This window comes from Phascolarctos cinereus, unplaced genomic scaffold, assembly GCF_003287225.1.
Source record: "Phascolarctos cinereus isolate Bilbo 61053 unplaced genomic scaffold, phaCin_HiC Scaffold_9;HRSCAF=440, whole genome shotgun sequence".
Lineage (NCBI taxonomy): Eukaryota > Metazoa > Chordata > Mammalia > Diprotodontia > Phascolarctidae > Phascolarctos > Phascolarctos cinereus.
In genome coordinates, this window is record NW_027556402.1 from 259,081,644 (window position 1) to 259,150,303 (window position 68,660).

The 68,660-nt window shown below is 51.8% G+C and overlaps 3 protein-coding genes across 6 annotated transcripts; 1 reads left to right on the forward strand and 2 right to left on the reverse strand.

Annotated features, from left to right (window-relative positions):
* Positions 1–6,792: 6,792 nt before the first annotated feature.
* Positions 6,793–19,686, reverse strand: MRPL21 (mitochondrial ribosomal protein L21). Of its 2 annotated transcripts, XM_020970899.2 has the most exons (7): positions 19,512–19,685; positions 17,048–17,105; positions 14,996–15,081; positions 12,858–13,021; positions 8,638–8,690; positions 8,090–8,193; positions 6,793–6,916 (listed from the first exon to the last, which is right to left on the reverse strand). In XM_020970899.2, exons 1-7 carry the CDS (start codon positions 19,645–19,647, stop codon positions 6,852–6,854), a joined length of 666 nt encoding a protein of 221 aa, XP_020826558.1. In that variant the 5' UTR covers positions 19,648–19,685; the 3' UTR covers positions 6,793–6,851. The 2 variants fall into 2 exon arrangements, with proteins under 2 accessions (XP_020826558.1, XP_020826559.1); XM_020970900.2 differs by lacking the exon at positions 8,090–8,193 and having other exon boundaries at positions 19,512–19,686.
* Positions 19,687–19,748: 62 nt separating this feature from the next.
* On the forward strand, positions 19,749–39,729 carry IGHMBP2 (immunoglobulin mu DNA binding protein 2). 3 transcript variants are annotated; one of them, XR_013483869.1, is made up of 17 exons: positions 19,749–19,877; positions 21,078–21,247; positions 22,152–22,347; positions 23,954–24,051; positions 25,284–25,447; positions 26,904–27,098; positions 27,685–27,832; positions 28,343–28,517; positions 29,156–29,338; positions 29,929–30,047; positions 31,576–31,670; positions 31,955–32,078; positions 33,193–34,110; positions 36,397–36,569; positions 37,817–37,886; positions 38,727–38,838; positions 39,275–39,357. XR_013483869.1 is itself a non-coding variant. In XM_020970897.2 (15 exons), exons 1-15 carry the CDS (start codon positions 19,798–19,800, stop codon positions 39,470–39,472), a joined length of 3,036 nt encoding a protein of 1,011 aa, XP_020826556.1. In that variant the 5' UTR covers positions 19,751–19,797; the 3' UTR covers positions 39,473–39,729. The 3 variants fall into 3 exon arrangements, 1 of the variants encoding a protein (XP_020826556.1); XR_002321422.2 differs by lacking the exon at positions 37,817–37,886 and having other exon boundaries at positions 19,750–19,877; positions 38,727–38,811; positions 39,275–39,364; XM_020970897.2 differs by lacking the exons at positions 37,817–37,886; positions 38,727–38,838 and having other exon boundaries at positions 19,751–19,877; positions 39,275–39,729.
* A 14,409-nt stretch (positions 39,730–54,138) lies between these two features.
* On the reverse strand, positions 54,139–56,046 carry MRGPRD (MAS related GPR family member D). Its single transcript, XM_020970895.2, has one exon. The coding sequence runs from the start codon at positions 55,821–55,823 to the stop codon at positions 54,771–54,773; it is 1,053 nt and encodes a 350-aa protein (XP_020826554.1). The 5' UTR covers positions 55,824–56,046; the 3' UTR covers positions 54,139–54,770.
* Between the last annotated feature and the right edge of the window lie 12,614 nt (positions 56,047–68,660).

Sequence of the window (68,660 nt, forward strand, 5' to 3'; positions counted from 1 at the left end):
AGAAGGATGCTTGGGGTAGCTAGGTGGCGCAGTGGATGGAGCACCGGCCCTGAAGTCAGGAGCACCTGAGTTCAAATCCGGCCTCAGACCCAACACTGGACACTTACTAGCTGTGTGACCCTGGGCAAGTCACTTAACCCCAATTGCCTAAAAAAAAAAGAAAAAAAAAAGAAAGATGCTTCAGTCCGCATTCAGAGCCCATCAGTTCTTTCTCTGGAGGGGATAGCATGCTTCATCATGAGTCCTTTGGGATTGTCTTGGATCACTGTACTGCTGAGAAGAGCTACATCATTCACAGTTCTTCACTGTACAATATTGCTGTACAATGTTCTCCTGGGTCTGCCCACTTCGCTCTATCAGTTCATGTAAGTCTTTCTAGGTTTTTCTTTTTTTTTTTTTCTAGATTTTTCTGAGAGCGTCCTACCCATCATTTCTTAAAGCACAATAGTATCCCATCACAATCATATACAACTTGTTCAGCCATTCCCTAATTGATGGGCCTCCCCTCAATTTCCAATTCTCTGTCACCACAAAAAGAGCTGCTATAAATCATGTTGTAGAAAGAGGTCCTTATTCTTTTTTTAAATCTTTTTGGGATATAGGCCCAGGAGTGGTGTTGCAGGGTCCAAGGTTATGCACAGTTTTCTAGCTCTCCGGTCATTGATACAAATTGCTCTCCAGAATGGTTGGATCACTTCATAACTCCACCAAGAGTGCATTTTCCCACAGTCCCTGTTTTCCTAAATCCCCACCACCATTTATCATTCTCCTTTTCTGTTGTATTAGCCAATCTGATGGGTATGAACTAGTACCTTAGAGTTGTTTTTATGTGCATTTCTCTAATTAATAGTGATTTAGGGCATTTTTTTCCCATAAGGCTGTAGACAGCTTTGATTTCATCTGAAAACTCCCTGTTCATATCCTGTGACCATTTATCATGGGAGGAAAGGCTCTTATTTCTATAAACTGGACTCAGTTCTCCATGCATTTGAGACACGAGGCCTTTATCAGAGAAACTTGCTGTAAATCCCTCTTCTCCCCTCTCCCTCTATTTCTGCTTTGCTTCTAATCTTGGCTCTATCTGTTTTGTTTGTGCAACAATTTTAAACTTAATGTAATCAAAGTTCTCCATTTTATGTTCCATAATGCTATCTCTTTTGGTCATAATCTTTCCCCTTATCCAGAGACCCGACAAGCAAAGTATTCCATGCTCCACTCATTTCCTTATGATATCACTCTTCATGTCTAGCTCATGTACCCATTTTGACGTTATCTTGGTAAACAGTTTGAGACGTTAGTCTATACCTAACTTAAGCCAAACTGCTTTCCAGTTTTCCCAGAAATTTTTGTCAATGAGTGAGTTCTTGTCCCAAAAGCTTGTGTCTTTGGATTTAATGAAACACTAGACACTATGGTCATTTACTACTGTGTATTGTGTATCTAATCTATTCCACTGATCCGTCACTCTATTTCTTAGCTGGTACTAGATCATTTTTATGATTACTGCTTTATAACATAGTTAGAGATCTGGTATGGCTAAACCACCTTCCTTCACATTTTTTTTCATTGATTTCTTTGATAATCTTGACCTTTTATTACTCTAGATGAATTGTTATTCCGTACAAAATAATTTTTTGGTTGTTTAGTATGAGTAAGTGGATTAATAAACAATAAATAAATAGATTGGTGAATAGATTAATTTAGGTAGAATTGTCATTTTCATTATATTGGCTTAGCCCACCTATGAGCAATTAACATTTTTCCAAATGTTTAGATCTGACTATATGAGAAAAGCATTTTTGTAATTGTGTACATACAGTTCCTGGATTTGTCTTGGCAGCGTTTTATATTGCTATCTTAATAGGAATTTCTTCTCTCTCTTTCTGCGGGGCTTTGTCGGTAATATACAGAAATGCTGGTGATTACTGTGGGCTTATTTTATAACCTGCAACTTTGCTGAAGTTAATTATCCAACTAACCTTTCAGCTGGTTCCCTAGGACTCTCTAAGTATGCCATGCTGTCTACAAAGAGGAATAGTTTTGTTGCACTAAACATTTTTTTTCTGGTGAGGCAATTGGGGTTAAGCGACTTGCTTAGAGTTGTAGAGCTGGTGAGTGTTATGTGTCTGAGGCTGGATTTGAACTCAGGTCCTCCTGACTCCAGGGCTGGTGCTCGAGCCACTGCGCCACCTATCTGCCCCACTAAACATTTTTTGACAGTAAATTGACAAAGGCATCAATCTCTTTGTCCACCACAGCAGCAGTCCCGGAGACTGTCCAAAAGATAGCCCTCAGGCAGTGAAGCTTATGTACCCATTAGATCTCAAGGACTTGGTTTGAGACACTGGGTCCAAGAGGTCAAGGTTGAATGTCTTGGCGTCAGGGTGAGGTTTCTAGATGCCATGTAGAGAACAAGTTATGGAACAATTTGGACTCTGGCAGGGTGAGACAAGGTTTATCTTCTTTTGCGGGAGAACTATTTTTTTAAAAAATCTGTTCATTTAGATAGTGGTCTGTGAGCATCCTTGCAACCACTTAACCTGTTGTCAGTCCAATGAGCTGGGCTCCAATCTGGCTCTGTCACTTCCTAGTTGCCTGACTTTGGGCAAATCATTTTCTCTCCTTCCTTCCTGTCACTTAGACTTCTTCCTCCACTATCTCCTCCTTTGCTCTGGTCTCCGCTGGATGAGTGGCCCTTCTCTTCACCACGGTGGTTTCTCTACATGCCCCTATGATCCTATTTTCTCCAGCAGACTGCCCTGTTTATCAACTTTCTCATTGCCAGTCACTCCCTATGAATACGTCCCAGTCTTTTAAGAACTTCTCTCCGATCCCACCATCCCACTGGCTCTCACACTCTCTCACTTGTTCAGCAAAACTCCTTCAAAAATTACCTCTATTTGGTGCCTCCATTTCATCTCCTCTCTCTTCTAAATCCTCTGCAACCTGACTTCTTTATTCAACTGAAACAGCTCCTTCAGTTACTATCTCCATGCAGCTGCTTCTGAGATCCAGTTACGCCTCACTTTTGGACATCTTGAACTGGGTGTTCTATAGGTACCCGAGACTTCCCCCCAATCCTGATTGTTAAGGGTCCCTCACCCAGCCTCCCAACTTTGAAGGTATCTTCAGCTCTTCCCTCAAACCCACCCCGTACATCCAGTCTCTTGCCTTACTTCATTTCTGCCTTCCAAATACTTATTCATACTGCTACCACCCTGGTGCAGTATGACCAACCCTGCTCCAGCCCAGCTGCCAAAGTAATTCTTCAAAAAGGGAGGTCTATTTTATCCTCCTCTTCAATTAACTCCAGGTCCCTTCCCCGCCCCACCCCCCCATCTCCAGGATCAAATGTAAAGTCCTCCCTTTGGCATTTAATGATCTTTACTTCCTGGCCCTTTCTGGTCTTCTATTCTATATAGTCAACAAACATTTCTGAAGTGTTTACTGTGTACCTGGCCCTGTGCTAAGCACTAGGGACAGAGAGAGGGCAAAAACAGTCCCAACTGTCCCTGGCCCCAAGGAGATCACGTTCAAATGCAAGAGACGTGTAAATAACTGAAAGGCATAGACAATCTAAATGGAAGGTGGTGGCACTAACACTAGGTGGGAAGGTGAGAGGGCTGGGGCCCAGGCAAAGGCCTCTAGCAGAAGGAGGTCTTAGCTGAGTCTCTAAGAAAGGAGACCAGAGCTGGACTTGACAGACCGGAGGCTTTGGTCATTGTTCTGACCAGTGAAAAGGCCAGCAACCAGCTGTGCGCAGCTGCACTTCTGGGAAATGAGGCTCCTGCCTGAGAACTGGTACAGAGTTTCTTTTATGGTTATAGATCGGGCAGGTGTGGACATAAGGCAAAGGTACAAACAGACCGTGGCTAGCAGCCAGCAGCATTCAGGACAAAGAGCAGGAGGAGGCCGGGCAGGGAGCACAGCTGCGCCTCTGGCTGCAGCCCACGACTCGGCTCCAGGTGATCCACGAAAATACTACCTGGAGTTGGGAAAGACTTGAAAGGAAAAACTTGTGGTCCCTGAATTTTTATATTCACTAGTGAGCAGTGACCGGCTTTGTATCATCTGCACACACACCCCCTTCCCTTGTGACAGCAGAAAGACATTCGATACCACCGTCAGCCTGTCCACAGGCAGGTGCTCAGGGGCTCTCTGTCCAGTCTGCGTGCTCACTTTCTGCCACAGTGCCCGGCACAGGGCTACTCAATGGCTGAGCCTTTAATAAACCAGACTGGGAGACAGAGGTTGACCCGTACGCTCAGGGAAGGGGCAGAGCCAGCACTCAGACTCTGGACTCAGACACTCAGGCAGCACAGGCACTTAGCGAGCACCTACCACGTGCCAAGCAACATGCTAAGGGCTTTGTGATGGATCTCATTCAGTCCCCATAACTCTGTGAGGAAGCTGCTGTTATTATCCCCACTTTACAGCTGAAGCAGACGATGGTTAAGTGACTTGTCCAGGGTCACGCAGCTAGTATCTGAGGCTGGATTTGAACTCAGGTTTTCCTGACTCCAGGCTCAGCACTCTCTCCACTGTACCACTGGCTACCTGTCAGCCCCTAGGGAACATGACTCCAAGCCCGAAGGAGGCATCTTTCTACTCTTTCCTGAACTGTTACGACTCTAGTTCAGGGAATCTTTGATAAATAGGTTTTTATTGATATCTTCTGTTTTTTACATAGCATCCCCTGTGCTTCTTCCCTTTCCTTTTCCAGGGAGCCATCCCATCTGACAAAGAGCATTTTTTACCTACCCCTCACTGCCAGTCTTTGATTCGCTCTTGGCCTATCACTCTCCTCTAGTGGCCCCTCTGCACCTCCTCCCACCCCCATTTCATGCACTCTTGTGGTGTAATGTAGCTCCACAAAAACAACGGCAAAGTGCTGCCAGGTCCTGTCTGCGATGCCCTGTCTGCCTCCTCATTGCTAGCTCTCTCAGACGATAGCCTTTGCCCGTCTTCTCCATGTCTCTGCTGCCCTTCCGTTGCTCTGGCCGTCCTGGGCTGCTGCCTTTCTGCACTTCTGTTGTGTGGGTGTGTTTGAGAAGCAAATCATCTCCAGCTGGCCTTCTTTCTAAAAGCATTTCAAATGCCTCATTATTATTGAATGACCTTCTTTCTCAGATTTGCTCTGTAGGTTACAGCATCCTGAGCTCCAGTGCTCTTGAGAATATGTGATGCCATTCCCTCTTACACTGTCTGGTAGAATGCAGAATTTCTTGTATCACTTGAATCTCCTTTTCTTTGTATGCAATAGTCTTTTTTTTGGGGGGGGGGAGGCAATTGAAGTTAAGTGACCTGCCCAGGGTCACACAGGTAGTAAATGTGAAGTGTCTGAAGCTGAATTTGAACTCTGGTCCCCCTGACTCCAGAGCTGGTGCGCCACCTAGTGGCCCCTTGAAACTTTCTCTTGATCTTTTGCAGGACTTGTTTCTGAATTGCACTGGTCAATTCAAGCACAATGGCCTTGGAGTTTGCAGGACCAGGTTGTTTTTCTGGAGGTGGCCTATGAATTCGTTCATGTTTCATTTTCTATGTTCAGAAGCTTTAGGCAGCCTTATTACTTCCTCCTGCACTGTGGCACTCAGGCTTTCTGTGCTGTCCTGTCCTTTCAGGGGTCTTACGGTACTCAGGTTGTCTCTACACTTTCTGCCCTCGAGGTCAGACTGTTTCTCTCTCACAGTAAGCATTTTCTTTTACTTCTCTTCTTCTTGACCAATCCTCCACATCTGGGGATTTGCATCCTGAGACACTGATCTCTTTCGTTTCCCTGGTGAGACGGAACGTGGCAGATCTGTTTTTCCATTCCACCCGTTATTTCTGGATGTAGGCCCAAAGTTCTCTCACTGATCTTTCTCTTTTGAACTGCTCCAGAATGGTGCGCTGCTCCCTGTTCTCACATTCCACTAGTCCTCTCATCTAGGGTTGGAGGATTTCCCCTTTTCTTGCACTATTTGTCCACAGATACCCGCACTTGTTTACTAGAACTCATGGTCATGTTTTCTTTGGAGCTTTAGCTGCCTGTGTTTAAGGTCTTAAGTTTTCTTCTTCCTGAGATCTTTGGCAACCTGTCACCTCCACTCCCACTTCACTTCCCTTCTGATGGTGGTTTCCTTCCAGGCTGGACCTCAAAGCACTTCAGCTACCTCCCTTGATGAGCAATTCATGGTTCCCCAGCCTCGGGCTCTGCCCCAAGCGGCAGCTGTGCTCTTTCCCTCAGCTTAGGGGAGTGTCACACCCCGCCCTGCCCCTCTCGTTTCTTAGCTCTCTGGCCCATCTCTGACAGTTCAGCGTCGGTGCTCTGGGGTCGTGGTCTCTATGGCACTGGAAAGAGGGAGGGTGGATCTGGTGTCAGGACGGGTACTGAAAGCCTGTGCTGGATCCTGGGGTCTGCTAGTGAAGCCTCTCTGCTGGTAGCGTGGGAGGTTGGGGAGGGGTGCCGAGTGAAGAGTCAGTGAACATCAGTTCATTTTTTTAAAACTTCTTTTAGATTCTGGGTCGTCTGAGACCACGGACACAGCTGAAGCTGTTTTATTTGTGGTGCATAATTTCTTTTTTGGAGAAGTCTGAGACGTGGACATCAGAGAAAAATGTCTTGTTGCTCATATGACCCTGAAGTCCCTGTACAAGTCAGGGATCTCTATTTCTAATTGGGCTGGACCATTTCTTGGTTATGTCAAATTACTTTCATATGAAAAGGTTTTATTATACAGAATCAATCCAGAGAACAATTATAACGTCATGCACAAATAACTTAATATTAGGAAGACATCAAACTAGTCCTCATTAAAAAAAAAAACAACCCACAGTTTATTTTCATATTTAGGTAAATTTCAGCCAAACAATCATGACAAACTTGGAGCAATCTCTACAGTGTTTATGCGAAGGATGGTCTGTGGTCTTATAAAAACTGAAAAAGACAGAAAACAGGATTTCAGGGTTTAATCCTCAATTATCCTTATTACTAAAATCAGCTATTCTAGGACAACAGGAGAGTTCTGTTGGACAGCCCCAGAAACAATGATTCCAGACCTTTTTCATTAAAAATGGATGGTTCAGTACTTTTCATGGGGGCTGGAGGTGGCCCTAACATGGCACAATGAGCATGACACCTCGGGGCCTGATCGCTGTGGGCTGCTGTCAATGACACGCACCACTCTGCATAACTTTAAGCAAAGCTGGCCTGAAATAAGCTCAATTACTGGACAAATCCCAGCACAATAGAACAAATGGTCCCTCCAAGGGTGTGGCACAAGGCTGGGCAGCGTGTGACAGGCTGCCCGGCTACTGCCCTGCCGTAGGTCACGTGCTCAAGGACAGCCCAGAACAAAGAGGCCTGTGCTTCAGTACAGCCATGCGTCCTTTTTTCATGAAGGGCCATAATTTCACACATACCATTTGAGGGGTCCTAAACCAAGCCTCCTCTGTATTTGTCTCCAATGAATGGATCCTTGCCTCAGATTCTCTGGTGACGGTGCCTCCAATGGGGCCCAGGCCATGCACCCACTGGGCAGGTCAACCTCCGACACCACTCGACCATAATCACTTCTCATTACTTTGGGTAGGGGTGAATTTAAGCACTGAGGACTCAGAAGGCACGTGAGGCCGAAGGTCCAACCACTGAGAAACAGAGTACTGCAGGGGCCCAACCCACCTCTGCCTGAGGGATGTTGCCCCACCTTGACTAGGACTTGGCAGAGTAAATGACCTTGATGGGTCAGGTTACCCAGGGTGCACCAGCTCAGGAATGTGCCAGGGACCTCCCTCCTGATCTTGGGGGATGGGAGAGGTGAAGGCTAGAATTGCAGCCTTTCCTGAAGGCTCAAGGTTATGGCTGGGGGGCTCTCTCCTCTCTGTATCCCTTATGGATGTTACAGCCTCTTCTCTCAGGGGGGCAGCTGTGGTGTACTAGAAAGAGTACTGGACTTGGAACCAGGACACCTGCGTTTAAAACCAGACTCCAACCCTTTCTGGCTCAAGAAAAGGCTCAGTTCCCTCATCTGTAAAGTGGGAACAATCCTTGTGCAGAACCCACCAGCAGGCGTGAAAAATTCATTGGCAAGTTTCATTTTTTCCAACTTACTTTTCTTTTTTCTGAAATTTTTCCTTTTCTTAAACTTCATATAGACTCTTGGCCACGACTCAGTCTTTTCAATAACTGTGGCTTCTACGCGGACAAGATCCAGTCTACGACACAAGCAAACTGCATTTATCTTTCAGGACTCTTCTAAATTCAGTAATAACCGCCACACCAATGATGATGAAAGCTAGCATCAGCCCATGTCTGCAAGGTTCTCGACAAAGACGACCTCACTGGATCCTCCTCATAACCCCATGAGGCCCACACCCACCTGACAGGGAGCCTCATCGGGGCTGTATGCAGCCCGCCCAAACTTGGGGCCTGGGCAGTCTGTCTACACAGGTGTACACAGAGTCAGCATGGCAAGGAGTGCAAATCCTGGCTCTATCTGACCTTGGGCAGGTCCCTCTGGTTCTCTGGGCCTCGGTTTTCCCACATCTAAAATGACGGGCCTGAGGGCTCTTCCAGGGGTACTGAAGAACCACTGTGTGCATGTGCGGACGAGGACAAACGTGCAACCTTCCCCTCTGGCTCCACAAAGAGCAGCTTACCCAAGGAGCGGCTTTCCAATCAACGTGAAGTCATCAGCCCCGACCAGCAGGACCTGGAAAAGGTTGATGGAAAACTCTCAGTCATCCACTCCCCAGCGACGGGGAGCGGCGACATCGCAAACCTGGCGGCGGCACTCCGTCTCATGCAGATCCTCGAGTACCTGCTCTTCAGCTCGCTGCTCGATCTGTCCGCCAGCAGTAAAAACGCCCTTTCTAGTTGACGCTTTGCTGGCGCAGAAGCCAGAGGCGGCGGTCTCTTTGGCTAGCGGCAGAGAAGCAGGGACGTCCCGGGGACCCCGTGGGGGAGGGGCTCAATGCACGTCTCAGTCAAGGCACTTAGGAGTGAGGTCCCACTTTTTAAAAGGAACTTCTTTTCCTTTTAATAATCGAATCAAGCCAAAATCCATTCTGGCAATTTGTGCCTTCAATGCAAAGGTGGGGAAAGTGAGGATGGGGAGAAAGAGGACAAAAGGTGGTTCAACAAGAAGAAAAGACTCCCCCAAACCCACAGACTCAAAGAAGCCTCCTCCTGCGACGGCATGGGTGCCTTCTTTAGCTTGTTCTGTTTTTGGTGAGGCAGTTGGGGTTAACTTGACTTGCCCAAGATCACACAGCTAGTAAGTGTCAAGCATCTGAGGCCGGATTTGAACTCAGGTCCTCCTGGCCACCAGGCCGGTGCTCTATCCACTGTGCCACCCAGCTGCCCCTAGGCACCTTCTTTAGCAAAGACCTGGGATGGGAGGTGCTGAATGTGACAAGCACCAAGGAATACAACGATAAAGGAGAGAAGAGTGTGTGCGTGTGGGTGCGCTCTGGTAGCACGGGGTCAAGAATGAGCAGGGTTTCATCAAATCAGCAAGCATTTATTAGGCACCCACGATGTGTCAGACACTGTGCTAAGCCCAGGCAGAAACATCCCCTGCCCTCAAGGAGCTCCCAGTTGAATGGGGGAAGCGACCTGCACATGAGCATACATCCACAGGAGATTGTGGCAGAGGGAAGGCGCTAGCCTTCACGGCGGAGCAGAGACAGAACGCCGGGCCTGTCATCCACTCACAGCTCCACCAATGCGCGAGTGTGCCCGTTTTCCCAAAGCCCTCCCAACAACTGCCATCACCCTTTTTAATCACCTTTGCTAATCTGGTAGGGGTGAGGCTGACTCCCAAGGTCGCTTTAATTGCCAGTCGACAGCGATGTGTGGCATGTTTTAATATGGAGGTTGACTGCTTGGGATTCCTTTGAGAACTGCCTCCTCCTGTCCTCGGACCATTTACCCAACTGGGAAACAACTATCATTCTTACGGATTTGAATCACTATCTTGGTAATGAGACTTTCACCAGAGACACCTGCCGCACAGACCCAGCCCCCCTCCAGTTAACGGTTTCCTTTCTAATTTTAACGACAACACTTTCACTTGGGCACAGCCTTGTCACTTTCCTGTCACCAGAACTGCCTGTCTCGCCTCACAGCCACAGAACTGCTCCGCTCTAAACCTCCCTTCTGCCAGACTTCCCGGAATCTCGGGTCCTCGCTCCACCAGCTGGAAATCTCGGGGCTTATCAGACATTTTGCTGCTACATTTGTTACTTGGGCCGGCGCGTGCTGCGACTGTCCCCTGGTTTTCAGCCAGAGAGTCTCAGAGATCCCCACTTTACAGCACAGGTGACATCTGTAATAGCTAGGCTACTTTCCTTCCCACTTTTTTCATCATTCCCCTTGAGAACCATGTCTGTCCTTCTGTTCTTCTAGATGAATTTTGTTATTATTTTTGAATTATTTTAGTATGACACTAAAATAAATTAATTTGGGCAGTATCATCACTTTTATTATATTGGCATGTCCCATGAAGAGCAATGAATGCCTCGCCAATTCTTTAGGTCCGTCTTTATTTCTAGGAAGAGCATTACATAGTTTTTGTGTATGTTTAGGTAGGTAGACTCCCAAAATTTCTTATGCCTTCTGTTTTTAAGTAGAATTTTTCTTTCTAGACCTTGATGTGGGATTTTGTTGGTAAAATGTAGAAAGGTGAATGTTCTGTGTGGGCTTATTTTATATTTTGCTACTGTGTTAAAGTTTTTCTTTTTTTTCTTGCTTTCTGGTGAGGCAATCAGGGTTAAGTGACTTGCTCAGGGTCACACAGCTAGTAAGTGTCAAGTATCCGAGGCTAGATTTGAACTCAGGTCTTCCTGACTCCAGGGCTGGAGCCCTATCCACTTTGCCACCCAGCTGCCCCTGAAGTTATTCTTTCAATTAATTTTTAGTTGACTCGGGTTTTGTTTGAAATAGAAACATTTCAAATAGAAACTCGTCTGTGGAAATCCTATGAAGAATGATTGTGAGCAGCATTATCCAATAAAGCAGAGAGAAGGAATGTAGGGTTGACAAGATGCCGGCTAAACCAGATCATCCCAAGGGCATAGAAGGACGAAAATGGGGGGAGATTGCAAAAAAGAGAAATGGAAAAGATTCACAAAAAACATTTTAAGGTTTAAATTGTAAAAAGGCTCTTTAGAGCAAAGTCTCTCTCGTCCACACATCAGAGGTAAGGAAGGAAACAACCCTCTTTGACGTTCCTCTCACTGATGGTAAGACATCAGGTGAGGCTCGCCAAAAGCCATCCTCGAGAAGGTGACCCAGGAGACCAGTACAGAGTGGAAACCACACTGGCTGACAGAGAATGAGCACAAAAATGGGGTGTGGCCCTCTAATCAGGAATGCTCAGACTCAGGAGCTGAAGCTGGTCAAGGAAGGAAGCCAAGGACAACTAGGAGGGCCTTCTCCAAGTCAGCTTGGGAAAACTGGGGGACTTAAGAAGGAAGGCACTGTGAGCCACAGATGGATGGCAAGATCAGGCCCACGGAGAGAAGGCAGGGCTGCTGAATTCCAATTTTCCTTGTTTTTTCTGCCAAGGACGGAACAAAAATGACTCACTGGAGGCCAACACCCCAGGTGGGCAGGGAAAGAGGACGAGAGCCCCTCCCATCCCCGGCCCAGACAAGATGCCTGAACCACAGCCAGTGACCTCCGGAAGAAGAGGTAAAGGGCACATGGGGGCCCTCCTTCCAGAAAGGGGAGACAAGAGTCTACAACCAAGAGGGCGGCAAGCCTGGCCCGGGCTCCTGGGAAAATGCTGGGATGCCCATGGCGAGGACAAAGGCCTGCCGTGCCGCTGGTCAGCAAGGGCCACAGTGGGCTCTGCTCTGCAAAGGGGAGGCGTTTAACTCAGGAAGACTTGGGCAGGCCCCAGGATTGTCTGCTAGCATCTGACGGGCTTGTATAGGGGAGAACCCCAGAGGCTTGGGAAGAGGCACACAGAGCATGGGGGGAGACACGCAGATCAGGGCCCTGCGCTCACCAACAAGGCCCCTCCTGCTCCGGCCCAGCTGACCCTGCAGTGAGACAGGTTTGGAGCCAGCCCCCTTCACGGCTTAGGGAGGCCTCTCATGGAGCACCCCGGGGGTCTGCGGATGGCCCTATAAAGGTGCACCTTGCTGCCGGGGCAGCGGCACGGAGTCTGGCTGGGCTGGAAGGAGCAGCACACTGTGGGCATGGAAGGACCTGCCGGGCCAAATCCAAGAAGATAACACTGGAAAGGCTGAACGCGCATCTCTAGTCACCAAACGCTTACAAAGGGGAAAGCCTGACCTGCCGGGAAGGTCATGCTCTGCTCTGGGCTCCCTGCTTCAACAAGGTTTTTAATAAGACAGTTACTGTGCCTGAGGAAGGATAAGCAGGATGGTGAAGGGCCACAGGGCCACGCCACAGGAGGACATACTGAAGGACCGGGGGACGTTAAGCTCAGAGGAGACGCTGTGTGACTGGATGCCCGCATCCGAAGGGTATTTGTAGGGGAGATGCCCCAGGGAGACACAGCCTGCACCAGCTCCCACAAGCTCTGCAGCCGCAGTCACGGACAGCGAGGCAGGAAAGCTCTCCCCCAGAGTCCTGGGCCCGAGAGGGGGAGGCAGGACTTAGCGATGCCCCAAAGTGCAACGGGCTGCTGCCACAGGTAGTGAGCTCCCCGTCTTTCCAGGTCTCAGCCTCTGCACCTCCTTCTGTAGCTGAAGCAGCCTGGCTCCAGTACGAGGGGCCCAGCGGCCGAGAGATGCCATGAGGCATGGAGGGGATGGAGAAGGGGAGCCTCTGGAACAGACAGGCTCTGTAAAGCCTGGGGTAAAGCCAGGTTCTCCTGGCCTAGGTTGCCAGTCCCTGCACTCACCTTCTCCATTCGAATCCTTTCTCCGCATCTGGCCTCCAAGGTGTTCTCAATCAGAATCAGGTCCCCGTCGGTCACCTTCCACTGCCGGCTGGCAAAGTGGACCACCGCGAAGAGCCGGCCGTGCTGTCTGGTGGCGATCAGTTCGTTCACCCTCTGGAGAACCTCTGAAAATTAATGAACAGAGGTGTGGAGCCCCAGTCGGGCCTCAGGGAGCAGATGCCGTGGCGCGCCCCTGGGAAGTGCGGCGTTGAAGTTAAAGCTTCTAACAGTGATAGTGACAATGACAACGCTAAGAAGGCCAGCGTTTTACAAACACGATCTTGTTATAACCTCACAACCTCCTTGGGAGGCAGATGCCGTGAGGATCCTCATTTTATAGATGAAGAAACTGAGGCTGGCTAAGTCCGAGTGACTTGCCTAGGGTCCCACAGTTAGTATCTCTCTATGGCTGGATTTGAACTCGGGTCTTCCCAACCCCAGGTCTGGTGTTCTGGTGGGCACTGTGCCATGTGGAGACCCTTCTTTCTGAAAATGAAGACAAGGCCTAGGTGCTGGTCTCCGATCATTCACAGCAATCCCTCTAATACCTCAGCCCATGCACATGGGCTCTGCGGCCCCTCCCGTACTTCTGTTGCACCACCATCACAGGCCACCAGGAGGCGCCAGCACGAACCCAGCGTTGGGCCCGCTGGGGGACTCCAGGCAAGTCACTTCACCACTGCTGCCTCAGTTTCTTCAACTGCAAAATGGTAACCTTCCTCGCTGGGTTGTTGTATATGAGATGTCTGTCACAGTGCTTACTTAGCACAATGCCTGGCACACACGGGCCACTTACTACTCCCCCTCCCATTATTTTCTTTTTTTTCCTTTTAAGGTGAGGCATTTGGGGTTAAGTGACTTGCCCAGAGTCACACTGCTAGTGAGTATCATGTGTCTGAGGCTGGATCTGAACTCAGGTCCTCGCTGGTGCTCCCTGCACTGTGCCCACCTGCCCCTCATCCTCATCATTTTAATGGAAACTTGAGCAACTGTCAGCAGGGAGAAAACAGCATGTCCATTAAACGAACCCCAGCCACGAATCAAGCTGGGAGGTCATTGTAGAGACTCTGAACTGCGGACGAAAGCCCAGATTTTGCCGGAATCTCTTCATGATTCTCAAGAAACCTGCAACTGCGGATTCAGGTCTTTCAGGACTAAACGCAGCCATTCCGGAGCCGGTGTCGCCCCCAAGGGGCGCCTCTGACTCCAGCAGCCCCTCTTCCTCTTGCCTGGGGGTGGCAAGCACAGGGCTGAGCCCCAGGGGGCAAGACCTAGGACCCAAGACGGGTCCCTAGGGAGCCTCGGGTAAGTCACTGGCTTTCCGAACGCCTCACCGGCCTCATCTCTGAAAGGAGGGCATGGGATTAGACCACAGCTTCCAAAGGATTGCAGAGGAAACCAAAAATTAGTGAGAATAAAGAGGTAGATCCTCAAAACCCTATTCACCAGCTACATTCTTGCCTGGAAGTTTCTCCTTCCTTACCTTCGCCTCTTGGCTTCTGCCACATTCCTAAGAAAATCCTGCCTTCTGTAAGAAGCCTTTCCTGACCCCCAGCAGTGCTGGCACCTTCCCGCCATGGGGGATTTCCGATTCTGATCCCATCTATGACTCATCTGTACACAGCTGCCTGCAGGTGTCTCCCACATTAGACTGGGAGCTCCCAGAGGGCAGGGATTGGCTTTTGCCTTTCTTTGCATCTCCAGCACTGTGCCTGGCACATAGCAGGTGCTTAAATGTTTGCTGACTTGACTGAAAACTATCATGAAGCCTGGACTCGACCTTCACACCCCCTGAATCAGATGATCCATCTCTACTCTGCATGTTTCTGAGTCTTTTGCTTCTCAATTTCTAGTGAGAAATTTGATTATTAAGAATGTCCATGTAAATTTTTTTTTACACACTGAGAATGGTCTGGCTTTCCTGTGGACATGGGTGGATCATTCATGATATGTAGACTGCAACGAAAACGTGACCAGCGTCATTTGTATTTTCTGAAGGAAATGAGCAAAGCTTAGGTGAGTCTGGACGCTGCTCTGACTGGAAATCAGAAAGCCTCATGTAGGAGGGAAGGAGTCTGCCTGATAACGGAGACATTTACCTTGGTGATGCCTGGTCTCTTGCTTGGGATCTGGCAGTACGACTTTAGGCCATGGCGGTGAAGTCAATGACATCTTAGGGAGGACCCTGTGGAAGACATTTGCTGTGAGGTTGACGTAGGTTCCTGCCTTGAGAAACTAAGCATGTACAAAAGCAGACAATTTTTTAGAGACTGAATGTGAATTAAAGGCCACCCTGGGCTATGCTGCCCAAAGCCAAAGCAAGCTGCGAATCTGAACTCATTAGAAATGTGACAACATCTGTGACGGGGTGTGAGGAGTGGGGGGTGGGGACAAACAGGAAGAGAAGGGGAGGGGGAGAGAGGGAAGGGGAAAGGGGGAAAAGAACCCAAGGGCTGGGAGGGTACATGAATTCTACAGACATTCCTCTACATGTTCTTCTCTTGCTCTCATGCAGAGGCATCACCCTGGGCCCTGCATCACTCCTGTGTGACTTGAGCCATATTATTTAACCAAATAAAATGCAATAAAACAGAAAATACCACATCCTAAAATAAAGCCAATGTGTAGCAGGGACCCTTCGGCACGGGTTAGTGGCCCCTGGTGCTACCACACCAGCAGGACTCCTCCATCCATGGATGCTCCTACCCATCTGCTTACCTAGAAATAAGTGTTTCTTATTTCCTAAGGGGAGCACGAGGTGAGGGGGTGACCTTTACGTCCCCAGCATCCCCACTGGCATAGCTTCAGCTGGACCTCAGCACGATGGGGAGGAGTAAATGGAGTCTATTTCCACAGCGGCTAAGGGCTAAAGCTGCTAGAAGCTTGGGGGGCACAGAAGGCCGGGACCTCAGGTCAAGGATATGACGACCCACCTGGTAGCTTTAGGAACCACAGGACTGTTCTGACATCACACCTCCCCAATTCAATAAATCTTGTGGCTCCCCATGGCTACGCAAATCAAGCAGAACTATTCCCAGCTGGACCCCATGGGATCTGTGCAGCCTGACTCCACGGGCATCCCCTTTGTGCTCCCTGGGGTCTGGCTGGCTCCTCCTCTCTGAGGAGCAGTCCCCATTTCTGCCCCAAAGATCACCCCCCTCCTCATGTCCACCTTTGAATCTCTGGTGTCCTTCACGTCTGTGTTCATCATTCTACACTGAGGGTGTGTGTGTGTGAACTTAGGACAGATAAATGTCTTTTAGAAAATATTCAGATACTATTTCAACATAACTGGTTTCCTCTGCATTTTGTTGGATGCATTAAAAAACCTGATTCTTCCACCACTAGCTGTGTGACCCTGGGCAAGTCACTTAACCCCACTGCCTTAAAAGAAAACAAAAAACAAACGCACAAGAAAAACCTGATTCTCCACCAAAGAGACAGCAGAGAGAAGGTAAGCGTCTTATGCTGTCCCACTTTATCTTCTCTCTAACCTGACATGCACATGTTACTTCCCTCAGGACAGTGGGATTGGCTCTCCTCCTGCCAGACGGAGCATGCCTCTGACCGTGGCGGCTCGAGGCTCTGTCCCGGACCCTCCTCTCCCCCCACATCACATCGCTTGGAGCTCATCAGCCACCCTGACTAATGACCATCTCTCCTCAGATGATTCTTGAGTCTCTTTATCCAGACCTAACCTCCTCTCGACTCCCGGTCTCGCATTACTGCCCACTGGACACCTTGACCTGCATGCCCTATCAACATCTGAAACTCAACTTCTCTGAATACAGAGGAGAGGACCAAACCAAGGAAATTCCCACAATCAGGAGGGACTCGTTTGTTTTCTCGGCTTCTCAAGCAGTCAATGCAGCATTACCCCTTCACAGGAGCTGTTGGTCCCAAGGATGGTGGCATCTTTACGGGCTCAGAGCCAGAGCTAGAAATACAACGTGTCCCCACCCAGGCAGAACTCACTACTCTCTTTCTTTCCATGGTTTTTTCTGTATTTTCCTCCAGATGGCTAAGGAGACAGAGCACCAGATGAATGTCTAGGGAAAAATCAGGTAATTCTGCGCACCTGAAGACACGCACATGCTTTTACAAATAGTCCCTGAAGACAGATCAACAGAACCCCAGACTCTCTACATTACCTTTCCTGAGCAGAAGTGCTCTGAGAACTGTGACTTTGAAAAGCAGGCCAAAGATGAACTAAAAGGAAAAAAACAGAATTACTGGTTAGAAAAGACAATCCCACAACACTGACAGGCTCACAGGGCTAGGAGCAGGAAGGAAGGCAATGGCTGGGATGGGGGGTGAAGGGTCGGCTCTGACTTGGCCACGGTGCCCTGGCAGAAGGACCGCAGCTGGGATCAGAACCCACTCGTCCAGCTCGGCTCCTAGACTTGCACGTGGTAAGAATCTGACCAACATCGGTGGAGGTGAGCGCTGCGGCCCAGGCCTCTCAGCTCTCTGAACTCCCCTGCCACCGCTGGTGGGTCTTACCAAGCCTTCCACTGCTCGTCTCTAGCTCGTCTAGGGAAGATTTTGCTAATACTTGCTCCCAGGACCTTCCCGTCCATCATTTTAAAACACATAAAAATTCACGTCTTTGTTTTTTAAATACTGTCACTGTTCTCCAATGAAAAGCCTTCGGAGAGTCAGGGCCAGGCCCTGGCCAAACTCATGTCTGAAGGTGGAGGCAGCCACCGGCTCAAAGGCACACAGGGGCTCTCTGCTGCTGCAGAACGACTGAGAAACCACAAATACATACTGTCGTCTGGGCTTTTATTCACCTTGCTGAACATTTCCCAACGACACTTTATCTAGTTCCTGCACCCGGTGAGCTGGCAGTGAGTCTCACACCTCTGCCACGTGGCGCACACAGGCGGTGCCAAATGGTTAAGCATTTATTATTGCCGCTAACACTTGTTTTCTCTCCAAACAGTAGGTTCCAAGAGGGCATAGTCTATGTCTATAAATTAATACACCACTGATTAAGCCCCTACAATGCGCTGGGAAGACAGACAAAAACCAAATATCCCCTGACTTTGAGGAGCTTAAAACCCCCAGATTTTTATTGTTTTTTTTTTTTTAAACTCTGAACCTTCCTCATTCCCCCCTTTCCATTCCTCAGGACAAACAACTTTTCTTTTTAATATCAAGAAGAAAAGAAGAAGAAATTTCAGCACAACTGATCACACCCCCAACTGAATCTGATGTGAGGTGCGGGGGTCCACGCCTACGCCCCGACCTTTGCCCAAGCCTCTGGGGCGATCTCACCCACAGGTTTCCTTTCCTTGCTTGTCTAAGAGACCTCTGGCCCAGGGGTCGGCCCATCCTCACTCTCACCTTCGCTCCATTTGCTGGGACCCTCCCATAACATGTGGGACGGGGGTGGAATGGCTGATTGCATTCCTGGAATGGAGCCTCCCAAGTGAGGAAGAGAACACCAAGGACCACAGTCTGGGCCAGGGGTGGGGAGCCTGCGGCCTCAAGGCCACACGTGGCTCTACAGGTCCTCATGTGCGGCCCCAGAACAAATCCCCTTTGTTACAGGATTTGTCTGCACAACCTGGACTCAGTCAAAAGGCCTCAGGTTCCCCACCCCTGGGCCGCCACCCACCGGCGCGGGCGGCTCACTCCGGTCTCAGGACACTGCGCCGGTGGAGCCTCAGGCGCCTTTGGGCTCTACTTCCTTGGAGACCTCCCGGAAAAGGTGCTTTGCTGCTTTCCATGCCAAACGGCAGGTGAAGCTCTGGGGGCCGGGGGCCACGCTCTCTGGAAAGGAAGAGGCCAAGGACCAGGCCTGACGGGGAAGCCTGGGGGGACGGGACATCTGCAGGGTGCAGGGCAAAGAGGCTGCACTGGGAGTCCCAGGCCCCGAGTTCGAATCCTGCCTGTCCTATCTGCTGGCTGGCCCCCCTTTCCTGCTCGTTAGGATGAGTCAGACTCCCGCCAGCTCTACCCCCAGGACCAGGAATCCGAAGACGGGAGGGAGCGGTGACCCCCTCGTCCACTCCGTGAGCCGGCCGGGACCTTGGCTCCCCTCGGCCTGAAGCAAACAGTCTGCTCCTTCTGTCTCTGCAGTGGCCCCGTCCCTCCCTCTCCCTGTACTGGCCCCCGATGCTTCTCCCACCGCCGGTCCTTTGCGCACGGCCAGGGATGCTCCGCCCCCCCCCACCCCCGACGCTCCCGAGTTACCGCAGAGGCAGGGACCCCGGGTCTCGGCAGCTGGCCTGGCATACAGCAGGCGCCTCATAAAAACCTGAGGAACCCACCCCGACCCTGTCAGTAGCAGCGAAGGAACCTCGGGTTTAGGAGGCCTTGGAAAAGAGGGGTGGGGGCGGGGAGTCAGTGACTGTGCACGGATTGAGCCCCTACTGTGTGAAGGGCACTGTCCCCGCGCCTCAGTTTCCCTGTCTGGAGGACTGGGGCTCAATCAGCGCTTGTCAATCGACCGTCGACACAGAGGGAAACTGAGGCAAGCCGCGACACGAGAGGGGGCGCCCAAGGTCAACGGGTCAGGGGTTGGAGCCGGGACGCTGATGTCCTCGGTGGACTGAAGAGGAAACTGAGGCAGGCAGGGCTTGGCGGAGGACTCCAAGTTTTTCTCACCCGTTCCTGGGTTCGCCCCTAGTCCCGCCGCTGCCCCGGGGGATGCCGGGAAGCGGAGGCCGCCGGCAGCGGGGAAGAGGCGCCTCCGAACCAGGGCCCCCACAGCGGCCCGAGCCGCCGCCGCCGCCGCTGCCATACCGCTCCCGCTTCCGCTTCCGCTTCCGCTCCCGCCGGCCGCCCCAGAAGCGGAAGCCGAAGCAGCGCGGCGTTGTAGTGGGAGGGACTTCCTGGCGGACCACTTCCGGTGCAGGGCGGGCCTTCCGGCGCAGCGGCCGGAGCCGGCGTCATGGCGGCCGTGGAGAGCTTCGTGAACCGGCAGCTGGAGCTGCTGGAGCAGGAGCGGGAGGCGGAGCTGCAGGAGAAGAGGTAGCGGCCCGGGACCCCCCCCCCGGGACCACCCCTCGGCATCCCCGCGACCCCCCTCCCCCCCAGCGCGCCCACGCCCTCCGCCTGGGCCCCGAGAACACCCGGCCCAGCCCCCATTCATTTCTGCTCCCTGGGCCTTTGCCCTGGCCGTGCCCCCGCCGCTCCCTCCCCACCCCGGTACTGCACCCCCCCCTCCCGGATTATGGGCCTGACAGTGCATGACGTCAACAAGGGCTTGAGTCCTGGCCGATCCTTCGTGTCCCATTTGGGGTTTTCTTGGCAAAGACGCTGGGGGGGGGAGTTGTCATTTTCTTCTCCAGCTCATTTGACAGATGAGGAAACTGAGGCAAGCAGGGTGAAGTGACCTGCTCGGGGTCACATAGCTAGTGTCTGAGGCTGGATTTGAGCTCACCCCCTGACTCCAGGCTCGGCACTCTGTGTTGCGGTGCCCCCGGCTGCCTTTAGTAGCAGGGGTACATGGTAGGCGCCTAATAAGTGCTCCCCCTTCTCCCGTGGCCTCTGTTACTGGGCCGAGCACACAGCAGGTGCCTACTAAGTGCTGGTTCCTTGTCAGGCGGTCCCGCCCTCCTGGGCTTGTGCTTTATTCTGGGGTAGGGGGACGGACTGGGAGCGAGGCCCGGAGTGGCCTGGCTCCTTGGGTCACCTCTCAATTCTAGGGGAGCCCCCATGGGCCCCCCAAAAGTCCTCTGACCAGATCAGTGCCCTTGTACTGTGCTTGCTGCTGTAGCAGCAGTGGGTGTAGACAGGCAGGCAGCAGCCGGGCTTCTGTCCACTTCCCAGCTGGAATGGGTTAATCATCAGGAGTTGGGAGCGCAGGGGAAGAAAGACTTCCTGGTGGTTGGTGTAGACCCCAGGATGAGTGCCTTCACGGGTGGCCCGGGGTTGGGGACACAGGCAGAGGCCCGAGGCGCCCCCTGCTGTGCAGAGCGGGGGGGGGGGGCCTGGGGGGAGCTCACTGCCCACAGACAGGAACGACTGGGGTCCTGGGGGACGGCAAGGCCGGGGGACCCAAGGCTCTCCTCGGTCAGACTACAGCGCCGGGGTCGGGAAGCCTGGTGGTCTGTGGGGGGGGGCCCTCCCTCCCCCACCATGCTTCCTGGGGCTTGGGGCCGCTCTAGGGGTCTTGTGCCCTTCTCAGCTTTTTTGCCCGGAGTGAAGTGTCCCCCTTTGTGCCCCCAGGGCCTGGCAGGAGAGCGTCTCCCCGAAGGAGCTGCAGCGCCGTGGGGTCTGCCTGCTGAAGCTGCAGGTAGTGAGCCAGCGGACGGGGCTGTATGGAAGGCTGCTCGTCGTCTTGGAGCCCAGAAAATGGGACCCTGGGGCCACCCTGCCCTGCAATAGCTTTGGGCCCGGTAGGTGGGAGCTGGTGAAGTGAGGTCAGGACCCCCGCCGGGCCCCGGGGTGGGAGGATGAGGTGCCTGCGTCACTCTCCCCCAAGGCAGGAAGCCTCTTTGAGGTTGGCGGGTCCAAAGTTGGCCCAGGACACCGTTCCCAAAGGGGCTGGTACTCAGTACCCAGGGGACAGCCGCAGGACAGCTGGGCCCCACTGAGGCCAAAGTCAGGCCCTCCTGAGGGGCTTCTCCAGCACTTACTGGGAGGTGAGAGGGGCCCTGGGGTCATCCAGCCCAGCCCCCCATGCCCTTCCAGGAGAGGGGCCTTGAGGGCCGGGCCTGGACGTGAGGCCACCTTCCTTTCCACCTGCCTGCCATGCCACCTGAAAGCGGGCTCACCCCATTTCTTCTCTCCAAATGATCCCCCTTTTCTACCTTGTTTGCTTTTGTCTCTGCCTCCTGCAGGGGATGTGCATTGACTTTGTAGGGTTTGTTAACGGGTCATTTTACTTTTATGTGGGTGGAGCTAAGATCAGAGACACCAAGAACTAAGAAGAAACTGAGGCGTGGTCAGGCTGGGGAGGGACTTGACATCTGGAACCCCTCACCCTGGAGAAGAGCAGAGGAGCATTTAACTGTTTGTGGGGCAGTCACCGGAAGGGGCACTGGCTGTGTTCTGGGGAGCAGGAGGCACATCATAGAGGCAGCTTCGCTGGGCCCTCCAGCCTAGTGCGGGGATTCCTACCATGGCCGGGCAGTGGGCCGGGTGACTGCCTCCCTCTCTCTCTCTCTCCCTGTCTCAGATTTTGTGCTTCTGTGGACCATGAAAAGCCTGAGGCATCTTGACTTGGGCCTCGTTGGCCTTTGCTGAGTAATTTATTTTAAAGGACCTTTTAAAAGACTGACTGTGGCTTCGCTTTTGCAGGTGACATTGTGGGGTTGTATGAGAGCGCTCCCGAGGCAGCCACTCTGCTCGCCACCGGCATCCTGACGCAGATCACGCAGCGGTCGGTGACTGTGGCCTTCGACGAATCCCAGGAGGGCTCGCTGGCCTTGGATGCAGGCGGCCTTTACCGGCTGCTCAGGCTGGCCAATGACATCACGTATAAGCGCCTCAAAAAGCAAGTGATCCCCGCGCAGTGGGTTGGAGTCGTGTTGGCAGGTGTCCTTTAGTAACTGGGCAAGGCGGGGCGGCGGTGCCTTGCTTGGCCCCTGAGGGGAGGTCACGGTCTCCTGTTCCAAGCACTGTGGTGCGGAGAGTTAGAGAGTTGGAGTCAGGGACCTGGGTTCAGATTCTGCCTCTGCTCCTTGACTCAGGCAGCAAACATTGAGTGCCCGCCATGCCTCTGCTTGGTGCTGGGGTTGCCCAGCCCCCGAGATCCTCTGTTGCGGGGAACAGAGGAGGTTGCCAGGGGCGTACCATGGCTCAGAAGCTCGTGCTCTGAGGGGGCCTAGCCACTGGGAGGGGGGCAAGTACAGAGAGCCTCCTGTCGAAAGCAGCACGGGAGATGAACTTTGAAGGAGATCAGGGGTTCTTTGAGGCGAGGGCATTCTAGGTGTAGGATACAGTTTGTGCGAAGGCCTGGAGATGGGAATGTTCCGTGTGAGGCCACTTTGGCCCTTTGCACTAAGGCTGGGCCCGGCCCATGAAGGGCTTTGAGTGTCAGAGTTGGAAGAGTCTGTATTGGACTGGGCTGGGGGGAGCCGCTGCAGTGCCTTGAGGGGTGCCCTGGTTAGATCTGCTGGGTGGGGCGTGGATGGGAGACGGGAGACAAAGAGGAGGCCTGGAGTGGTCCAGGTGATCGGAGCATCTGTAGGGGAGAGTGGAGGGAGGCAGGGGGTCAAGGAGGACTCCAAGGCTGTGAACTTGGGGGCCTGGAAGGAGAGAAGAAATTAGAGAGAAGGACGGAGTTCGGACGGTTGAGTGTGAGGTGTCTCTGGGGTACCCTGATTGGAGTGTCTGACAGGCAGCTGCGCCCCGAGCGTTTATTAGGTGTCTGCTATGTGCTAGGGTTTGCCGCTGCAAAGACAGAATGAAACTGTCCTGGATCTCAAGGAAGCCCCCATCGTGTTGGGACCAGGCAGGGGCCTCGTCCGACGAGACTGGCCGTGGCTCCTCCCTGGGGGTGTCGGGTGGCTTGATTGGTGGCCGTGACACAGTGGCAGAGCGTGATGGGGGCTGAGGGAGTGGCCCAGCCCCGTGCTCTGGAGGGAGGCTCAGGGGAAGCTTTGGGTTAGGTAAGAAATCAGTGACTCGGTCCACCAGCATTTATGGGGTGCTGTGTGCTAAGAGCTCTGCTTGGTGCTGACAAAGGGCACAGCCGGCTCTGCCCTCAGGTAGCTTACCTTTTAGGGGGGAGGCTTGGGGATAACAGTGGGGAGCTCGATGGCGGGGCTGTCTGCACATCATCTCGGAGGCACCAGGGAGCCGTGGAAAGTGCTCAGACCGGTGCCTCATGGGGGACTTTGGCGGCTGTGATGGGGCAGTCGGGGGCTGCTCCTCTCCTCCGTCCTGCTCCCACAGCATCTTTTTCCAGAAGCAGCCAGGCTTAGTGTAAAAAAGAAAAAGTGATGAGTCAGCTCTGGTCAGTTTTGGTTTGCTTCAGTGTCCGTTCTGGTCTCCAGCGAGGGGGTGCAGGGCAGGCCAGGAGCACAGGCCAGCCCCAGCCTGGGCCCCAGGCGTCTGCTCCACGCTGAAGTCCTAATCTCGGTCTCCTCTGTTGGCAGAGCTCTGAATGCCCTAAACCAGTATCACTCGGGTCCGGCCGCGCCTCTCATAGATGTTCTCCTCTGCACTTCTGAGCCGAGCAGCCCAGCTCCGACACGTAAGGACAACTCGGCGCTTCTCCCAAGTCTGGGGAGCTCATGCCACAAAGATTCCCCTGTAGCCGGTCCAAAGGGCCTCATCTGCCTTGTGTGGGCCAGCACTGAGCAGAACAGGGGCCCGGGGAGCGCTTCTCGTGGCACGTTTGTCTGAGATGTTTTGGGATCATGGCGGACTTCTTGTCGCTTAGCCACCAGGGAAAGTGGAGGCCGGGGCGCGGACAGCTCACTGTCCTGTGTGAGCATCTGTCCGGCCAGGCCTGGGAGGCAGGGCTGCCCCCGCCTGGAGCTCAGCATCCCCCAAGGGCGCTGCTGCAGCAACATGTTTGGGCAGGGTGGACCCTCTCTGGGGGCTGAGAGTTCCTAATGTCACCGTTAAAAAGTCATTTTGGTGACTCCCAAACTCGTGATTCTGTCACATAATAGGTGTGTGTCACTTCTCCCCAGTGTGTACTGGGTCTGGGTCGCACAGCAGGGAAGAGTGGGGGACAAATTCAGTAGCCATCCGTGTAGCCTTCTGTTTACTGAGATTCTGGCATCGAGAGCAGGCTCTGTCTTCAGTACACCTGTTGATCATAGATGAGATGACAGTGTGTGTGTGTGTGTGTGTGTGTGTGTGTGTGTGCGTGTGCGCGCGCACGCGCGCGTGCTGTGCCTGCACGTGCAGCTGCCTGGTGTGCTGGGAAGAATCTGGAAGGTCGGGGGCTCCAGGGACCGTGTGACTGGCCAGAATTCACTTCTTTGTAATCTGAGGGAGCTGGAGGAGCTCGTCCAGGAGCCGCTTTTTTGCCCCCACGACCTCCACAAACCGCCACATTCCGCTGGCAGCTTCAAGTCAAGGAACAGGAAGCACAGAGTCTTGTGGGTTTTACCTAGACTTGTCACTTGGGAGTTTGGTCATCGTTCTTCCTTCCCAGCCCTGGGAAGTGCTAAAAGAGGGGAGACAACGGGACAGAGATAAAACAACAGCAGGCTTTATTCTGGGAGTAGGAGGTGCAAGGCCCCGTGTTGAGAAGAAAGACTGTCTGTGCCCTTAAGAAGCTCAGTGTAGTAAGGGAGATAAGACAGCCCGGCAGAAGGCAGGATAATGGATGATGCCTTGGGGGAGGCCCAGACCAGTGCTCTGAGGAAGAGGAGGGACGTCTGCCCAGAGGTGGGGAGGAGAGGGAGTGGCGCCACCCGGTGTGGGACGAGGAGGCTGATGGGGATCCATGCCCCACTGCTCTTTCACTAGAACCGCTGATGTTCTGCAACGGCTCCCTGGACACGTCACAGAAAGAGGCCGTTGGCTTTGCACTGGCCCAGAAAGAGCTAGCCATCATCCACGGCCCGCCCGGCACCGGCAAGACCACAACAGTGGTGGAGATTGTGCTGCAAGCTGTACGCCAGGGCCTGAAGGTAAGCCTGCAAATGGGGAACGGGAGTGAGTGTGGGTGTGAGTGGGAGTGTGCATGTGTGTAAGAGTGGGTGTGAGTGTGTATGTGAGTTGTATGTGTGTGAGTGGATGAGTGAGTGTGCAAGAGTGGGTGTGAGTGTGTAAATGGACATTTGGTGCTTTTCAGGTCTGTGACCGCCTTCGTTTGCCTGCCCTGACTTGTACCTTCTGACATTTGTTTTCTGTCTCTGGCCCAGCGAGGTGCCTTGGAGGCAGAGTGTGGGACCTGAGTTCAGATCCTGCCTCAGAAACGTTGTGGAGTTTAGCTTCAGTTTGCTCATCCATATAACGGGGGTGATAATTAGTGCCTACCTCCCAAGGTGATCGTGAAGATGGAGCGCTCCACGTGGAGCATGTCCCAGACCTTAGAGCACTCTGTGCAAGTTAGCTGTTAGGCTTACTGAATGATTGCACATTCATTGTGCTGAGAACTGGGGATTAAGCCTTGCCTGCTCGCTCCCTCGCTCCGAGGGAGCGCCAGCTGTCTGCCCCGCTTGAAACCTGCCACTGCCCCCTCCCTCTCGTCGGGGTGCAGGGGGCTTGAAGGTTCCCCTCCGGTCCTGGGGAGTTGGTCTCCACAGCCTCTGCTAATCCCCAAGCTGCCACTGGCCTTGCAGTGTTTACACTCCCCTGTCCTGGGTGGGAAGAAGCAGGATCTCAGGGCTTCTGGGCAGGGTCGTTCCTGGGGCGCCAGCACCGCTCGGACCCATGCTGATGGAGGGAGTGAGAGAGGGGCGCTCCAGCCTGCAGTCCCTTCCGGCATCCTCGCTCCTGCCTGCTGGCCACTTGCCCCATCCAGGAGGAGTTTGGCCAATAAGGTTCTTAGCATAGTGCTTGGAAGCTAGGTTACCCAGCTTGAATTTCATGGGCAGGAATTGTCTTGAAATCTCCTGGCATTTGTTGGGTTTCCTTCACTGGGGATGTCTCTCCGGGTCATCGGCCGGGTGGCCCTGCCCGGAGGGGGCCCTGTGCCGGGCTTCCCCCCTGCCCCCCAGGCCAGCTGCCTCGCTGTCTGTGTCCCCAGAGGAAGAAGGGCTCGGGGTCTCTCAGCCAGCTCCTCCCTTGCTCCTGGGTCTTCTTGGATGATGACGCTATTAAACTTGATCAGATTGTAATGTGAGACCGAAAATGGTGCAGGCCTCTTGGATGTTGGGGGCTTTAGTGTTGATACAGTTTTAAATTTCCATTCGCGGATCACATGAACGATTTTATCACATTTTGTGACTAATGAATCTTTAGAGACACAGGGCCCCAAGCGGCATGATTTCGGAGCTGTCTGGCTGGTTTCCACTTCTTTTTAAGAGGTGATGTGTGTGCGCCGCTAAGTCACTGGCTCCTCGTCCTGCTCCCCCCATCCCAGCCTCCCTCCCGTGACAAGACCAGTGATGACGAGGCTCCTCAGGTCCCCTTCTGCCTCAGGTCCTGTGCTGTGCCCCTTCCAACATTGCTGTGGACAACCTGGTGGAGAGGCTGGCCGCACAGAAGCTAAGGGTCCTCCGCCTCGGGCACCCCGCACGCCTTCTGGATGCCATCCAGCACCACTGCCTTGATGCGGTCTTGGCCCGCAGCGACCATGCCCAGATTGTGGCAGATATCCGGAAGGACATTGACCAGGTCTGGGTGCAGGGGTGGGGTGCCCCAGCTGTCCACATGGGGGGGGGGTGGACACTGTAACAGATCACAACGAAGAAAAAAGAGGGACTTGGGCTTTCTCCTAAATGACCAGGAGCCATTCGGGGCATAATGTGCTAACGTTAGGGGGGCCCTGGGCCCGTCAGAGAGATTTCCTTTTGTGGCCTTGGGAGGAGGGTGGTGGTGGTGGTGACAGCTGGCCTTTTTCTGGTGCCCCGAGTCTCACCAAGCACTTTGATTGGCGGGCTCTTGTCCGATCCTCACAGCGGCCCCGGGAGGTGGGCAGGCTAAACCTCAGGGAGGGGAAGCTTCCTTTGCATGGCCGCAGAGACCTGAAGTGTTGGGGTCACAATTGGAACCCACGCCTTTTCTCACCGTGATGCCTTTCTCCTTGTTACCTCACACGGTCTCCACTGCTGGGATTGTGACCTTTAACAAACCATTGAAGTATGTTCATCCTTCTCGAGGCTGACGCCGGGCCAGGCTGAAATAGCGCTTCCTTGCAGGAAGGGGCTGCTGGTGGTGAGGGTCGCCCCAGTGAGAGCTAGGCTTCTGTTCCCATCAACAGGTGAAAAGCAAGAAGACCTTGGAGAAGAGAGACAATAGCTATGGTCGCAACGAGCTGAAGCTGCTAAGGAAAGAGCTGAGGGAGAGAGAAGAAGCCGCCATGCTTGGAAGCCTCTCTCGGGCTGATGTCATCCTGGCCACAAACACAGGTGAGACCCGAGGCAGGCTCCTGTGGGGTTGGGTGTCTGCCAAGAGCACCCATCTGGGAGCAGGAGGCGGGCAGCAAGCCCGGGGGGCCAGGGCGTCCTCCAGCACGGCAGAGCGCCCGTCTGGGAGCAGGAGGCAGGCAGCAAGCCCGGGGGGCCGGGGCGTCCTCCAGCGTGGCAGAGCACCCGTCTGGGAGCAGGAGGCGGGCAGCAAGCCCGGGGGGGCCGGGGCGTCCTCCAGCGTGGCAGAGCGCCCGTCTGGGAGCAGGAGGCGGGCAGCAAGCCCGGGGGGCCGGGGCGTCCTCCAGCGTGGCAGAGCGCCCGTCTGGGAGCAGGAGGCGGGCAGCAAGCCCCAGGGACCCTTCCAGAGGCCCAGACTCAGTGACCCTTCAAGGGCCTTGTCCTGCCATAGGGTCACCTGTTCTCTTGAGTTTGTCTCTAGCTCTGAGGCCGTGTCAGGTGTCTGGGGGTCCCAGAGCTTCCTCGGAGGCTGACGGGCCCTCTCTGAATCAGGCGCGTCCCCCGACGGCCCGTTGAAGCTGCTCCCCGACAGTTACTTTGATGTGGTGGTGATCGACGAGTGTGCCCAGGCGTTGGAAGCCAGCTGTTGGATCCCCCTGCTGAAGGCCAGGAAGTGCATCCTGGCCGGAGACCACCAGCAGCTACCCCCCACCATCGTCTCCCACCAGTAAGATTCGGCTGGTCGGCGTGGGTGGGCACCCTTTGTGTGCCAGCACCTCAGTGACCCCAAGCTAAAAGGCTTCAGAAGCAGAGAGGGGAAGCCTCTGGAGCTCATTCAGTGTCCAGGGGCTGCCTGGTGTGGGGGGGGCCTGGCTGGGCCACAGATGAGGGAGACGTGGTGTAGAGCTGACCACCAGACTGCTGGTCATGCCTAGGAAGCCCCGCGTGCCTGAGGGGTTGACTTAGAGGGTGGCTGGAGGGAGCAGGCTCCAGGGTCTTCCCTGATCTCCCCCTGGCCATGCCCTGTTCTCCCTCATACAGCCCAGAGCATTTGCTTGTATCTCTGTAAGGTGTCATCACATGTTCTTTGTGAACAGCCGCATCCCCTTAGGAGATCATAAGCTTTATGAGGACAGGGGCTCAGCCTCACTCAATTTTGTACCCCCCTTCCCCTGCCATAGCAGTGCGCTTTGTACTCAGCAGGCGCCTCAGAAATGTTTGCTGGGTTCATCTGAACTGGCAGGTGCTGGGGTGTCCCTGCACCTTCTTGAGGAGGTTGGGTCTGTGTCGCGGTTGCCCCTTCTCTGTAGAAGGCAGCTTCCTTGCCAGGCCTGGCTTCACGGGGGCTTCCTGTCTCTGACACAGAGCTGCCAAAGGGGGTCTGTCCCTCAGCTTGATGGAGCGCCTGATTGAGCGCCACGGGGAGAGGGTCGTGAGAATGCTGACGGTCCAGTACCGCATGCACCAGGCCATCATGCAGTGGGCCTCGGAGGAGCTGTACCGCGGGCAGCTCGCTGCCCACCCCTCGGTGGCCGGCCATCTTCTGAAGTAAGCGGGTGTGAGGGTGGGGCCTGTGGCTGGATGCTGTCCCCTGGCACGGGGGGATGCTTTACCCCAAGAGGAGGCCTGGAGCACGTTGTCCTCATAGCAGGCCAAGTTCAGTGGGCTTTATTCCACACTTAATCATTAGGGTGGTAATAATGGCCATTTCTGTGTAATTTTCCTCTTTTCTCAAAATAACCCCTTGAGAAAGGAAGTGTCATTGTCTGCCTGCACAGATGGGGAGACTGAGGCTGCCTTGGGTTTGTAGTGGAGACTGGGCCTATTCTTTCCAAGTCTGCACCCTCCTCCTTGGTGCTGTTGGCCGTGGCCTCCATTTTGGGTGGGTCAGAACGAGTGGGCCATCACAGGTGGTGGTGGAGGTTGCACGCAGCCCACGAGGCCTCTGAGTGCAGCCTGAGCCGGATGGAAATGGGAAATAGTTAAAAAGTAAATGAAGATGCAGCAAAGCCTAGATCATGGGGGCCCTTCATGGGTGGGTGGATCCGGGGCCCTGTGTCTGTCTGCGTTTGACGCCCTGGTCTTGGGTGTGGCTTTGTGGGGCTTAGCTTGTAACCAGCTCCCACCTGCCTTTACAGGGACCTGCCGGGGGTCGCTGCCACCGAAGAGACGAGCATCCCCCTGCTGCTCGTCGACACTGCTGGCTGCGGCCTGTTAGAGCTGGAGGATGAAGACGAGCAGTCCAAGGGGAACCCAGGTGTGTGTGTGGGGGGGGTGCCCTACCCGGGGCTGTGTGAAAAATTTCTTTTAAAGACAGTTCCTTGTGGATGGCTTTTATCCCCGTGTCCTGTGTCCTTTCCCGGTATGTGCGCACCCTCCATCTCCCAAAGCGCCATCCCTCACAACACAGAACCGCTCTTCAGCCGGGTGAGCAGGTCTGCCCGTGCACCCAACGTTCTGCCCCCATGTCCCCCACCTCTGCAGGGTGTGGAGGCGTCGTCTTTGGGGCTTGCCTGGCTGTCCTTCTTTCTGGGACTGTGTTCTCTTGCTGGTGCCTGGAGGTCATGATCCTTTCAGTTTTAGCCTTTAGCTTACATTTTCTTCCTCGTGGGATCTCTGCCGACTCCTGTCATTCACTCTTTGACTCATTCCCCTTTGAGTGTGTGGTCCCTGGGGGCTGGGCCTCCGAGCACTGACCTTGGCCTGGTTACAGGCTGGGCCCTGGAAGGTTCCTCGCTCTTAGTCTCTGCCTTGTGGGATCCGGGGGAACAGAACTGACCCCAGCTGGGTGCTCCATTCTTTCTTTCTTTTTTTCCAATTTTTAAACATTTTTATTTAAAGTTTTGGGTTCCAGATTCTGTCCCTCCCTCCCCCCCCTCCCCCAGACAGTAAGCAGACTAGGTTATACGTGTACAGTTAGTAAAACATTTCCACGTTAATCATTTTGTACAAGAAGACTCAAATAAAAGGGAAAAAAAGAAAGGGAAGACTGTCCTGCTGCAGTGTGTACTCAGGCAGTGTCAGCTCTTCCTCTGGAGGCAGACAGGAGGCTTCATCACTGGTCCTTTGGGTTGGTCTTGGGTCATCGCACTGCTGAGAGGAGCTGAGTCATTCCCGGTTTGGGTTCTCTCCAGTGCCCGGGGCCTCTGGGCCTTTCCACACGGAATGTCACAGAATGTGCCTCTGTCCCAGTTCCCGTCACTAGCTTGTGGCAGAGCTGGGGCCAGAACCTGGCTTCCCACTTGTCTTTTCTGAGCTAAGGGCCTTGACTAATCCCCACCCTCCCACCCCCTCAATGCTGTGGGAAGTGACCTCCGCCACGCTCTTGCCTCAGTGGGCCCCTACGCAGAAAAAGGAAACATTTGGTGAATATCTTGCGTGTAGCAGCACCAGGTCAATAATAACTGTGCTGTGTTTTTAAAAAGTTCCAAATTAAATGGCTCTAAACACTCTATGTGTAATTTAAACCCAGGAAATGCATGACTGGAGGAGGCAGGGGGGAGGGGGCGAGAGAGTGGGTTGGCCGTGTGCCGAGAGCGAGAGCTGACGGACAGACAGGCGGCCTGTGTCCTAGTACAGGGGAGAAAAAGGTGCCAGCAGGAAGGAAGTGGGGGGGCTGACCTGGTTGCCTTCCTTCAGTGGCCTCTGCCCCAGACCACCCGCCTCCAGAGGCCACGGCTGTGGTCCAGCCCCCCTTCTGGCAGGGCCAGTTTTCGTGGGCTCTCATGCACCATGTTTCAGGGTCGGAGGATCTTGCTCTCATGTCTGCCTGTGTTTGTCACCAGGTGAGGTCCGAATTGTTAGTTTGCACGTCCAGGCCTTGGTGGACGCTGGAGTCCAAGTAGGTGACGTTGCTGTCATCGCTCCCTACAACCTGCAGGTGAGGTGGATGCCGGGGCCTCCTTGGTGTACCCCTGTGAGCTGGTAAGGAGGTGGTGGAGGAGGCTTGCTAAGGGCCTGCCCCGGGTAGGTGGCGCAGCAGACAGGCGTGCTTGAGGGTGGGCGATGCTTGCCACAGCATGGGTGGATGGCCCCAGTGCCCACACCCATGGTGTCCTGGCTGTCTTGGCCGCCGTGATGGTTTCCATGGGCCCTGGGGCAGGGAACGCAGTGGCCTCTGCCTCTTGTGCTGGCGTGGCCTGATTCCGGGTCTCCATGGTTCAGGTGGACCTGCTCAGGCAGCAGCTTTCCTCTAAGTATCCACAACTGGAGATCAAATCTGTAGATGGCTTTCAAGGAAGAGAGAAGGAGGCGGTCATCTTGTCCTTTGTGCGATCCAACCGGAAGGGTACGAGGACCTGGTCCGGACTCTTGAGTCAGTGCGTGCAGTGGGCACGTCCTAAGTGGGGAAGGCCTGGGGGAGGAGGAGAGGCTTTTGGGTTGACCCAGGACAAGTTGGAGATGAGAGGGAAACAGTCAGAGCCTGCAGCGGCTTCTGCTTCCCTTCGTACCGGCTCCAGGCAGGACGTGAGGTTTGAGGAGGGGGCTGCGGTGGCCGAGAAACAAGGTATATTCCCAGCTCCCGCCTCAGGCACGTGTCCAGGAGGATGCACCTGGGTGATGCTCCCTGCAGACGGGAGAGGAGACCCTGTTGGGCCCTGCCCCCTCGCTGTGTGGGACCCCATTCCTAAGGCGTCAGGCGGACCAGGGCTGTCCTCCAGGCAGACAAGGAAGCGCAGTGGGGCGTGGCTCCCTTGGATGGGTGTGCTCATCCTTTCCCCAGCTCCTGCTTTGTAAGGACTGGCTCCAGAGGCTCCTGTGGGGAGTGGAGGCCAACGGGAGCCCAGGCCCCCTCCAAAGATGGTTGTCAAGGATGCAGATGTTTGAGTCCTCGTGGAGCACCTAGCCTGCCCTTTGCAGTTCTAGTCAAAGTGGCCTGGAACGACCGTCCATGACCCCTGGCTTTGGACCGCTGGCGTTCAGGCCGTCACCTCTCGTGGACACACCATGCTGGCGTGGGGGCGCTCTCACTTGGTACAGCTTTGTCGGGGTGACCATCTCACCTGTCTCTGGCCAGGAGAGCCACCTCCACTGCAGAGGGTGGTGATCCCACAGAGACTGAGGAAGGACCCGCTGTATGTGGAGCTCTTCCCTGTGGCTGCCTGGTCCTTTCTTCCCTCCCGGAGCTTCCTGTCCGCTAGAGTTGGGGCGGGTAGCGTTGCTCAGGCTGTGCCTGAGAGTTACAGACTGAGGGCTGGGGGAGGCCCAGGGGAGGAGGTCGGCCCCCAAGCCTGGGAAAGCAAGCACCCCCTGCCCCAGGAAGCCTGGAGGGGACAGTGCAGTGCAGAAGGGGGCGCCAGCGTGAGCCCCCGACCCCAGAAAGGGCACAGGGAGTGACTCCTTGGGGTCACTTCTTCCTGTCTGTGTCCTCAACTGCTCACCCTGCTCTGTGGTTGTTTTAGGTGAGGTCGGTTTTCTGGCGGAGGACCGAAGGATCAATGTGGCGGTCACTCGTGCCCGGCGCCACGTCGCCATCGTCTGTGATTCCCGGACCATCAGCGGTGACGCCTTCTTGAAGAAGCTGGTGGATTACTTCACTCTGAGAGGCGAAGTCCGCACAGCCTTCGAGTACCTCGATGACATTGTCCCTGACAACTACTCCCACGAAGGCCCTCGGGGCCCCGGCCAGGTGGGCAGGAAGCCCGGCCCCAGGCGGCGCCAGGAGAGCCAGACGGCGCGAGGGGCCCAGAAGTGTGGCAGAGGCGGAGCCCCCCAGCCCGCGCCAGAGGGCCCCAGGGTCAGTGGGGGGGGCCGGCCTGAGGGCACTGGGGACCTCTTCAGAGCCATGGTCGTGGACTTCCTGGAGAGCACCAGGACCCTGCTTGAGTTCCCTGCGTCCTTGAACGCTCACGATAGGATGCTGGTCCATCGCCTGGCAGAGGAGCACGGGCTAAAGCACGAGAGCGTTGGTGCAGGGAAGAAGAGATACATCTCTGTTTGCAAAAAGGGGGCCCCTGCCACGGCTGCCGCCGCCCCCGCCACGGCTGCCTCCACTGCCACCCCCGCCACAGCTGCTGTCACCACCACCTCTGCTGCGCTTGCCACCACCACAGCCACCATGGCGCCGCCTCCAACAGGGATAGAGAGTGAGGGGTGGGAGCTCCAGCCCGGGTGCCTGGGCCCGGGAACACCTGGCCTGGCCCAGCGTGATCAGGGCATCCACGGCAACCCTGGGGACAGTCCGAATCAGAAGTCTCTGCAGCGAGAAAGAGGACAGAGGGAGAAAGCTGGGCCTGGCCAGCTGGCCAGAGAACGCCAAGATGCTGCCGGCTCCGGGGCACCCAAAGTGTCAGGAAGGAAGAAGGGAAAGGAGAGGAGAGGTGAGGCCTTTGAGCTACCGGAGAGGATGGGGAGTTCAGCCCTTCTTCTGGGGACGGTTTCTGGGTTGACAGCCAGGATCGACCCTTGGAGGGTGCCTTGTGAGGGACGCGTGGTTTTGGTCCTTCTCACCCACTAAACAGTGTGTGGCTCCCCCCAGGGCAGACCTGGTTAGGGTCCCCCAGACATTGCTCCTGGAGCCTGAGACAAGTGAGGGGATCCTGGCTCTGGGGAGTCTTCTCACTGGGACAGGACATTGGAATTTCAGTGGAATTAATCTCATCGAGTTAATGCCGGTCTTCCCGCTAACTCCTTGGATTTCCTTCAAAAGCACAGACTGTGAAATGGTCAGGGCTTCGCCATGGTCCCTCAGAAGGGCCTCGGGGTCTGTCTGTAAGGACAGGCTTCTTCCCACAGACCCTGGCAGCAGGTGGAAGGAGGCTTCCTGATGGGGAAACTGAGGCCTGGAGGGACGGAGCTATGCAGGTCTACACCGCAGGCCTGACCAGAAGCTCCTCGCTCTGTCTGTGGCTGCGCCCACAGCTCAGGGACATTTGTCCAAGCAGCTGCTGCCCCGTCCTTGTTCTTGGAGTCGTGGGTCATAGGGTGAGAGCATTTAATGTAGGAGGGAGCCCCGGAGATCCTGGGGTCCAGTGCCCTTGTGCTACAGAGGAGGAGACCGGGGTTTGGGCAGCGCCACATCAGCACCGTTTCCTCAGACACACACACGCAGACACACGTGTAGACACATGTGCACACACAGAGGCAGGAGGAGGTCTGTTCCTGAGCACGCTTGTCCCCAGAGGCCACGTCTGTCACTTGTGCCCGCTCTGTGGAGACTCAGGGGCCTGTGCTCAGACACTCCCTGCCATCGCGGGGATTTCTAACCCCATGAGAAAGTTGGAACATGAGGCCATGCTAAGTCAGGGGCCTGAGCCTTGTCCAGACAAGCCCAAGCTTCCCGAGGGCAGGGCAGGGCAGGGCAGGAGGCACAGAGGGGGCCCGGGGCTGGGCGCATCCTGACCCTCCTGGCTGGAGTCCACTTGGAAGCTGTTGGACGTGAGCACGTGCCCCCTACCCCCCGAGCCTCAGTTTCTTCATCAGTGAAATGGGCATCGTGTTGACAGTGCATCACTTCCCAGGGTTGTTTTGTACATCTCTCAGGGAAGCCCAGGCCCAGCCCCAGGTGGCTGGTGAAAGGGGGCCTCACCTCGTAAAGGCCTTTGGTTGACACCTTTTGTCTCCACATCCCTGCATTCACTCCTGTAACTCTGGGGGTCTCCAGTCCTTTATGGCAAAGGATAAAAAGGAGGAGAAGACAGACTAATTCCCCGAAACCAACAGACCCTGAAAGGTTGTGCCCCGCCTGTGGGCTGGGGTGGGGGGATGTCCCGCTGAGGCAAGGACCCCTGAGAGATGCTCACTGAGTGGCTTCCTGTCTGGGCTGGGGCCTCTCCTCACGGAACCCCCAAGATTGCCCCCCAGCCCCACTCGGCACTGCTTGTAGTACTAGGCCACTGTCATCAGGGTCCTTCGATTGGGGGGCAAAGGAAAAGCAGCTTCGCTTCGGCGGATGGCCGGGCTGAGGATGGACAGTCCAAGCAGGGTCTCGGTGCCACACTGGACTGTGGTCCCCTGCCTGCCCTGGCACTTTGTGGTGGGCACAGTCACTGGAAGTGCACGCTCTATGGAGCTGGCCACTGAGGATTTAGCTAAGGGTTAGTCCTTTATGAGCCAGTGTGGATGGAAGGAGAGCCAAGACCTGCCTGTTTGCAGCCTGAGGGGCCCACTGAGGCTTTGGAACCTTAGCAGTTGGAGGCTTGGTCATTGTGAGGACTCACTCCATCAGTGCAGATTGCAGCCCCTCTGTGGCTTAGCCAGCAGATGTGGGACTGAGGCCAACGGGGAGGATGGCCATCTCTGAGCCTGCACAGCCGGGACCCTCCGCGCCCACAGGAGGCCTTGACTGAGCAGGCCTTTGACACAAAAACAGCTGGGAATCCTACGGCTGTAACCCTTACTTGTTACATCACATTTTCTCTGGACTTTTCACCCCCCCCCCAAACCCTTCTCTCCATGCCCCAGGCTCCTTGTAACAAAGGAACCACGTGGCGGGACGGTAGAGGGGCATGTCCTGTCCCTGTGCATCAATGTAGGCCATCCGCTCCCTGGTCACGAGAGGGGTAGACACGTTTCCTCGTGGCCTGCCTTCATTCCCCTGAACCAGGGCAGTCTTGGCTGGTTTCTGCTTCCTTTTCTCATCCAAGCATCTCTGATGTTTCCCACAGGCCACCAGGGAGAGAATCAAGCAGGTGAGGAAGACTTTGACGCCCTGGTCTCTGCTGCCATCAAGGCTGATAACAGCTGTGCGTTCCCCAGGTGCAGAGCCAGCGTGGTGACATTGGGCCAGCTCTGCCCGCACTGTGGTCGGCGCTTCTGCCTCAGCCATCACATCCCCGAGGTAGAGGCCTGGCCCCAGGATCTAGTGGGGTGGCGGGTGGATAGGCAGCGCCTCTATCCTGTGGTCAGCGTCACTTCCTGGTGGGAACGTCGGCTTTATTTGTTAGAGGTTTGGCCCCAGCTGGTGTTTGTGCAGAGCTGCTCCTGGGAGGGTGACCCCATCAGATGTAGGGGATCTTCCCATACCCTGGCCTTGGGGTCAAGCCATCGGCCTTGGACGGACCCCTGGGCAGAGGGAGGTGGTGACCCTTCTGCCCCCATGCTCAAGTGGCTTTCTTTGCATGGGTGTCTTAAAATTCCCATGTAGGAACTGAAAACTTCTTGGGAGAATATGTCCCTTTTCCATACTATGGTGAGGAATTAGGCAGCAAGGAGCCAGGTCAATGCAAGCTGTCCTTCAGGCTGTCTGGGGAGCTGCCGGCCTCCCTTCCTGCAGGCCCCCACAAGAGCTGGCTGGTCACCCTGGATGACCAGGGAGGGTCACAGAAGGGCGGCCTCTGTCGGTGTCTGTCCTCTCATCTCTAGGATGAGTTCTCTGAGGCGGTGAGGAAGCTGAGAAACCCACCTGCCCCACACTGGGAGACCCTAAGTGAAGAGGCTAACCAGGAACTGTGTTAGGAAACTTGAGGGGCAGAGCTCTGTGACGGCACCAGACTTGTGCACCCCAAAATGAAGATGCTTCAGGGGGAGCTGCTTCTGCTGCCGTCCTTGGGCATTCCCTTTCCAAGTCTAAAGTGGGGTGATGAGTGCTCTACATTATGTGGAAAAGGATGTGAGGGTCTGTCTGTCACCCGTCTGGCCCTGATGTCATTTCTTTAGCCACCTCAGCTCTTGGGAGCCTGGCCAAGCCCCCGAGAAGAGCAGAGGATGCCTCGGAGCAGGCCGAGGGCTGTGACCACGTCCTGGCGTGAAACACTGTGTCCTCTGCTCTGCTCGGAAATCCTCAGGCTTCTTTACTCTTGCTTGACTCGTGGTCTGAACTGTGATAACCTGGTCCCCTAGGGTGTGCAGAGAAGCCCCTTGAGGGGGGAGGAGCAGTTCAGGGCAGCTATGCCCACCTTGGCTTCACCCGCGGCAGAGAGAGGAAAGACAGGAAAATGGTAGCAGGCAGGCCCAGGACAGGAGAAGGTTCGGCTCCGGGGTCCCCTGGCATTGTTGGGTGCGCCCAGGGCAGGACCCCTTGTGCTTTGCTGGGGGTCCCAAGTGCCTTGAGGGCAGGGACTGACTTTGGTTTGTCCTTATCCCCAGAGCCTAGGACACTGCCATGCATGCAGCAGGCACTTAGTAAATGCAGCGGAACGGATGAAGGGGTGAAGAGGTGAGAGGTGTGCAGCTGAGTGTGTTCGAGGGGGTCGCTTTGGTCCTGACAGTGTTAGAAGGCAGTGAATATTTGGGTCATCCCTTGGGGACCCGAGCGTGGCTCAGGGGAACTATCTTGTCGCTCTGCCTTCCTGGCAGTGGCCCAGAGATCAGGTGGGGGGCTTCCACTCATCTGGGCTGAGAGGTAGTGAGGTCCCCACATCAAGCTCAAAGACAGCCTGGATTAGCCTGTCCAGGTGAGCTGGGGTAGGGGGCGGAGAGGGAAGTTTCGGGGGAGAAGGAGTCAGTTCCGTTTTGGCCATAATGAGTTTGAGGTTACGGTGGGACCTCTAAGAGGTCCTATAGGGCCGATAGGGAGTTATGCCCATGGAGGTAGCCAAATCCTGATGAGGTCCTCCAGAGACAGGGGTGTGGGGAGAGAGACAGACAGATGGAGAATGGGGGTGAGGGGAGAGGAAGGAGACTGAGAAGGGGTCAGAGAGGGAGAGGACCAGGAGAGAGTATCTGGTGTAGACAGACCGGGGAGCCTGCCCTGGCAGAGCCTGTGGTCAGTAGCATCTGAAGCTATGGAGCTGGAGGGGAGGAAGACAGAATCACAGCTGTTGGCTGAGCGGGGCAGGCAGGTGCTGTTGGCAACCATAGGGAGGGCAGGGGGGGACTAGCTGGAGGGTGATGGAGTCGCTCAGCAGTGTCAGGGAAACAAGGCTCTGGACAATAGCTCGTGGGGATGGGACCGGAGCCAGGCCGCTGTGCTGCTGGTGGGGGCTGGCCCTGGGAGGGGCTGAGGGTTAGGACCAGGGAGAGTTTGCCTTGGCTGAGCAGGCCCCTTCTTCCACAGAGGCAGGAGGATGGCGGGTGAGGATGTCTCTGGGCCTGGAGGAAGGAGCCCCCCACAAATGGCCTGTTTCCTGGTGTAGTAAGAAGTGAGCAGGATGGAGGAGGCATTGGGGGTGTGTTGAGGGCAAAAGAGAAGTTTGGGAAGTGCCATCAAGGGCAACAGGACAGTCAGTCAAGGGAGAAGGGGAATGTTAAGGCACGGTCATGAGGACTCAGTTGAGATGGGAGAAGAGGATGGCAGAGAGACGTCTTCCAGGCATGTTCGGCCATTCTGGGGCATGAGCAGGCACATGATGGTGATGGTGGGGAGGTGGTGAAGGGCGGGCAGCCCAGGTGTGAGCTCTTGGGAGGTAGAAGGGTGCGAGCCCGCAGTCCTGACAGGCCAGTCTTGTCTGCAGAGCACCCTGCCCCCACCTGCTGACTGCCAGGCTTCTTTGGGGACCCACAAGGTGTCAGCAGGGCTCGGCAGCTCGTACGTTCAGGGGCTTCTGGATATCTGGGGCCAGATGTCGGAGTCCTGCAACTTAGGCAAGTGCCATGTCTCCCCAGGTCCATGGGTGTGGCGAGAAAGCGCGATCGCATGCCCGACAGAGGATTAGCAGAGAGGGGGTCCTGTATGCCGGCAGCGGGACAAAGAACAAATCTGTGGACCCCATGAAGAGAGTCCATCTCCAGAAGAGGCTGGATCAGAAGCTCGTGGAGCTGAGCAGCCAGAGGAAAAGTAAAAAAAAGGACAAGGACAAATGAGGAGTGGGGTCCTTGGGGCGGCTCCCCACCCCCAGCGTCCTTCTTGGGCCCCTGCCAGAGCGGCAGGCCCCGGTGAGGCCCCTGGGCAGTGGGTGCTGGTGTTGACGTGGGGTGACGGGGTCCAGCTGGACCTGGGCCATGTGTGTGTGTTTGGGTATCCAACGTGATTTCTGAGCATTGTCCTCACCACTCGACGGGAGGAAGGGAGGGCAAAACGCCCTGAGTAAAAGGAGCTGAATAAAATCTCTGAAACACTTGATAGGTTTGGCTTGATATGGTCGAGAGGGGGGCCTGTGGAGGACCTGGGACGTGGGAAGGGACCTGTGAGCCACCGTCTGCATTCCATCCAGTGGGCATGCTGGTGGGCTGACCTCAGAGCCAGGAAGGCCTGTGGTCCGGCTCCAGCTTGGCCTGTCCTATCTGGGTAACCTCAGGGCCAAATCCCACTCCTCTCTGTCATGGTCCTGTCAGGAACAGCGTGGCATCTGGAGTCCTGGGACCTTCCGAGCTTGACCAGTGACCTTGCCCTGCCATGTAGTCTGCGTCTTTTACCCAGAATTTCTTTTGCATAATTTATTAAAATGGACATTTAGCGTAATTGAACATCACATATCTCTCCAATCTCTGGCAAACACATTGGCCGTTACTGGTGATGGTTTCTAGGGGTTGCTTGTTAGCTCCTGTACCTCGGACCATACTGGAAGTGCCAAGAGGTCTATGGAGGCCGTAGGGTGGAGGCTAGACCCCAGTAACAGGGATGTAGCCTGGATGAGGGTGCCTGTGGAGGCTGGACCCCAGTGACAAGGACGTAGCCCGGACGAGGGCGCTGCTTGGGGACGCTGTGGAGGGGTGGCAAAGAGGAGGCAGAACTGCATCACCCCGTCTGTCCCATGTCCATCTTTCTGAGTGTAGAACCGGCGTTGGCTTTCTTTGTCAGTGCCCCTGAATAATAGTTTTTGTTTTTTGTCTTATCTGAGTGTTTTATTCATATATATGTTTTACACCCTTAGAAAAAGAGCCCTATCTGATGTACATTCCTATTAAACATTTTCACATTAGTCATTTTGTAAGGAAGAATTAGAAGCAATAGGAGGAACCACCAGAAAGAGGAAACAAAACACAACAAGAAAAAAAATTAAAACAACTCTGAGATACCACATCACACCTATCAGATTGGCCAACATGACAAAACAGGAAAAGGATAAATGTTGGAGAAGATCTGGGGAAATTGGAACACGAATGCATTGTTGGTGGAGTTGTGACATGATCCAACCATTTTGGAGAACAATTGGGAACTATGCCCAAAGGGCTATAAAAATGTGCATGCCCTTTGACCCAGCAATAGCACTTCTAGGGCTGTATCCCAAAGAGATCATACAAATGGGAAAAGGATTCATAGGTACAAAAATATTTATAGCATCTCTCTTTGTAGTGGCCAAGAATTGGAAATTGAGAGGATGCCCATCCATTGGGGAATGGTGGAACACGTTGTGGTATATGAATGTAATGGAATACTATGGTGCCATAAGAAATGATGAGCAGGCAGACTTCAGAAAAACCTGGAAAGACTTGTATGGACTGATGCCGAGTGAAGGGAGCAGAACCAGGAGAATGTTGTACACAGTAACAGCTACATTGTGTGATGACTAATATTGATAAACTTAGTCCTTCTCAGCAATACAAGGATCTAAGCCATCTCCAAAGGCCTCTTGATGGAAAATGTTATCCACATCCAGAGAAAGAACTATGGAGTTTGAATGCAGATTGAAACATACTATTTGTTATTTTTTTTCTTCTGTTGTGTTTTGTTTCCTCTTTCTGGTGGTTCCTCCTATTGGTTCTAATTCTTCCTTACAACATGACTGATGTGAAAATATGTTTAATAGGATGTATATGTAGATCCTATATCAGATTGTGTTGCCGTCTTGGGGAGGGAAGATCGGAGGGAAGGGGAGAAAAATTTTAAACTCAAAAGCTTATGGAAGTAATCGTTGATAAATCAAAATAAATTAATGTAAAAAAAAAAAGCCCCAGGATTCTTCCTCCCGTGTGTTGTCACAAATCTTTCGCTTGAACATCAGATCTGGGGCTGAGCTTCACCACGGTTCTTCCTGCTCTCCTGGCCAACGGAACCCTGCTTCGTGGTCACAGTTAAGGACCAGGCGGTTACTTTAGAGCGCGGCCCAATGAGAAGCGGGTGCTCTCCTCACTTTTCCGTGCGGTTGGTGCTTTTGAGAGCGTCGGTCCGGGCATTAGTGTGCGCCACCGCCGCGGCGCTGCCGGATGGCGGGAAGAGCCCTAAACAGTGTTGAAAATAAACTCTTGTTGGCGTCCAGTTCTCCCACGCTCCCTGTGTATCCTCCCTCCCACGCAACCACCTCTATAACAAAGACTGAAAAGAGGAAAAACCCAGGCGGACAAAACTAACCAGGGTATAGTAGGAAATCGGTCCCCTGTGGGGCTTCACAGCCCTCGTCCCCCTCCCTGGGCTGCGGAGAAGCCGGCCACGCTTGGTCGCCATCGTCCCGTGGCGTTCACGTGTGTGTCCATGCTCTTTCTGTGTCGTCGTCTGTGGCTCTTCCCACATCACTTTTGGCTAAGCCCCCTGGACCATTCACCACTCGTAGGTATCTCCTCGGCTGCTAAAAACATTTTGAGTTGTATTTTTGTTGGGACCTCTCCGGGGCAGGGGCCCCCCTCCCCAGACTCCCTGCGCCCGCGGTGCGGACAGTCAGTCACTCGCTGCCCGGAATGGTTGGGTCAGACCCGGCTCCGCCAGCTGCGCCTCAGCGTGGTCCTTCCAACGTCGATTGCCGGCTCTGGTCTTTGTCAGAGATGACGTAAAACCTCAGTATCGTTGATGCGCACTTCCCGTGTTGTTCGCGATTCAGAGCATCCTTTTATGTGACTCTTAGAGTATGAAACTCCTTTGAGGACTCTGTTCATATCAGTGATGAAAGGAAAAAGGAAATCTGTTAGTTACCTTCAGATGTCTTGGCTAGCAGACTTTGATCAGAGCGGTTTCATGCCCATTTAACCCCTATAATGATCATAACACAACCTGAAAATCTCATTAGCGGTTTTGGCTGCCACATCAAACTGTTGGGGTTGGGGTCCACTGGAGCCTCCAGATCTTTTTCAAACGTATTACTGTCAAGCCTCTTCCGGCTTGTACTTGTGAAGATTCTTTTTTTTTAAAGACTTTATATCTCTCTCTGTTTAAATGCCTTCATATTTGATTTGCCCTGAAGTTCCAGCTTCTGAAGATCATTTTGAATCTTTATCGTTAGGGTGTTAACGCTCCTTTCCAGGTCTGAGTTAGTTTGCTAAGCCCAAGTGTGTACAGAGGAGGTGCTGATCAGCGTCTGTGAAGGGAGTCTCCTCACGTGGGATTTCCCCAGATGGGTGATGCAGTCCCGGTCCTTTTCCTCTCCGGCTTATTACCGGGTCATGTGATCTTCAGCCAAGCTGTTTTTGCTGAAGGCTTCAAGAGTCAGGGCTGAGGGTTAGAACGTGAAATTTTTCCGTTGCCTGCCCAAATTCCCCTGGTTGGGAAAGGGTTAGTTGCTGGTTCTTTGCAGTCTGACAGCCAGGGTTGGGCAGGACGTACCAAAGCCAGGGGAGGATGGCGGCAAAGCAGACTCGTCCTCGTCAGACCTCACACTTTCTTTAGCCGTTTGGGAAGGACCGGATGGGACGTCCACGTCAGCCGCTTGGACGTGGCCTGTCCTCTGGAGAGTGGGGGCCTGCGTGCAGCTGCCCCGGGACCCCCTCCTCATTTGGCCGTTTCCCAGCTCTTCTTGGCTCCAGCCCAGAGGGCCATAGGCTGACTCCCTTTCCTCCCTCCACTGGCCTGGGGGCAGCGGATGCCTCCCACACTGATGACCCTCCTGTCTACGGCTCAGCTCAAAATCTGCATTGCTGGAGGGGTCACCGCGAGTTTTCAGAATCATTCTCTAAAGTGTATCGGAATGGATCCCTAAACTCATCCGGCAAGGGGAGGGCCAGATTGCCCTCAGGAAGTTGTAATGCCCTTTTACTGGCCCCGAGCTTCCTGTAACTGCCCGGCCTGGCCGGCTTAAATACAGACGTTCTGCATCGGGATGTCGGTCAGCCTCCTCTGCCAGCAGAAAGGGGCGTCTGTGTGTTTGCATGTGTGCATGTGTATGTGTGTGTGTGTGCAGGTTGCAATGGATAACCGACAAGGGGCATATGCCAAGAGATGCCAGGAGGGTGCCCAGATGCCTGTCTGGTGCCCTTGTGATGTGGGAAAAGGTGTGAGAGGCTTCAGGCATGGGGGTGGCCTTCCCTGTCACCCCAGGATGGACAGGGTCGGAAGGGCTCTGATCTGCCTCCTGGAGGGAGCTCCTGAATGGATGAGATCACCGAGCAGGGAAGTATTTGAGCCTGTCCTCCGAATGTTGGCGCCCTGGGGCGCAGCTCCCCTCCCTGCCCTAGTTACAACCCTGCTTCCCCTTCTGTAGGTGAGTTGTCCCTGTGCCCACCTGGGTCTGCAAGTCACCTGAAGCCTCGGTGCTTTGGAGACACTGAGGTTCTAAGACCGGCAATCCTAGAGCATCATTGGGACAATGCAGGTGCTCCATCTGTGGCCATTCTTGCACCGGTGCAGATCACAGCCCGCTCATGCACAGCTGCCCAGGCTGTGTGGCCCTTGTTCCGTCCGGGCCTGTGCTCCTCTCAGCGGTTCCACCCAGTGCGCTGGAGGCTTTCTTCTGAGTGGTGCCCGAGGAGCCCCGTCCTTGCTGCCTGCCCCCTCCTCCCTTCCTGGCGACATCGCTGAGACTTGTTCTTTGCAGGCTCTCCGGAGGGTGATGTTTGAGGCTCCACTGGGCCTTCTCTGTGTTACTCAATTTTAATTCTTTGTGTATCGTAGTACCGCATGCGTTGCTGCCATCATTAGGGTGTTAGCATTAAGGGCCTTTGCTCTTATGGGAAACTTTACAGCTACTTGAAAGCAATTCAGCCCGCTCTTCTCCTGTCCAAATAAATGCCTGTTGAAATTCTTCATCCACTTGGTCTTCTCTGTGTGGATGGTCAGTCTCAACTCTTCTGAGTGCTTACCTCTCTCTCCCAGTAGACTGCAGTCTTCTGGGTCACAATTCCATCTTGAAGCAAGAGCATCTGGAAGACTCGTGGTCTGTGGGGAGTGTACCTGAGGACACCGCATCCTTCTTCCTTCCCTGCCCTCCCTTTCATTCTCCTTGTTGGGCCAGGTGCTGTGTCCAGACTGTGCTCCAACAGAGGTTTTGTGATGTCAGACCCAAGCTTTCACCTCTTTCTTAGCACCTAGCCTGGGCTCTGCCCACAATACCCATTTCAGAAAGCTTCATTAAATGTACTACTGATATCTGATAACTCAGCCTCTGGGGTGATTTCAGAGAGCTGGACTGGAGCTTAACTGGTGTTTGTTGAATGAGTAGATGAGTGAGTGACTGAACTACTGAGCTGGAGTCCTGCAGAGGGAGTGGGCTTCTAGTCCTCCTGGTCTGGCCTGGAAGCTTGGCAAGCTTGGCAAGCGAGGCAAGGCAGGGCAGCCTCTGGGCAGCCTCATTTAGCTGGAGGACATTGCCTGGAGGCAGGGGATGGTGGAGGTAGAGGTCACAGGATCTTAGTTTTACATCTAGAAAGGACTGAGAGTCCAAAGCAGGAAACTGAGACCCAGCTTGGTTAAGTATCTGCCCAAAGCAGTGGAGTCAGGATTTGAACCCAGGCCCTGTGCTGTTCTACTCAGGGTTCTCTCTGCTGCCCCCAAAAGCCTCCTTCAAGCCTGGGCTCTGATTCTGTCCCATGGCTGCAGTTCGCCACCCACATCAAGAACCAACCTGTCAGCTCAGGCATGAGCTTCCAGGTAGCTGGTCTCCTGTGGAGCAGAGCTGGCATTGTGCAATCCTTTCTGGGTTCTGGCTTCTCTCAATTTGAGTTAGTTCATCTGTAGAAGCTCGTATTTGGAGCTAGGAGCTGCGCCCTGGGTTATAGAAGCTGACCATAAGCCAAGCTCTCCACCTAACACAGGGTGGGGCGAGGACAGGAAGAGAGGGTGGAGGGAGAGAGGCAGAGGGAAAGGGAGAGACAGAGACAGAGAGAGGAGAGAGAGAGAGGGCAAGGGAACAGGAGAGAGGAGGGGAAGGAGGGAGGAAGAGGAGGAGACAGAGAAAGGGAGGGAGGAGGAAGAAACAGAGAAAGGAGAGAGAGAAGGGAGGAGGGAGGGGGAGGGCTTCCCTGTGGCAAAGCTACCCAGGGCTTTGGGGCCCACCTTGGACTTTGCCCTTCTGCTCACCCAGTGGTCAGAAGCACCCGTCTTCCCCTGATGGCTGTAGGCTGAGAAAAGCTAGCTGGGCTGGGGAACCAGAGGAGGGTGGGATGAGGGAGGGGAAAACCAGCTGAAGGTCGAAGCCCTGAATCTGGACTCTCATTTATTCCAATTTGCTCCGAGTCTAATGCAGCAGGAACCCAATCTGGACTAAGTTCCTGCGTAGAGCTGCCTGTGGGCGAGGCTTTGGGTGGAGCTCTAACCTGGATGCTTAAGAGGGAGTGGGCTGGGTGCCAGGGAGGCTGAGAAACAGGCGCCTTATTTGGCCTGGAAACTTCCTCCTCCTCCATAAATTGGAGCGGGGCGGCTGGGCTCTCTCCCTTGGGTGCCGATGACACTTTTGGTCTTCCAGAATCTGTGAATTCTTCAGCTTGTGAATAGTCTGTAACCTTTATTCCTCCCATTTTCTTCTGGCTGCTGGGGAGGCATCTCCTGGGGCGATGGCTTTGAGGTGGCATCCACAGGGTCCCTGAGGTGTCCTGCAGGCAGACCCCCTCTCCCTCAAGGCAGGAAGCTGGAGGAAGGCCGCCCTGCTCACTCAGAGCCCCCCCCCCCACTAGTTGGTGAAGAATTCTCTATTAAAGCCCATTAGTTTATAGCCTTTTGAGGGCAGATGTGGACGCTTGTGACGTTTCTTCAGCTCTGTTGCCAGGGCATCATTCACACTCCTGCATGAAGATGCCTTCAGGGCCAGCTCTGCGTTTTCATGTTCATTTTTATATTTTCTGTTGGTGTTGTCTTGGTGATCGCCAGTGCCCTGCACACATCGGGCAGGCCCTTAGCAAATGCTTGAGTGACCAATGATTTGTGTGCCCTCCTCCGCTGAGTCACCGACCCCTGGACAAGCTCCAGGAATTCCAGGGCCGAGAAGCTAATCCTTGTCCTCTGGGCTGGGCTGGGCAGGTTCTTTTCTCAGAGGACCAGCTTCCTTCTCCCAGCTGCCTGCTGACTTTTCTCTAGCCCCCAGGACTCTTTCTGTCTGCCCCTTGCTGGGAGGTTGTACTGAGGAGCACTCTGCCTCCTCATTTCTGGTCCCCTCACTCCCCAGCTAAAATTCCACCATCTATGGGAAGCCTCTGGCCCCTGCTCAGGGGGCCTTGACCCCTCCAGTGGCAGCACGTTTCACTCTGGGACAGCTTTGCTTCTTTCTGGGTCTGTCCCCATTTTACAGATGACTAAGTGGAGACCCAGAGTGGTTTAAGTTACTTGTCCAAGATCACATGGGGAGGTGTTACTAGCAGAGCTAAAATTTGAACCCAAGTATTGGGATACCATACGTCACACTGTTGACATTGAATATGGGAGATCTCTGAAACAGGTTGTGCTACAGTGCCCAGAGCCTGAAAGACCCAAGTTGAAATCCAGCCTCAGTGACTTACTAGCTGTGTGAGCCCAAATGGCCCCGAAGCCATCCCATCCAGGGTCTGTGGGCAATCCCTCCACCAATGCAGAGTGCAGCTTGCCTGCCACTCACTAGTTTTTCTCAGCTCACCTGGGCCCCATGGCCAACGTGGGCTTGGACTTCTCAGAACTTAGCGAGACTTGCCGGTGGGTGACAGACAGACATGGTCCATCCATTGCTGGGCCTGCACACAGAGCCTGTCCAGCCCAGAGGACCTTCTAGACCTCATGCTCCTCTGGCCGAGCCTTGAGAAGCCAGCATCGCCCTACCCCCATCGAGGCATCCAGAGGGGATGGTCGGAGGCAGAGTCTGTCAGTTAGCAAGGGAGAAAGCTTGGAAGCCCAGGACAAAGATATCCTGTACCAATTCCTGGGAGGAGCTGGTGTCCCAGCAAGGAGAGGCTTTCATAAGAACTTTAACGGCAGCTGGCGGCCTTCCTCGATCAAACAGAGGACCTTGTGAAGCAGTGAGCTCCCCGTCACTGGAAGTATTCAAACAGGCTAAATGATCACCTGCCTGTCAGGGAGCCTATAGACAGGACTCGTCTGCGGAGTCAGGAGTCACTCTAGAACCCGTCTGAGGAGGAGTCCGTGAACTCTAAGGGATGGCTTGGCAGTGGTGACCTTTGTGACATCCCTAGGGAAGGATGTGTCTGCCTTGCTCCAGACACAGCCTTTGGTCACCCGCCTCCTCCAAACCCTTGGGTCCCACACTGGAATTCATGGTCACTTTCTTCCATCCAGGCCCAGAGGGCAGAGAAAGGCCGATCATGGTGATGGGCCTCGGCTCCAGCTGCAGGAAAGCCCCAGGTGTGTGTGTGGGGGGGTGGTGGGGTGCATTCATCTTCCTCTTCTGGTTACCATGATTTGTTTCCATGCATGACATGCAAGGCCCAAGCTGGGCTTCATGGTGCAGAGACAGAGGGTGGGTGGAGGTCAGCCCCTTGTGGTGTCCCTGGTCCTCGCCTCCTGCCCTTACAGGGGAATCTTGGTGTGGCCCTGTCCTCCACGTTCTGGGCTCCACCTCCCCCTTCAGGAGACCTGGGCCATAGGATGAAGAGCTAAAAAGGGGAAAATGCACACTTTGGCAAAACTAACCAACATGAGCCCATTTGGGAAGGACTCGCTGTAACGCAAGCCCTTGGGACACAGGAGCAAAGATTGTCTTTCCTCTCAAGGAGTTTGCATTCTGAGGGGAGATGACATGCATAAATAATCAATCAACCAAGAAATAATTTATTAAGTGTCTACTGTGTACCAGGCATTGTGCTGAGCCCGTGGGAGACAAGAGCAAAGATTGTCTTTCAGGAGTTTGCATTCTTTTTGTGGGGGGGGGGGTTAGACTTAAGTTGACTTGCCCAAGGTCACACGGCTAAGAGTTTGCATTCTAATGGGAGAAACAATGCATGAGTATCACTGAACAACAAGCCGATAAATTGTTCACTGACTTTACATAGCGACTGAGCCAAGTTTGAGCTAATTCTCCCCAGAGACTGAGGTGGGGGAGGGTCCGGTGGGCTCCCAGGTGTTTCAGGGGAAGAATGTCTGGGATTCTGTTAGGGCTCTTTCTTCAAGTTAATATCCCTTTTTTATTCAATAATTAATTAAAAGTCAATGACTTATTAACCTTCTCCCTGTGGACCAACCGAATTCTCTGGGAAAGTGGCGACAGTGTGTAGTGGGTAGAAGGCAGCCTGTGCTGTCATCATCTTACTACTACAAACCTCAGTTTCCTTTCCTGTGGAATGGGCAGATAAGACAGTGAAAGCAGAGAGTCCCTGAAAGCCTCAAGTGCCTTGAGAACACCAGGTATTATTGAGCTGTGTGGTTGTTCACTCACCTCTGACCTGGCCTGCCAAGGCTGCCCGTGGGGTTTTCTTGACAGAGATGTCGGCGTGGTTTGCCACTTCTTCCTACAACTCATTTTACAGATGGGGAAACTGAGGCAAACACAGTTAAGTGACTTGCTCAGGGTCACACAGCTAGGAAGTGTCAACTGTCGGAGGCCAGATTTGAACTCGGGTCCTCCCGACTCCAGGTCTGATATGCTATCCACTGAGCCACCCAGCTGCCTCCATTAAGCTATTTACTTCCATGTAATCCATGCATTTCTTTGGATTTTTCGATTTTCATATTTGTCCAGGTTTCTTAAAGTGGAGCCCAAGCTTCTCCTCTTAAGTCACGTCAAGTCGAGGGGCAGGTGCCCACCTTGTGGAAGGGGTTCGTTCGGCAAGGGTCTCTTTTTGTTTTGTTTTCCAGATAACTGTCGTTGTTGCCTTAGTCACGGGCCTGGTCGTGGTCCGGGGAATTAGCTGGTGGGAGCTGGAAGGGTAAACACGCCTTTTGGCAGAGCCAGCCTGGGAAAAGTTGCTGCCCCGGGCCGGGCCTGGTGAGTGTTTGGTTCTGGGGGAGAGAAGCAGAGAGCAGCCAGAGCTGCCCAGAGGCCCGTCTCCCCTGACCCTTGCCCCATTTGTTTATTTTTCCTTTGTATGCATGTTTATGGAATTGGATCTGAACCAGGCCAACATTGCCAAAGTTATAATTGGAATTCCCAAGTTATAGATGGAATTCTGCTTGGGCACTTAAAAGGAATTGTGTTATTGACCAAGAGCAGGGACAGAACTCTGGCCTTATTTGGGATTGAAACAGCCTCTTTGGAAAGCCTCCGAGAGCCAAGAACCAGCCCCGGGGCTGCTGTGAGCTCCCTAGGACTGTGTCCCAAATACTAACATCTTCCCTCCCTTCCCCATGGAAGAAAATAATAGGTAGAAAGCTCCCCATGCCTGGAGGTGCTAGGATCACAGACTTCGAAGGATCTTTATATATCACATACTCAGTCAAGCGATTGAGGGCCAGAGGAGGAGCGTGGCCAGGGTTAGAGAGCTTTCAAGGCACTTCCGCAGGATGCTTTATTGAGACCATGGGTCAGGAACTCAGTAGAGGAGGTTTCTGAATATGGGAATGAGAAGATGGGGTGAAGGGGGAAGTTGCCCACTGCACTGCACTCAGAGTCCAACCTGGTTCAGAGTCTGGCTTTGGCGTGAGTTAGCCACGCGACCTTAGACTAATCATTTCCTGCCTCAGACTTCCCACCCCTGTAAATGGAAGGATTTCCAAAGTCCCGCCCGACATGAGCTGCGGTGGGCTGTGGGGTGAGGGTTCCTTCCAACTCTGATTCTGAGCCCGCCTTAAGTGAGGACCAGAGGTCAACCCCCTCATCCCCAAACTCACCTTGGAGCTCTGAGCTTCTGAGGTGGTGGGCAATCAGTGGAGTGCGTTTCCCTCACATGTATGTTTCTCTGGACAGAACAGAGTCAGTCAATAAGTGGTTCTTGAAGCCGGGCTCTGTGTGTGCTCTGCACTGTGATGTGGGGAAAGCCGGGGAACTGGGGGGAGACCCCAGACTAGGCTGGTCTGTGCCTGGTGGATGCTGCCACAGTGACCCTTGAAATGGGGAGGGGCAGGTGGAGGCAGGGTCGCAGAAGGTTTGGAGGGGATAAGGAACAGAGCGAGGGCAGGCAGTTTGTGGAAATATGTGTGTGTGTGTGTGTGTGTGTGTGTTGTGTGTGTGTGTGTGTGTGTGTGTAGTTAATCCGGTATCTCTGTCTCTTCCTATATATATGAGTTGTTAAGCCCTGGAGATATGGGAAAAGGGAACTCAGCCAAATGAACCCCCGCTAGGATTCTGGTACGAATGGAGGCTGTGAGCGCCTGGCCCCTTCCCAAACAGGTCCCCACATCTGGCAGAACGTGCCTCACCAAGGGCAGGGTCTGAGCCGCAAGGCAGGCCTGGGGAGCCAGCAGGAGGGCTCCTCCCAGCCTACTGCGGCTCCCCTTCCTGCTTCCTCCCTCTCAGGCGCTCCTCTTCCCTACAGGCACCTACGCCTGGACCCAGAGGCTCCTCAGCCTGGCCCTGACTCCTCTACCCGTCCCTGAGTGGCCGAGCCCCGACAAGTCGGGGGCTTTCCACACCCTCCTCCCTATGGGGTTCCCTAATCCACTCCAAGTGCAAGTTCAGATGTCCGCCTTCTCTGCGGTCACCCCGCCTCCCTGGCCTCCTGGCCTCCTGGCCTCTAGTGCCAGCATAGCCTCCTCTTTCTAGCAGGTCCTCATGCCCGGCTTTGTGTGTTGGGTTATGTCTGGAAAGGTAAGCCCCGTAAGTCACTAAGTCCTACATTGATGCAAAGTGGGGATCAGGAAAAGGAGGTGGCCCTGGGCCAGGCTTTGAAGGAGGCTACAGATGCCAAGAGGCAGAAGTGAGGAGAGAGGGTGTTTCAGACCTGGGGACCGCCTGGGCAAAGGTGTGTCAGTGGGAGAGGGAAGGTGGCCCAGGAAGCAGGGTGATAGGGAAGAGCAGAAATATGAAATAGGAGAGAAAATTGGGGATTTTCAGGTTTAACCTTTATTCACCCCCAAACGCGCTAGCTTTCTGTCATCCCCTGTTTCCCCAATCAATGGTAACAGTGTGACTGTGTGTGTGAGTGTGTGTACATCTGCATTTTACATTAAAAGGGGCCCTCTTAGTACGGCTGAACTGCACCCTGCCCCATACTCAGCTCTGGTCCTGGACTCGGTCTTCTCTCTCTAAATGTTTGTTGACTGACTCATCATCTGATAAGGGAGAAGAGAGGCCCTGTGGAACGCAGCTCCTCAGCTATGCCCTCCCTCTGTCCTGCGCCCCCTGCCCTCACCCCTCAGACAGAGGCCCTGTATCTCTGGGGCCTGTCTCCCCTGGTGGTGCCATCCTAAGAGGCTTCTACAACCTCTCCTTCCCCTGACTCCCACCTGAGAGCTGTCATTCAGAAAACGAACAGGGCCCAGAGGAGGCATGCCCAGGGCACTGGCCTGAGGGATGCTCAGAAGCTCCTGGTGTGGAACTGAGTCACCCTGGACTCACCCACTTTGGGGTGAGGCCTGGGAAATCCATCACCATGGAGAAGAAGTCCACTGTGAGCAGCAATCCGCACTGCCCTGCAGCCCAGAGCAGACCTGGGCACCTCCCAAACTCTGCAGGATGGGCAGAGCCCACTGCCCAGGACAGGGCAGCCACGCCCGGTAAGAGCTGGTAAGAGCTCAGAAAGAGGCTGGGGCAGTGCTGACGGGCCAGGAGCCTCGGCCTCAGGGGCTGAGAAAGAGAGTTTACACCTTAGAGGTGCTCCAGGGTCATGGAGGGAACTCAAGGGTTTTGAGAATCCAAAGGAGATGGAGGCAGGAAGACCCAAGTTCAAATCCAGCCTCACACCTTCCTAGCTATGTGACCCTGGACAAATCACTTACCTTTGGTTGCCTTGGTTTCCTCCTCTGTAAAATGGGGATGATAATAACACCTGCCTCCAGGGCTGTTGTGAGGATCAAATGAAGTGCTTAGCACAGTGCCTGGCACATAGTAGGTGCCTAATAAATGCTTATTGAGGGCCTGACTGCCCCTCATTTCTTCCTTTCTCCCACTTAGCATCTGCAGCCTGGCACACGTAGTTGTCCGAAATTCGTGAGGCTGGTCCGATCAAAGATTTAGAGCTAATCCGGACCTCCAAAGCCACGTGGTTCTTCTCCCTCATTTTACAGATGAGGAATGGAGACACAGGTACTGAGGGACTTGCCAAGGTCATGCAGAAAATCCACCCCAAAGGTGGATTTAAAAAAAGAAATCCTGTTCTGATGACTTTAGAGTGAGTCTCTTTTTACTGCACTTAGGACTCTGGGGGACCATCTTTGAGCTTTCACATCTTGGGGGTCCCTGAGATCTGGGGGGAAGGGGCACATGCCTCGATGGTGCTGGATGGGTGTGCTTTTCTCCAAAGAAAAATGGTATGTGAGAGCGTGATGGTAGTAGCCCTAGGTCTACATTAGGAGGAAATCCAGGAACCAAAGTGAGGAGGCGTGATGAAGATGCTTTGGGACTAACACCCACAGTGGAAGGGGACTGCTTCTTTCCTGTGCGCTATAGCTCACACTTCCCCCTCTATGACCCAGTAAGCAGTCTTGGAGACTTTCTGTGGCTGAAAAATCCATCCCCTCACCCCTCCCCCTCTCCAAGGCCATAATAACGATGCTTTTCAGATGTTGGCTCCGCCCGTCCTTGGACAAGAGATGTAGAGTCCACTCCTGGGGACACATGTGGAACTTATCTAGTGTGGTGGGAGTTCGTGTCGCTCAGGCATAGCCCACCAGAGTCCAAAGTCATTTCCGTACACGATGTGAAAGGCCACTGGGGAAGAATCTCTGGTTATCAGGGGATTTCTCTTCCTCTTGTGTGTTTTGTTCAGCAGGTAGTAAGTCATTTGAATCACACTTTCATCCTGCTGGTGTGGGGAGCAGAAGTTGGAGATAAATGCCAAAGTTGTAGACTCTTGGAAATGAACATGTTTTATTCTGATAATGAAAAGATGAGAGGGAATAGTAGTAGTAGCAGTAGCAGTAGCAGTAGTAGTAGTAATAGGTTTATATAGTGCTTTCTATGGATGAGGTACTGTGCTAAGCACTTTACACCTGCTACTTCATTCTCACAACAACCCTGGGAGGTAGGTATTATGAGCCCCATTTTACAGATGAGGAAACTGAGGTAGACAGAAATTAAGTGACTCGGCCAGGGTCACCCAGCTAGTGAAGGTCTGAGGCCAGATTTGAACTCAGATCTTCCTGACTCCCGGCTTGGTCCTCTCTCTACATACTACAAGCTGCCTCTAACGAGACAGGCCATGAGGCTGAGCACTCCAGTCTCTCAAAGGAGTGTGGGGTAATAGAGAATAAAACCCACTCACTCTAAATATTACCAGTCTTGGGGTTCAAGAGGCTTTGAGCAAAATCAGCCCTTGGCTTACATCTGTTGGTTCAGGCCCTTCCCATCAAGTGCTGGTTACACAAAAGGTCATCACAAAGGGTGGCTAGTGAGTGAACCTGTTTATTGAAGCAAATCAGCAAACACAAATGGGAGAAGTTATTCAGATTAGAATTCGCTAGAAAGATATGCAAGAGATAATGAACCCTTCTGATGGGAGCAAGACATGATTAGCTCAAAGCAAGAGACAGGGGCTGAGGCCAACCACAGGAACGTCCTCTGAGGTCCCCAGGCAAGGCTACATCTCCATCAAACGGTACCAGAGACCCCTCTACCAGGGGCTCAAGCCCCTCATCTTGTGTTCCCCTCAATATCAGCTGCCCATGCTTAGTGCCTGTTGTCTTTTAACCAATTAATATCAATTAGCTTTTACAAAGAGATATTTACTGAGAATATAAAGCAATAACAGAAGTGCAAATATTTCCCCCACAATGCCCTGGGGCACACTCTCCCCTATGCCCCTTCAGCCCTTGGGGAGAGTGGTCTCCAATTAAAGCTACAAGTTAGTCATGTTTCCCCACCATCAGATTCGCTTCTGAAATGCACTAGCACAGCCGGTGGGTGACGTATTCCATTTTGCAGGATGAGGCATCTTGGCATCTGGGTCAGTACACTCTTGGTAGCTCGGTACTCCTGGCATCCAGGAAAGCCTCAGATGAAGAGTTGGGGCAAGCAAATCGAGGGCCAGGGAAACATCAGTGGGATCAGGTGGGCGCAGGCTGGGGCTGTCAAACAGGTTGGGGGTCTCTACATTTGGTGGTTACCCTCGGGAGCTCCTCATTTGTATTATCCTCACCTCCGTCCTGAGCCCCACGACTATCCAATCCCAGCTTTTCATCCCAGAGAGCCCTCTCTAGTGTGACCCTGAGGGGCTCATGAAATCTTTTCTTCCTCTGACTCCCAACCATGAAGTAGATGATGGGGTTGGCCGTGCTGTTCACACAAGAGAATATTTTAGCCACACCATAGAAAATAACGTTCGGTCTCTCCCTCAAGCAGAGCCAGTAAATAATAAACCAATGGACTGAGAGGGGCAGGGCACAGATGAGAAACACCAAGATGGTGACCAGGATGATAATGTAGAGCCTTGCTGGCTGGTGCTTTAGGGAGATCCTCCGGGCTTTAATGAACAGGGTCAAGCCGGATACACACATCGCTGGGGTGAAGATGCCAAAAATCAAAACCATAAAAAACAAGTCTACTTTTCGACACGAATTCTTATTTTCCTTTTGCACAACACAGAAATAAATAGCTGCCAGACTCTCCAGGATGGCCAGAACCCACAGTACTGCACACACCAGGGAAGACAGATTCCTGGGACGGTGACATCGGTACCAGTTGGGGAAGAGGACAGAGAGGCATCGCTGTGTGCCGATGGCGGCCAGCAGGCTCAGTCCCAGGACGTAAGCGAGGCACCTTGTTCTCCTAAAGACCTCAGAAATGTGCCAGGACCAGGGACCGAATTCAGGCCTGTTAAGAACGCTTGAGAGAAACATGCAGAGGAGGAAGAAGAAGTCAGCGATGGCCAAGTTGAAAATGTAAACAGAGTAGGGGTTCTTCTTTATGCCGAACCTGAGAAGCCAGATGACGGTCCCATTCCCTACCAGGCCACACAGGCACAGCAGCGCAATGACGATGGCTATTTCCAGAGGAGACACATTCCCTTCCTCAGTGGAGTTGGTAGCTGTTGGTACTGTAACTATCATTGTTACATGGGAGGGTGGACCATGAGACTGAGGCAGGGAAGCCCTGCTAATGAAAGATAAAAATAAACAAATCATCCCTCCATGTCCTACCAGACTGACAAGACAGTGAGCCCTGTCCTCTCTGTCAAATGCACTTTTAAAACATTCAGTTTTATCTTATTTTCAGTTCTAATCTCGCCTTCCTCCTCCCTCCCTCATTGAGAAGGCAAGAAAAACAAAACCCATTACAAATATGCATAATCATTTGCAAACTCCTATATTAGCTGTGTCCAAATAAGGAAAAAGAAAGAAAAAGAGAAAGGAAGGAAGAAAGAAAAAGGAAGAAAAGAAAGGAAAGAAGGAAAGAAAGAAAAAGAAAGGAAGAAGAAAATATTCTTTAATCTGTCCTGTCCACCAGCTCTTTATTGGGAGGTAGTCAGATGGCATGTTCCATCATGAGGTCTTTGGAATTATGGTGGATCCTTGGGTTGATGACAAGAGCCAAGTCTTTCAAGGTGGAGCATTGTTAACAATGTTGCTGTTACTATATACAATGTTTTCCTGGTTCTGCTCCCTTCACTTGGCGTCAGCTCATACAAATCTTCCCAGGTTTTTTTTTTCTCTGAAATCCCATCATTTCTTATAGCACAATAGTCTACCATCACAATCACACATTACAACTTGTTCAGCCATTCCCAGTTGATGGGCATCCCATCAGTTTCCAATTCTTTGCTGCAACAAAAAGCTGTCATAAAGACATATTTGTCTATCTATCTATCTATCTATCTATCTATCTATCTATCTATCTATCTATCTATCTAAAATATATGCACATATATTTATAATATATATATATATATATACATATATATAAAATATGTTAGTGTCTATCTATACATATGTGTATATATACATTTGTTTTGGTTTTGTGAGGCAATTGAGCTTAAGTGACTTGCCCAGGGTCACACAGCTAGTGAGTGTCAAGTGTCTCAGGCCAGAATCAAACTCAGGTCTTCCTGACTCCAGTGCCAGTGCTCTATTCACTCTACCACCTAGCTTCCCCAAGATATATATTTTTACAGATGGATCCTTTTCTTTTCCTTTGATCTCTTTGGAGTGTAGATCTAGTACCGATACTAGTATAGATAGCAGCAATAGTAGTATTGCTAGGCCAAAGGGTTTTATAGCCCTTTGGACGCAGTTCCAAATTGTTCTCCAGAATGGTTGGACCAGCTCACAGCTCTACCAACAGTGTCCCTATTTAGTGTCCCTATTTTTCCACATCCCCTCCAGCATTTGTATTTTTTTTTCCTGTTATCTTAGCTGACCTGATGGGTGTAAGGTTGTTTTAATTTAATTTGAAATTTTTAAACTCAAAGTTGTTTTAATTTACATTTCTCTATTAGTAGTTTAGAGCATTTTATATGGTTATTGATAGATTTCTTCCTCTGAAAACTGTCTATTCTTATCCTTTGACCATTTTTCATTTGGGAAATGGCTCATATTCTTATAAATTTGACTCAGTTCCCTGTATATGTTAGAAATTAGATCTTTATTAGAGAAACTTGCTACAATGATTTCCACCTCCTGTTTCCTGTTTTTCTTCAAGTTGTAGCTGCAGCAGTTTTGTTTGTGCAAAAACTTAAATTTTGTGTAATAGGAACCGGAAGTCTCTCTATCCCTTGTTTGGTTATGAACTCTTTACCTATCCATGGATTTGACAGGTAATTTCTTCTGTGCTCTACCAATTTACCTATGATGTCACCCTGTATGTCTAAATCAGCTGCCAATTTTGACTTTATCTTTGTATGTGGTGTGAGATGTTGGTTTATAATTAGTTTCTGCCAGACTGCTTTCTGGTTTTTCCAGCAGTTTTTGTCAAATAGTGAGTTCTTGTCTCAAAAGCTTGGATCTTTGGGTTTGTCAGACATTAGATTACTACAATCATTTACTGCTGTGTATTATGTACCTAATCTCTTTCACTAATCTGCCACTCTATTTCTTGGCCAGTACCAGATTGTTTTGATGATTACTGCTTTATAATACTGTTTGAACTCTGTTATGGCTAGGCCATCTTCCTTCATATTTTTTCCATTAATTCCCTTGATATTCTTGACCTTTTATTCCTCCAGATGAATTTTGTTATTATTTTTTCTAGCTCTATAATTTTCTTTTTGCAATTTTGTATGGCACTGAATAAATAAATTCATTTTGGCATAATTGTTATTTTTATTATATTGACTCAGCCTACTTATGAGCAATTAATATTTCTCTAATTGTTTAGATCTGACTTTATTTGTGTGAAAATTATTATTGTGTTCATGTAATCCCTGGGTTTGTCTTGGCAGGTAGACGTCCAAGTATTTGATGTTATCTGTCGTTATTTTAAATGGAATCTCTCTTTCTGTCTCTTCCTGCTGGGTTTTGTTGGCAGTGTATAGAAGTGCTGATTATTTCTGGGGGCATATTTTATACCCCGCGACTTTGCTGAAGTTATTAATTGTTTTAACTAGTTTTTTAGTTGATTCTTTGGGATTCTTTAAATAAACCATCTACAAAAAGTGATAGTTTTGTTTCTTCTTTGCCTTTGCTTGTTTCTTCAATGTCTTTTTTTTTTTTGCCTTTTTTGGGGGGTGTGTGTGAGGCAATCAGGGTTAAGTGACTTGCCCAAGATCACACAGCTGGTAAGGGTCAAGTGTCTGAGGCTGGATTTGAACTCAGGTCCTCCTGCCTCCAAGGCCAATGTCTTTTTCTTATCATATTTGCTATAGCTAGCATTTCTAGTACAATATTGAATAATACTTGTGATAATGGGCATTCTTGCTGTTCACCTTTGTCTTATTAAAAACTATTTATCCTCATTACAAGTAATGCTTGGGTTTAAGTGGCTACGACTGGGCCAGCTGGGTGGCACCACAGTGTGCAGAGCATGAGGCCTGGAAGACTCATCTCCCTGAGTTCAAATCTGGTCTCAGACACTTATTAGCTGTGTGACCCTGGCTAACTCACTTCACCCTTTTTGCCTCAGTTTCTCCATCTGTAAAATGGCCTGGAGAAGGAAATGGCAGATCACTTCAGTATTTCTATCAAGAACAACAAAACATTTCATTTTAAGGAAAGCTTCATTTACTCTTATGCGTTTGCATTTTTTTTTGTTTTTGTTTTTGTTTAACAAGAAAAGGTATTGTATTATATTTTCTCAAAAGCTCTTTCTTTGTCAATTGAAATAATCATGACTTTTGGTGTTTTTGTTGCTAAGGAGGTCAATTATGCTTATGGTTTTCTTAGTATCAAACCAGCTCTGTTTCCCTTATATAAACCAAGCCTGGTCAAAGTGTGTGATCTTTGTGATATATTGCTGTAATCTCCTTGCCAGTATTTATTTAAATGTTTTTTGCATCAGTATTCATTAAGGAAATTGGTCAATAGTTTTCTTTCTGTTTGATTTTTCCTAGTTTGGGTATCAAGACTGTATTTCTATCACAGAAGGAATTTAGTAGAATATCTCTTTGCCTATTTTTTCACAGTTTATATAGTATTGGAACTAATTGTTCTTTAACTGTTCGGCACTTGCAAAACCATTTGGTCCTGGGTTTTTTTCTTTGGGAATTTATTTATGGCTTGTTCAATTTGTCTACAATGGGATTATTTAAGTATTGTATTTTCTGTTCTGTTAATCTGAGCAATTAATATTTTTGTAAATATTCATTAATTTATTTCACTTTATTGGCATACATTTGGGCAAAATAGCACCTAATAATTTCTTTCGTTTTCCCTTATTGGTTGTGAATTCACTTTTTTCATTTTTGAGACTGGTAACTTGGTATTTTTCTTTCTTTTTTTCAAAAAAATCAAAATAGCCAGTAGCTTGTCTGTGTATCATTTTTTTTTAAAGCCAGCGTTTTTATTTATTTATTTATTTATTTATTTGTTCCATGGGGTTTTACTTTTAATTTTATTAATGTCTCATTTGACTTTCAGGATCTCTGTTTTGGCCTTTAGTTGGGAGGTTTTAATTTGCCAATTTTCTAGTTTTTTAGTTGCATGCCCAAGATGTCGATCGGCTCTCTCTGTCTTTTACTGATGGAAGCATTTAGAGATTTACATTTTTTTCCTTAAGTACTGCTTAGTGACTGAATCCCACCAGCTTTGGTGTATTGTCTCATTGTTGTCATTATCTTTAATGAAATTGTTGATTATTTCTTGACCCATCCATTCTTCAAAATTAAGTTAATTAGTTTCCAATTAATTTTTAATCTCTGCTTCCAAGGTCCTTTACTGAGTGTAACTTTTATTGCATCACAGTCAAAAAAAGGAAGTATATTAAATGACTATTTCTGCTTTTCTGTGTGACTCTGGATGAGTCAGTCTCCCAGAGCCTTAGTCTCCTTCTCTGTAAAATAAGGATAATGTCAATCGTCAGCAACTATTTAAGCACCTACTATGTGCCAGGCTCTGAGCTAAGTGCTAGGGATACAAGGAAAGGTAAAAGACAGGATGTGCCCTCCAGGGAGAGAACATGTGAACAATTATGGACAAACAAGTTTTATACAGGATAAATAGGAAATACTCCATAGAGGGGGAGGCATTAGCATTAAGTGGGATCGGTGAAGGCATCTTTGAGAAGATGAGATTTTATCATCAAAACTATCTGGTACTGGCTAAAAAATAGAGTGGTGGATCAGTGGAACAGGTTCATGGGTGGTCAACCTGCAGCCTTTTTTTTTTTTTTAGGCAATTGGGGTTAAGTGACTTGCCCAGGGTCACACAGCTAGTAAGTGTCAAGTGTTTGGTCTGAGTTCAGATTTGAACTCAGGTCCTCCTTACTTCAGGGCTGGTGCTTTATCCACTGCACCACCTAGCTGCCCCCACTTGTAGCCTTTTGTGAAGGGGATTTATTCAGCGAAATTTGAATTCAGTCGAAGGGCCACACTTGAGGGCTACATGTGGCCTCGAGGCTATAAGTTCCCCACCCCTGGAACAAGACACAGAAGTCAATGACTATAGTCATCTACTATTTGGTAAACCCAAAGGCCCCAGCTTCTGGGATAAGAACTCAGTATCTGAAAAAACTGCTGGGAAAACTGGAGAAGAGTACGGCAGAAACTAGGCATGGACCAACATCTCACACCATATGCCAAAATAAAGTCAAAAGGGGTTCATGATTTAGTCATAAAGGGCGATACCATAAGCAAATTAGGAGAGCAAGGAATAGTTTATGTGTCAGATCTATGGAGGAGGGAAGAATTTATGACCAAATGAGAGACAGAGGACATTATGAAATGCAAAATCGATCATTTTGATTATGTTAAATTAAAAAGGTTTTGCACAAACAAAACCAAAGCAACCAAGATTTTTCAGGAAAGCAGAAAGCTGGGAAACAATCTTTACAGCCGGTGTCTCTGATCAAGGCCTCATTTCTCAAATATATAGAGAACTGAGTCAAATTTATAAGAACACAAGTCATTTCTCAGTTGATAAATGGTCAAAGGATATGAACAGGCAGTTTTCAGATGAGAAATCAAAGCTATGTATAGTCATTTAAAAATGCGTTAAATCATTATTGATTAGAAAAATGCAAATCAAAACAACTCTGAGGTATCATATCACACCTGTCACATTGGCTAATATGATAAGAAAGGAAAATGACAAATGTTGGAGATGTGGGAAATTTGGGACGCTAATGCGTTGTTGGTAAAGTTGTACACTGATCCAGCCATTCTGGAGAGCAATTTGGAACTTTTCTCACCAACTCACCTAGGTCTGTCTGCTGGGAGAATTCCTGAGCTTTACATAAAAAGTTACCAGAGTCCTCAGAGGCATGAATACTACAAAAACACACACTCATCGGATTGCTTGGTTAGCACCCCAGGGATTCAACTCAATTCCCCGGCTCCGAGGTTGGCCAAATACTTAGTTTCCTGAACACATTCTTCAGCCCGCCTCCCTCCATCAAGCACACTTCACACCATGTACCTGACTACTCAGAGTACAACTCCGGGACAGTTTCTATTTGATTCAGTTCATAGAACGTCAGAGTCGGAAGGTCTTCAAAGACAGCTGGTCGGATCTCTCAGGAATTCCACGGTGACCGGCGGTCCTCTAGCCCCGTGGTATCAAACGCTAATAGAAAGAGGACAATTTCAAGGTCCATAAGGATCCCTGTGAGCCTCAGACAGACTTGGAAAGCCACATATTAATACCATCTGTGGCTTATTGTATTTTTATTCATTTTGTTAAATATTTCCCCATTACCTTTTAATCCGGTTACCAGGTGTGTGTTTGAAACCTCTGCTCTCGCCTTTTTGAAACCACCGATGAGGGAAAAAGCTTTCTGGAGCTGGGAGACCATGAAGACAAACGGTCTACGGGAACCCAGAGAGACAGCAGAAAAATGCCAAAGCCACTGAAAGTGGTGTCCTCTCGCCTGAACCTCCCTTGGTCCTTGGCTGGGTGAAGAAAGGGGGCTTCCTTTGGGGGCCTGGAGAGCCTCGGGGGGGGGGTCTCTTCCCTTGGGCCCTTCACCTTGAGTGTCCTGGAAATGACCAATACCCCAGTCTAGCCAGCGAGGGACAGTTCATCCCTCCGCAGGCCCCTGAAGCCCGGCCAGATCAGCTCGAGAGGGAAGGTCCACTCACCCCGAGCAGGGACCGAGTTTGCCTTTCTTTGTCTCTCCAGAATTTATTACAGTGAATGGCCCTTAGTGAGCCCTTGATAAGTCTCTGTGTTGATTGGGTGACTGATCCTGTAAAGTAGGAAAGGGGCTTTACCTGCCGTGGAGGAATGGGATAAATGGGCAATGTAATGGAATACATCCATCCCAAAGGAGGAGGAGGAGGAGGGGAAGAAGAGGGCCTCTGCATTAGGGGCCCAGCAGAGCACCCGCATTAGGTGATTACAGGAAACCGGGAAGTCAAGTGCAACCTAATGGACCCGGCCCAGTTCTCAGTCCCCTGTGCCCTGCCCTCGGGAAGCCAAATGGACAAAGGGGAGTTCTCCTAGCTGACCATGAAACAGGAAGGAGGGCAATCTCTTCCACTACCCTTTGTTCCTGAAACCCACACTGGAAGGACCCTTTTTCCTGAGCACTCCAGAAGCATCAAAGTCTGCCTGCCCAGCCTCAGACTTCCAGGGTGGGGCCGAGAGAGGGGGAGGTCAGCAAAGGACAGTGGAGGGGGGGAGAGATGCAGGAGGTGGGGTTTCAATTACGTCTAATCTCTCCCAAGGCCAAGCACAGTGCTTGGCACAGTCAGTACTGAATCAATGTTCATTCATTCATTCATGTATGCAGCTTTAGTAATTAGAATTCTGTTTCCTAAAGGAATGACTCTCCCAGTCCCTGAAGGCAAATTCTCAACCCCAGGAATCATTAATCTTCCCCAAACAACTCGAGGCATATTCATGACTTACCCCTATAACTGCTGTCCCCCAAACTGGACATTCCCTCTCATACCTCCATTTTTTTTTTCCCCAGGCTGTGCCCAGTGTCTGGGACATCCTCCTTGCTCTGTCTCTTGGGATCCCTGGCTTCCTCCATGCCTCATCTTGGGGCCCACCTTGTTTTGGATCCCTCAGAACAATAGGATCTCCCCTAGGGCAGGCCCTCCCTCTTAGAAATGATGGTTGCAACCTGCCTCCTTACCAGGAGGTGATAGACAGAAGATGTAGAATAAAAAGTCCACTTTGAGAAATGGACAGTGTGGCATTTTGTGTTCCTCGGCTATGTGCTTTCATTACATATGTTTAGTTGGTTTTTTTTTTCAATTTTGGGTAGGAGAGGATGGCAGTGGGAGTGGTACTGGCAATAGCATTGTTCTGCCCCTGATCCTCCACACTCCAAAATAATAAGGAAGGAATAAGAAAGCTTTAAAAGCATTATTTTGAATTCATTATTACTCAAAAAGAAATCCAAGCTACCACATTTCATGTATAATGCTCTTTTTCTATTTTATGGTGTATATAAAATGTTTGTTTTATTTCGTGTTTGTGATTTTCAAAATTAAAAAATCAAATTCCCTCCCCCAAAAGAAATGATGATGGTTTATGTGGGTTTGTTTTATATCCTGCAATCTCAGTTACAATCTCCTGAAACTGAGGCTCCACCAAGCATGTAAGTGAAATATTGTACTTTGAAGTATTTTAGAAACACTCTCAGACTGGGGAGCCATCTCAGGCCTCCCAAGAATAAATGAGAGAGCTATGCTGAAGAGGAAGAGGAAGTGGGCAGCAGTCAAGTCGGGGAACCAGAGGAAGAAGGGGCTGCTCTTTGTGCAGAAGCAGAGACCACACGATGACCCCGTGCCTAAGCAGCCCCCACAGGCAGACAGCTGGGAGGGGAAGGATGTGCTTCCCCGCCTCCACTGGAATGAGGTCATGACCATCATCGTGGCCTCTGGGATCGTGGTGCAGCCGAAGGACGTTTTTGCCTTTGAGAAAGAGATAGATACAAACGGTGGCCACACGGAGAACCTCGGGCCCTTTTCTGGCTTCTGTGCCGGGCAGCTTCTCCCTTCCTGCCACCCTGTCCCACTCCGTTGTCCAGCTCATTTTGTTTATACTTCTCTCACTCCAGGGAGTGAGGAGGGACTCTGGAACACCAATCACAGGCAGTGGAGATAAGTCACGAGGCCAGCCAGACATGGTCAGCCCATTCATTGTTCCCATTACCAGGGGTCACACCCTGGGAGTTATTCTGGCCTCTTCCCTTTCACCTCCCCATATCCATTCCTACCCAGGTCTTGTTGGCTTTGCCTGCCCAACTTTTCATCCACTCACTGAGGCATAGGTAAATAGAACTCTGGTTCTGGAGGAAGTCCTGAGTTCAAATCTGACCTCAGACACTTATCTGGGTGATGCTGGGCAAGTCACTTAACCCTGTTTTCCTCAGTTTCCTCATCTGTAAAATGAGGACAATAAAAGCACCTATCTCACAGGGTCGTTGTGAAGATTAAATGAGATAACAGTCATAAAAAATGGTTAGCACAGTGGCTACACTTAGTAGGTATTATGTAAATGTTTATTCTCTTCCCATACCCCTCTCCAACGGCATCACAACTACCCTGTGGCCTGCATTACTGTAATGGCCTCCTGATTGGTTTCCTGGCCTCTATCCCTTTCTTTTTCTTTTTTTTTTTTTTTTGGCTAGGCAATGGGGTTAAGTGACTTGCCCAGGGTCACACAGCTAGTAAGTGTTATGTGTCTGAGGCCAGATTTAAACTCAGGTCCTCCTGACTCCAGGACCAGTGCTCTATCCACTGCGCCACCTAGCTGCCCCCACCTCTACCCCTTTCCAAACCATCCAATTCAATCTGCTCAGCTGCCAAATTGATATGTCCAAAGCACAGGCCAACAACGCCACTCCGCTGTTGGAGAAACCTCAGTGGCATTCCGTCACCCTCTGGTCCCCTTGACATCGATGGCCAGGCTCCCTTTCAGGGTGATTTCATGTTACTGCTCTCAGTGCCTTGGCCAGTCTGGTCTGCTTGCTCTTTTCTGCACACAACAACCCAGCTTCCATCCTCGAACAGCCTGTCCCCTGCTCCTGGCACACTCCTGCTCTGGAAGCTCCTGGCTCCCAATAAGGCTCAAAGAGCATTTGTTAACCACCTGGTATTTGCCATACCCTGTGCTAGGGAGACTAAGTCAAAAAATGAAACAGGACCTGCCCCAGCAACATACCTTTTACAGGAGGATGTGATATAGTCACTAGTATGTAAATACAACATATGGACAAAACCAATGCAAAGGAATTGGGGGAAGGGGGTGGATCAGGAAGGTCTGGAAGAAGGTGCCAGTTGAACTGAAGCACGAAGAGGGTAGGGGTTTTGAACTCAGACACTTGACACTTACTAGCTGTGTGACCCTGGGCAAGTCACTTAACTCCAACTGTCCCACCAAAAAGCAAAAATATAAAAAAAAATTAAAAAAAGGGTAGGGGATCAAAGAGATGGAGTTAAGGAGGGAGGCTGTCATCATGCAGGACCATGTATGCAGACCCAAAGAGAGAAGAGATGGAATGTCATGCCGGATGCACCAGGAAGGGCATTCTGGCTGGACTCTGGAGAGTGAGTGAGAGGAGTGGTGCATAGGGAGTGCAGAAAAGTCACCTGGAGCCACATTTTGAGGGTGTTCAATGCTTTAAACAGAGAAATTTCCATTTTATCCTGGAGGTAATTGGGAGCTTCTGGTGTTTATTGAGTAGGGGGGAGGGATGACATGTGCTTTCAGAAAATCACCTGGGCAGCAGAGTGGAGGATGGCTTGGAGTTGGAGAAGCCCCAGTAGGAGGTTATGACAATAGTCCAGGTGAGAGGTGATGAGGACCTGAACAAGGGCCATAGCCATGGAAAATGGAGGGATGCCAGGGATGTTGTGGAGGCAGAGCTGACAAGATTGTTGGAGGACCAATGACATCACGAGGCCAATGACTTGTGTGTGGGACCTTAGGAGAGGTGGAGGCAAGGGCTGAGGATGACTCCAACTGGAGTTTATCTCTGTGCCTTTTTTCCTTTACAGGAGGTTGTGTGTCCACAAAGCATGAGGCAAAGCGAAAATTGCATCCATAATTCAGTCTTTTAACAGGACTTTTTTTTTTTGTGGGTTAGATGTCCAGAGTAAGCAGATAATGACCCCATTTCCATGTCTCTTAGTAGTGGAGATTTGTTCCTAAAATATAATTTTGTTCTCATTACTTCCCAGTCCTGAGGATTAATGTATTCCTTCTTAGTCACAAATCTAGGAGCAAGCTATCCTCTCACCTGAACCTTCCTTGTTCCTGTGATGTTTAAAAAGTTTGAGAGACATGCTTTCTGGGTAATTAATCATTTTATTAATAATACTAACATTTTATTAATAAAAGAGGTCCATGGCACTCTCAAATGTCGAAGACCTTTCATGGAACCCACTCAATGCTCATATGTCCTTGGAGTGTGGCAATTGACTCTGATTGGTTTACAAGTAATGAGAGAGAATGAATATTACAATGAGAATTGGGCTATAATACAGTGAGGGTCTTGAGGTACGTGACAGTGAGCACCCAAATCTTGGCCAATGAAATTTATCAATGTCCGTATCATTTGTCTGACAAAAGGGAAAATCCGTATTTTCTCAAACCTATCTGAGTAAACTCAATGAGCAGGAATCCACCCATTCGCCTACACTTAGAATTTCTTTACTGTCTTTGATTAGATCTGGGGAAGTCTTTGCCTGAGATTTCTCACCCTGGTTGATTTCTGGATGAGGAAATGGAAAAGGGGGAAAACCTTGGTCCTAATTCAATAATTAGCTATTAATGCAAGAAAGAAATAATCATTTCTCTCATTCCTCAGCTGGGAGTGTCCTCTGAGTGCGTGGAGATTGTGGAGGGGGGTGTATACTTTAATTTGGCACTTCACCTTCTGGGCTCTGGAAATGACTGCTCCTGGGATCCAGCCAGGGAGGGGTGGGAAGGTGGTAAGCATTCTCCTGTGGCTCCCCAGGGCCCTGCCAAGGATCAGTCTGAGGAGGAGGAGAGGGTCTTTAGCTGTTAGTGTGGAGGATGAGTGTGAGATGGTGTGAAGGAGGGCATTGGGCACTCGACCAAAGGAGGAGGAGGGGGAAGGGAGGGAGACCTGCATTAGGTCCTGGGTGATTCCAGTAAGTTCTTAAGTTGAACATGGCTTAAGGGGTCCTGTTCCATCCACAGCCCCTCCTCATTCCCCCTGCCCTCAGGAGAGGGGTTTGGAGCTGAATGGATGAAGGGGAATTCTCCAGCCATTACAGCCACACCCTTCTGTGATTGCTCATGCAGATCTTTAGCATTGTCTTGGCTAAAAATCCATCCCCCCTGAGGCCAAACTGGTGAGGAACCTTTCAGAAGTTAGAGTCCTCTCCTGGGAATGGATAAGAACCTCATTTGGCTTGGTTGTACTTAACTGGGTTCCTGCCTCTTAGGCATAGCCTCAGGGAGCCCAGGTGGATGTCAGGAGAGAAAAGTCCTCAGATGGAGGATTTCCTTTCCGCTTTCCCTGAAGATAATATTGTAAAGTAAGCACTTAATCCAGAGCCTGGTAGATAGTAGGTGCTTAATAAATGCTTGTTACCTTCCCCCTCCCTCAACCTCGACCAACTCCTGTTTGTGCAGCTGGGGTTGCAATGAGATACTGGTTAATAAGACTTCACCAGTTGGAGCTGGGTGCTAGGGTGCGTCCTTTGAAATGCATATGTTTTCCTCTAGTTATGGGAAGATGAGAAAGAAAGACCAGAAGAATCTTAGAACAATGGGAACAGAGAGGCCCAAGGGAAGGAGCTCAGAGGAGCAATTCCAGAGCACCCTGGGCTGGGTTTCCTAGCTTTGACCATGAGAGGTTCCTGGAGGCAAAGCCTCTAACCCAATGCTTGATTACAGCCAGAGTGAGCATGGTGTAGGGGAGAGAGAGCTCTAGACATAGCATCAGGAAGATCTGAGCTCAAATCTTACCTCAGATAGCTGTGGGACCCTGGCAAGCCACTTAACCTCTGTCTCCTCATCTGAAAATTGGGAATAATAAGAATTATAATATGTATTTCACAGGGCAATGCAATGAAGCAATATATTTAAAGTGCTTATTCATGTGCTCAACCTAACCAGAACTCTGGGGATGATGTGGAGGACGAAATTTAGGGGAGATTCCGAGGTTAGAATACACTTGGGAAAGAACAGAGTCAGTAAAGTGAAGTTCTCTGTCAGAATCTATGTGGGAAGGGGGACTGTATCTGGGCACTTTTTTTTTTTTTGGTGAGGGCAATTGGGGTTAAGTGACTTTCCCAGAGTCACACAGCTAGTGGGTGTTATGTTTCTGAGGTCGAATTTGAACTCAGGTCCTCCCGACTGCAGGGCCGGCGCTCTATCCACTGCACCACCTAGATGCTCCTAGAGCGAATTTAGCTGGGCTGCAACAGTCCGTAGGCGGGGTGG

Bases quoted from the DNA above. Each gene is read 5' to 3' on its own strand.
- IGHMBP2 (XM_020970897.2), top strand. From the start codon at position 19,798: ATGGCGGCCGTGGAGAGCTTCGTGAACCGGCAGCTGGAGCTGCTGGAG. The intron at 24,052-25,283 runs GTAAGGACAACT...CTCTTTCACTAG, and splicing joins GAGCAGCCCAGCTCCGACAC to AACCGCTGATGTTCTGCAAC. The intron at 30,048-31,575 runs GTGTGTGTGTGG...GTTTGTCACCAG, and splicing joins GCAGTCCAAGGGGAACCCAG to GTGAGGTCCGAATTGTTAGT.
- MRGPRD (XM_020970895.2), bottom strand. From the start codon at position 55,823: ATGATTTGTTTATTTTTATCTTTCATTAGCAGGGCTTCCCTGCCTCAG.
- MRPL21 (XM_020970899.2), bottom strand. From the start codon at position 19,647: ATGGCAGCGGCGGCGGCGGCGGCTCGGGCCGCTGTGGGGGCCCTGGTT. The intron at 17,106-19,511 runs GTGAGAAAAACT...TTTTCCTTTTAG, and splicing joins AGGGGCGAACCCAGGAACGG to TTCATCTTTGGCCTGCTTTT. The intron at 15,082-17,047 runs GTAATGTAGAGA...TGTCTTCCACAG, and splicing joins AGCACTTCTGCTCAGGAAAG to GGTCCTCCCTAAGATGTCAT.